We start from the raw sequence: 72,089 nt of genomic DNA, 5'->3' as shown, positions 1-72,089 counted from the left end.
GCACGAGCCATCTATCTACATTCAACATAAACAAGCAAGATACTATCAGGTACTAAGTTCATGATAAGTTTAAGTTCAATTAATCAAATTACTTAAGAACTCCCACTTAGATAGACATCCCTCTAATCCTCTAAGTGATCACGTGATCCAAATCAACTAAACCATAACCGATCATCACGTGAGATGGAGTAGTTTTCAATCGTGAACATTGTTATGTTGATCATATCTACTATATGATTCCACGCTCGACCTTTCGGTCTCCGTGTTCCGAGGCCATATCTGCATATGCTAGGCTCGTCAAGTTTAACCTGAGTATTCTGCGTGTGCAAAACTGTCTTGCACCCGTTGTAGATGGACGTAGAGCTTATCACACCCGATCATCACGTGGTGTCTGGGCACGACGAACTTTGGCAACGGTGCATACTCAGGGAGAACACTTCTTGATAATTTAGTGAGAGATCATCTTATAATGCTACCGTCAATCAAAGCAAGATAAGATGCATAAAAAGATAAACATCACATGCAATCAATATAAGTGATATGATATGGCCATCATCATCTTGTGCTTGTGATCTCCATCCCCGAAGCACCGTCATGATCACCATCGTCACTGGCGCGACACCTTGATCTCCATCCGTAGCATCGTTGTCTGTCTCGCCAATCTTATGCTTCCACGACTATCGCTACAGCTTAGTGATAAAGTAAAGCATTACAGCGCGATTGCATTGCATACAATAAAGCGACAACCATATGGCTCCTGCCAGTTGCCGATAACTTCGGTTACAAAACATGATCATCTCATACAATAAAATTTAGCATCATGTCTTGACCATATCACATCACAACATGCCTGCAAAAACAAGTTAGACGTCCTCTACTTTGTTGTTGCAAGTTTTACGTGGCTGCTACGGGCTTAGCAGAACCAATCTCACCTACGCATCAAAACCACAACGATAGTTTGTCAAATAGACTCCGTTTTAACCTTCGCAAGGACCGGGCGTAGCCACACTGTTCAACTAAAGTTGGAGAGACAGTCGCCGCAAGCCACCTGTGTGCAAAGCACGTCGGGGGAACCGGTCTCGCGTAAGCGTACGCGTAAGGTTGGTCCGGGTCGTCTCGTCCAACAATACCGCCGAACCAAAGTATGACATGCTGGTAGGCAGTATGACTGTATCGCCCACAACTCACTTGTGTTCTACTCGTGCAAATAACATCAAACCATAAAACCTAGGCTCTGATACCACTGTTGGGGAACGTAGTAATTTCAAATTTCCTACGCACACGCAAGATCATGGTGATGCATAGCAACGAGGGGAGAGTCTGATCTACGTACCCTTGTAGATCGCAACGGAAGCGTTGACACAACGTAGAGGAAGTAGTCGTACGTCTTCTTCCCGATCCGACCGATCCAAGCACCGTTACTCCGGCACCTCCGAGTTCTTAGCACACGTACAGCTCGATGACGATCCCCGGGCTCCGATCCAGCAAAGCTTCGGGGAGGAGTTCCGTCAGCACGACGGCGTGGTGACGATCTTGATGTTACTACCGACGCAGGGCTTCGCCTAAGCACTACAACGATATGATCGAGGTGGAATATGGTGGCAGGGGGCACCGCACACGGCTAAGGAACGATCTCAATGATCAACTTGTGTGTCTAGAGGTGCCCCTCTGCCCCCGTATATAAAGGATCCAAGGGGGAGGGGCTGGCCGGCCAAGGGAGGCGCGCTAGGAGAGTCCTACTCCCTCTAGGAGTAGGATTCCCCCCCAATCCTAGTTGGAATAGGATTCATCAAGGGGAGGAAGAGAGAGAGGGGGGCCGGCCACCTCTCCTAGTCCTAATAGGACTAGGGGAGGGGGGAAGCGCACGGCCACCTTGGGCTGCCCCTTTCTCCTTTCCACTAAGGCCCACTATGGCCCATATGACTCCCGGGGGGTTCCGGTAACCTCCCTGTACTTCGGTAAAATCCCGATTTTACCCGGAACACTTCCGATGTCCAAACATAGGCTTCCAATATATCAATATTTATGTCTCGACCATTTCGAGACTCCTCGTCATGTCCGTGATCACATCCGGGACTCCGAACAACCTTCGGTACATCAAAATGCATAAACTCATAATAACTGTCATCGTAACGTTAAGCGTGCGGACCCTACGGTTCGAGAACAATGTAGACATGACCGAGACACGTCTCCGGTCAATAACCAATAGCGGGACCTGGATGCCCATATTGGCTCCCACATATTCTACAAGATCTTTATCGGTCAGACCGCATAACAACATACGTTGTTCCCTTTGTCATCGGTATGTTACTTGCCCGAGATTCGATCGTCGGTATTCCAAATACCTAGTTCATTACTTTACTCGTTCCGTAATACATCATCCCGCAACTAACTCATTAGTTGCAATGCTTGCAAGGCTGATGTGCATTACCGAGAGGGCCCAGAGATACCTCTCCGACAATCGGAGTGACAAATCCTATTCTCGAAATACGCCAACCCAACATCTACCATTGGAGACACCTGTAGAGCTCCTTTATAATCACCCAGTTACGTTGTGACGTTTGATAGCACACAAAGTGTTCCTCCGGCAAACGAGTTGCATAATCTCATAGTCATAGGAACATGTATAAGTCATGAAGAAAGCAATAGCAACATACTAAACGATCGGGTGCTAAGCTAATGGAATGGGTCATGTCAATCAGATCATTCAACTAATGATGTGATCCTCGTTAATCAAATAACAACTCTTTGTTCATGGTTAGGAAACATAACCATCTTTGATTAACGAGCTAGTCAAGTAGAGGCATACTAGTGACACTCCTTTTGTCTATGTATTCACACATGTATTATGTTTCCGGTTAATACAATTCTAGCATGAATAATAAACATTTATCATGATATAAGGAAATAAATAATAACTTTATTATTGGCCTCAGGACATATTTCCTTCCTCTTTGCACCGATGACAACTTACTTGAAGGATCTTACTCAATCCATAGGTAGATATGGTGGACTCTCATGGCAAAACTGGTTTAGGGATATTTGGAAGCACAAGTAGTATTTCTACTTGGTGCTGAGAATTTGGCTAGCATGAGGGGGAAAGGCAAGCTCAACAAGTTAGAGGAACCGTGACAACATACTTTATCTCAGATATAAGAAAGACATAACTCATTACGTTGTCTTCCTTGTCCAACATCAACTCTTTAGCATGTCATATTTTAATGAGTGCTCCCAATCATAAAAGATGTCAATGATAATATATCTATATGTGAAAACCTCTCTTTCCTTATTACTTCCTATTAATTGCAACAATGACCAAAGCTATGTCTGTCAATTCCCAACAACTTTTAATCATCATACTCTTTCTATGTGAAGTCATTACTCTCAATAAGATCAATATGAACTTTTTGTTTCTTTTTATTCTTTTTCTCTTTTCTTTTATTCACCCAAGATCATAGCAAAATAATCAAGCCCTTGACTCAACACTAATCTTTATTATATATAGCTCACGGACTCGATTACATAGAGAGATCATAAAGCAAAACTCAAAGCTAGATCATGACATAAACTTTATTCTACTGGATCAAGATATTATCAAAAGGATCGAACTAAGAAAAAAGGTAAAGATAAGAGTCGTGATTGTGGTACGATACCGGGGCACCTCCCCCAAGCTTGGCAGTTGCCAAGGGGAGTGCCCATACCCATGTGATTATGTCTCCTTGGTTGGTGAAGAAGGTGGTGGTGATGTTGGCTTAGTTGATGGCTTAGTCTTCTCCCTTAATTTGCGCTTGAGGAAGGCATTTTGATCCCTCAGACCATCAACTTCCCACTCCAGGTTTAATATCTTTTTGCATAGGTCCTGCTTATTTTCCTGCAAGAGACGAAAAGGGATAAACTCGAACTTGGGTTTCTTTACCCTATCAGGGAGACTTGACTTTTTGAACTCCACGTGCATGTCCCCAGGTTGAGGCAATGGTGCTTCATCTTCATCTGAGCTCGTCTCCTCCTTCCCCTTGGGTTCATAGTCCTCTTCTTCCTCCGTGGTCCATCCATTATGTTCCACATCTCCATAGACCTTTGGATTTGCTAAGTAATCATCCACATAGCTTTCTCCTTCCGAATCCTAGGAAGACATATTGATTTAATATACAACAGGATAGCTCAAAACAAAGACAGGAGATTTTTGCGTGATACGGGAGTCAAAAACTTTGGGAGAATATATAATGAATTTTTACCGACCAAAATACGTAACGTGCAAGAAAACGGAGTCCAGAAGGCACACAAGGTGCTAACGAGGTAGGGGGCGCGCCCAGGGGATAGGGCACGCCCACCACCCTCATGGGGCCCTCGTGTCCTTCCCGGACTGCTACTTATTTTTCTATTTTTCTAAATAATCCAAAACGGAGAAATATTGCCTTAAAATTGTTTTGGAGTCGGTTTACTTACCGTACCACATACATATTCCTTTTCGGAGTCTGAAACGTTCCGGAAAGTGTCTCTTATGTATTCCTCCGGGGTTATGGTTTCAATAATATTGGTTTCAACATTTATGGGATTACCTAAGATATAATGTTTAATTCTTTGACTGTTTACCACCTTTGGATTTGTGCCTTCGAAGTTGTTGATTTTTATGGCACCGGAACAATAGACCTCTTCGATAACATAGGGGCCTTCCCATTTAGAGAGAAGTTTTCCTGTAAAAAATCTTAAACGAGAGTTGTATAGCAATACATAATCACCTACATTAAACTCACGCTTTTGTATCCTTTTGTCATGCCATCTTTTAACTTTTTCTTTAAACAACTTGGCATTTTCATAAGCTTGGGCTCTCCATTCATCAAGTGAGCTAATATCAAATAACCTCTTCTCACCGGCAAGTTTAAAATCATAGTTGAGCTCTTTAATAGCCCAATATGCCTTATGTTCTAGTTCAAGAGGAAAGTGACATGCTTTTCCATAGACCATTTTATACGGAGACATACCCATAGGATTTTTGTATGCAGTTCTATAAGCCCATAATGCATCATCAAGTTTCTTAGAACAATTCTATCTAGACCTATTAACAGTCTTTTGCAAAATTAATTTGAGCTCTCTATTGCTCAACTCTACTTGACCACTAGACTGTGGGTGATAAGGGGATGCAATTCTATGATTAACATCATATTTAGCAAGCATTTTACGGAAGGCGCCATGAATAAAGTGTGAACCACCATTAGTCATTAAATATCTAGGGACTCCAAACCTCAAAAAAATAACTTCCTTAAGCATTTTAATATAAGTGTTATGATCAGCACTACTAGTTGGAATAGCTTCTACCCACTTAGTAACGTAATCAACAGCAACTAAAATATGTGTGTATCCATTAGAGGCAGGAAAAGGTTCCATATAATCAAATCCCCAAACATCAAACGGTTCAATAACAAGTGAATAATTCATAGGCATTTCTTGACGTCTACTAATATTACCAATTCTTTGACATTCATCACAAGACAAGACAAACTTACGGGCATCCTTGAAGAGAGAAGGCCAATAAAAACCAGATTGCAATACCTTATGTGCAGTTCTATCTCCAGCGTGGTGTCCTCCATAAGACTCGGAATGACACTTGCGTAGGATCTGTTCCTGTTCATGCTCAGGCACACAACGTCTAATAACACCATCTACTCCTTCTTTATAAAGATGTGGGTCATCCCAAAAGTAATGTCTTAAATCATAGAAGAACTTTTTCTTTTGCTGGTATGTGAAGCTAGGTGGTATAAATTTAGCAACAATATAATTAGCATAATCAGCATACCATGGAGTACAACGAGAAGTACTTATAACATTTAATTATTCATCAGGAAAGTTATCATTAATAGGTAGTGGGTCATCAAGAATATTTTCTAACCTAGACAAGTTGTCTGCAACGGGGTTCTCAGCTCCCTTTCTATCAACAATATGCAAATCAAATTCTTGTAGCAAGAGAACCCATCTAATAAGTCTAGGTTTAGCATCTTTCTTTTCCATAAGATATTTAATAGCAGCATGATCTGTTTGAATAGTTACTTTAGAATCAACAATATAAGATCTGAACTTATCACAAGCAAATACAACTGCTAAAAGCTCTTTTTTAGTAGTAGCATAATTTCTTTGAGCATTGTCTAGAGTCTTACTAGCATAATGAATAACATTTAATTTCTTATCAACTCTTTGCCCTAGAACAGCACCTACAGCATAATCACTAGCATCACACATAATTTCAAAGGGTAGGTTCCAATCAGGTGGCTGAACAACAGGTGCAGAGACTAATGCTTTCTTAAGTATTTCAAATGCTTCTACACAATCATCATCAAAGACAAATGGTATATCTTTTTGCAATAAATTAGTCAGAGGCCGAGAAATTTTTGAGAAGTCCTTAATGAACCTCCTGTAAAATCCGGCGTGGCCAAGGAAACTTCTTATACCTTTGATGTCCTTGGGACATGGCATCTTTTCAATAGCATCAACCTTGGCTTTATCAACTTCAATACCTCTTTCAGAAACTTTGTGCCCCAAGACAATACCTTCATTAACCATAAAGTGGCATTTTTCCCAATTCAAGACAAGATTAGTTTCTTCACATCTCTGCAAAACTCGATCAAGATTGCTCAAGCAATCATCAAAATAGGAACCATAGACGGAAAAGTCGTCCATGAAAACCTCACAAATCTTTTCACAAAAGTCAGAGAATAGCCATCATGCATCTTTGAAAGGTAGCAGGTGCATTACATAAACCAAAAGGCATACGTCTATAAGCAAAAGTACCAAAAGGGCATGTAAAAGTAGTCTTTGATTGATCTCTAGCCGACACAGGTATTTGAGAGAAACCAGAATAACCATCTAGAAAGCAATAGTGTGTATGTTTGCATAATCTTTCTAGCATTTGATCAATAAAAGGTAAGGGGTAATGATCTTTCTTAGTAGCTTTATTTAATTTGCGGAAATCAATTACCATCCTATAACCTGTGATAATTCTTTGTGGAATCAATTCATCTTTATCATTAGGAACAACAGTAATACCTCCTTTCTTAGGGACACAATGGACAGGACTTACCCACTCACTATCAGCAACGGGATAGATTATACCTCCCTCCAGAAGCTTTAGTATTTCTTTTCTTACCACTTCTTTCATTTTAGGATTCAGACGTCATTGAGGATCACGAACTGGTTTGGCATCTGCTTCCAAATTTATTTTATGTTCACATAGAGTGGGACTAATGCCCTTAAGATCATCCAGAGTATATCCAATAGCAGCACGATGCTTCTTCAGAGTTTTCAATAATCTTTCTTCTTCATGCTCTGAAAGGTTAGCACTAATAATAACAGGATATATCTTCTTTTCATCAAGATAAGCATATTTAAGATTATCAGGCAAAGATTTAAGCTCAAACACGGGATCACCCTTGGGTGGAGGAGGATCCCCTAGGATTTCAACAGGCAAATTGTGTTTCAGAACAGGTTCCTGTTTAAAGAATACTTCATCTATTTCCCTTCTTTCATTCATGAACATATCATTTTCATGGTCTAGCAAATAGTGTTCTAAAGGATCACTAGGAGGTATGGCAATAGAAGCAAGACCAATAATTTCATCCTTACTAGGTAATTCTTCCTCACAATGTTGTTTACTAAATTTAGAGAAATTAAACTCATGAACCATATCATCCAAACCAACAGTAACAATATTCTTAGTGCAGTCTATGGTAGCATTGACAGTATTCAAGAAGGGTCTACCAAATATAATGGGACAAAAGCTATCTTGTGGGGAACCAAGAACAAGAAAATCAGCATGATATTTAGTTTTCCCACACAAGACTTCAACATCTCTAACAATTCCCATTGCTGAAATAGTATCTCTATTAGCAAGTTTAATAGTAACATCAATATCTTCTAACTCAACAGGTGCAATTTCATTCTTAATTTCTTCGTATAAAGTATGCGGTATAACACTAGCACTCGCACCCATATCACATAAGCCATGATAACAATGATCTCCTATTTTAATAGAAATAACAGGCACGCCTACCACAGGTCTATGTTTATCTTTAGCACAAGGTTTAGCAATTCTAGCAGTTTCACCTTCAAACTGAATAACATGCCCATCAATATTATCAGACAAGAGATCTTTAACAATAGCAATATTAGGTTCTACTTTAACTTGCTCAGGAGGTGTATAAGTTCTAATATTGCTTTTACGAACAACAGTTGAAGCTTTAGCATGATCCTTTATTCTAACAGGGAAAAGTGGTTTCTCAATATAAGTAGGAACAATAGGATCATTATAAGTGACAGCCTTTTCTTCAACTTTAATAGGTGCATCTACTTTTACTTCTATGGGAGGATGATATTTAAACCACTTCTCCTTAGGGAGATCAACATAAGTAGCAAAAGATTCACAGAAAGAAGCTACTATCTCAGAGTCATGTCCATATTTAGTGCTAAACTTACGGAAAATATCGGTATCCATAAAAGACTTAACACAATCAAACTTAGGTGTCATACCTAACTCCTTACCTTCGTCGAGGTCCCAATCTTCAGAGTTGCATTTAATTCTATCCAATAAATTCCATCTGAATTCAATAGTCTTCATCATAAAAGAGCCAGCACAAGAAGTATCGAGCATGGTGCGATTGTTTTCAGAAAGCCGAGCATAAAAACTTTGCATAATTATTTCTCTCGAGAGCTCATGATTGGGGCATGAATATAACATTGATTTAAGCCTCCCCAAGCTTGAGCGATGCTTTCTCCTTCGCGAGGCCAGAAATTATATATATAATTGTGATCAGGATGAACAAGATGCATAGGGTAATACTTTTGATGAAATTCCAGCTTCAATCTTTTATAGTCCCATGATCTCATATCATCACATAGCCTATACCATATCAATGCGTCTCCCTTCAAAGATAAAGGGAAGACCTTCTTCTTAGCAACATCATCGGGTATACCTGCAAGCTTAAATAATCCACAAACTTCATCCACATATATTAAGTGCTCATCAGGATGCTTTGTTCCATCTCCTGTAAAAGGATTAGCTAGCAGTTTTTCTATCATACCCGAAGGATACTCATAAGGAATTTCATTTTCAATAGGTTCAGTAGGTTGAGGAGAAACTCTTTGCTCTACTGGACGGGGTGAAGATACCCCGAACAAGCCCCTCAAAGAATTACTTTCCATAGTAACAAGTGACAGTAAATTTCAGCACACTATATAAATTTTTCCTTACCAAATTCCACCTACCAAAGGCGCTACACTCCCCGGCAACGGCGCCAGAAAAGAGTCTTGATGACCCACAAGTATAGGGGATCTATCGTAGTCCTTTCGATAAGTAAGAGTGTCGAACCCAACGAGGAGCAGAAGGAAATGATAAGCGGTTTTCAGCAAGGTATTCTCTGCAAGTACTGAAATAAGTGGTAACGGATAGTTTTGTGATAGGATAAATTGTAACGAGAAACAAGTAACAAAAGTAAATAAAGTGCAGCAAGGTGGCCCAATCCTTTGTAGCAAAGGACAAGCCGGAACAAACTCTTATAATAGGAAAAGTGCTCCCGAGGACACATGGGAATATCGTCAAGCTAGTTTTCATCACGTTCATATGATTCGCGTTCGATACTTTGATAATTTGATATGTGGGTGGACCGATGCTTGGGTGCTGTTCTTACTTGAACAAGCATCCCACTTATGATTAACCTCTATTGCAAGCATCCGTAACTACAACAAAAGTATTAAGGTAAACCTAACCATAGCATGAAACATATGGATCCAAATCAGCCCCTTACGAAGCAACGCATAAACTAGGGTTTAAGCTTATGTCACTCGAGCAACCCATCATCTACTTATTACTTCCCAATGCCTTCCTCTAGGCCCAAATAATGGTGAAGTGTTATGTAGTCGACGTTCACATAACACCACTAGAGGCTAGACAACATACATCTTATCAAAATATCAAACGAATACCAAATTCACATGACTACTCATAGCAAGACTTCTCCCTTGTCCTCAGGAACGAACGTAATTACTCACAAAGCATATTCATGTTCATAATCAGAGGGGTAATAATATGCATATAGGATCTGAACATATGATCTTCCACCAATTAAACCAACTAGCATCAACTACAAGGAGTAATCAACACTACTAGCAACCTACTAGCACCAATCCCGGACTTTGAGACAAGAATTGGATACAAGAGATGAACTAGGGTTTGGAGATGAGATGGTGCTGGTGAAGATGTTGATGAAGATTGCCCTCTCCCGATGAGAGGAGCGTTGGTGATGCCGATGGTGGTGATTTCCCCCTCCGGGAGGGAAGTATCCCCGGCAGAACAGCTCTGCTGGAGCTCTAGATTGGATCCGCCAAGGTTCCGCCTCGTGGCGGCGGAGTCTCGTCCCGAAAAGTTCCTCCTTCTTTTTTTCTCATCGAAAGACCTCATATAGGAGAAGATGGGCATCGAAGAGCCACCAGGGGGCCCACGAGGTAGGGGGCGTGCCCTAGGGGGGGCGCCCCCCCACCCTCGTGAGAAGGGTGTGGGCGCCCTGGCCTTCATCTTTGGCGTGGATTTTTCTTTATTTCTTTTAAGACGTTCCGTGGAGTTTCAGGACTTTTGGAGTTGCGCAGAATAGGTCTCTAATATTTGCTCCTTTTCCAGACCAGAGTTCCAGTTGCCGGCATTCTCCCTCCTTATGTAAACCTTGTAAAATAAGAGAGAATAGCCATAAGTATTGTGACATAAAGTGAAATAACAGTCCATAATGCGATAAACATCGATATAAAAGCATGATGCAAAATGGACGTATCAGAGGCTCACAGGGGGGTCGCGTGCGAGCTCAAGGGGGTGGTGTTGGGCGGTCCGTCAAGGGGGAACTCCGCGCGGTAGCGGGGTCGGGCGGTGAGGCGACGGCGGCGACATTGGGCGGTGGCGTAGGCGTCGGGGTCCGACGACGGCGAGCGGCGAGGCAACGGCGTCAGGGGAAGGCTCAGGGTCGGGGCGCGCTGTGCGGGAGGAGACGGAGAGGCGGGCGCTGATGAGGTGGCGAGGGGTGACGGCGAGGTGGTCGGGGCTCGCTGCCCCGATCTCGATCCAGACGGGATCGGGTGAGGGAGGGGGAGTGGGGAATGAGGAGGAGTGGGGGTCATGCGGGGTTAGGGTTACGAGGAGGGAGTGGCCTAATAGGCCAGGGGGCGTGAGGGAGCGGGCCGGCCTGGCCGGCAATGGCTAGCTGGGCCACGAGGCCCACTAGGGAGGGTGGGGGTTTAACTTTTGTTTTTGTTTTTTTTAAGCTTTTATGTTTTAGCTATTTTTAGGCCACTTAGACATTTTGCAAAAATGTTGGTTCACCACCAATATTACCGGAAGAATATGTTCCACATGATGAACATTACAGTTTTCATGTCTGAGCATTTTTGAATTTCACACATAAATTCAAATTGAATTCAACTAGAATTTGAAATGGAATTTTGATCAAAGTGACCAAGGACTGTTTAAAAAAATGATTAGTTTAATCATAGGGGGTTGCTGTAGCAAGACACTATGGGTGTTACACCAGCGTTGAGCATGAACATTATATCTGGATCTTGTTTGATGCGAGACGGATATTCATTTAAATCAGAGAATAATGGTTGTTCCATTTATATGGATAATATCTTTTATGGTCATGCACCCTTGATGAGTGGTCTGTTTTTACTAAATCGTGATAGTAGTGATACACACACTAGTATAAAAAGGGCCTAATGTTCAGCACATTAGTCCCGGTTTGTAGCTGAACTGGCATTAATGTGACCATTAGTGCCGGTTCAAACGGCTAGGCGGGTGGTGCTTATTAGTACCGGTCCATGGAGAACATTTAGTACCAGTTCGTGCCACAAACCGGTACTAAAGAGTTTGTGGCAGGCTGTCGGCAGGCTGTGGCCATGAGGGAGTCCTGGACTAAGGGGTCCTCGGGCGTCCGGCCTGTTAGCCATGGGCCGGACTGATGGGCTGTGAAGATACGAAGACCGAAGACGACACCCGTGTCTGGATGGGACTCTCCTTGGCGTGGAAGGCAAGCTTGACGACCGGATATGTAGATTCCTTTCTTTGTAACCGGCCTTGTGTAACCCTAGATCCTCCCGGTGTCTATATAAACCGGCGGACTTAGTCCGGATTGGAGAGATTTTTCATTATCATAGCCATACAAGCTAGACCTCTAGGGTTTAGCCATTACGATCTCGAGGTAGATCAACTCTTGTAATACACATATTCATCAATATCAATCAAGCAGGACGTAGGGTATTACCTCCATAGAGAGGGCCTGAACTTGGGTAAACATTGTGTCCCTTGCCCCCTGTTACCATCGACCTTAGACGCCCAGTTCGGGACCCCCTACCCGAGATCCGCCGGTTTTGACACCGACAGGCCCCACCAGCCCCTTTAGTACCGGTTCATGCCACAAACCGGCACTAAAATTTCGCCATGCAGTGGTTTTTAGTCCCACCTCGCTCCCCTAAGAGGGTTTTTACCACCTTAAATATGTTACTGCTCAAACTATCACAACCACTTGGTGTTCATTGAACTCTATGTGTAGGATCTGTGGCCGCAATAGGAATAAACCGGGGAAGATTCCTATTGACAATTCAGATTCTACACAAAAAGATCATTGATGATCAATGTATTTTTATGTATATTTTTACATGTTTTAAAACTCCAGACTTTTTGTGCATTCATTATGCACCATTCAAAGCCATGTCGTCAACTTTCAACCCTTTGTGCCTTCATTTGCTATTTTTCATGCACTCACTGATTTGTTTTGAGCTAAAATGACCCTGAAATTGAAAAGCACTACAAATGAACTCTGAAAAGGTTGAAACTTGGCATGGTATCATCATTTCACCCACATAGCATGTGCAAAAAAGTAGAGAGGGTTACGGCAAAAACTAGATGCACTTCGTGTACAAACTGGACAATCTCTTTCGAAGTATCAGGGGTTCGGTCGAAAACTCATCTGTTACAAAGGCACTTAATTTTTTAAACTTATTACAACTCAGGACTCTTTGTGCATTCATTATGCACCATTCAAAGCCACGTCGTCAACTTTCAACCCTTTGTGCCTTCATTTGCTATTTTTCATGCATTTACTGATTTGTTTTGAGCTAAAATGACCCTAAAATTGAAAAGCACTACAAATGAACTCTGAAAAGGTTGAAACTTGGCATGGTATCATCATTTCACCCACATAGCATGTGCAAAAAAGTAGAGAGGGTTACGGCAAAAACTAGATGCACTTTGTGTACAAACTGGACAATCTCTTTCGAAGTATCAGGGTTTAGGATAAAAACTCATCTGTTACACCGGCTATTCAAAATTTTAATAACTTATTACAACTCTGGACGTATTACCAATTTGAATATAATGATAAAACACACTAATATTAAACATAAGAGAAAATAATCACTGAAAATTCTATTTTTAAAGTTAAGTTATTCACAAACTAGTGATTCACACAAATTTCAAATAATTCAAATTTAAACTATTCAAATTTTTTGTACCTAATGCAAAAATATTCACAAAGAAACTCTAAATACAGCCAAAAAACTACTCAAAAATAAATAGACGAAAATATATAAAGCAGAAAAGAAAAAAGTTATATAAAAAAATTTATTTTGGCGCTGCCCAATGGGCCTGCTCGGCCTTGGGCGTGGTTACGTAGGCCCATAAGGCCCAGCAGTCTCACAGGGCAGCGCGTCAAAGTTAGGCCCAGAAGCCTGCTTTAGAGAGGAGCTCGAAGGAGCAGCCGCGGCTGGGTTTATAAACCAGTGCGGCTGCCCTTCGCTCGGCGAGGTGGGACTAAACTTTGTGCACCGCAGAACGGGAGCGCACCCTCTTTAGTACCGGTTCCTGGCTCGAGCCGGTACTAAAGGGCTAGTCTTTAGTACCGGGTGGAGCCATGACCCGGTACTAAAGAGGGTGCGCTTCCCGCCCCTTGGGCTGCCAAAATTGACCTTTAGTACCGGTTGGTGGCTCCAACCGGCACTAAAGGCCTCCCCTATATAAACCGCACTTACAAAAAATTTAGTTAGTTCAGTTCTTCATCTGTTCGTCGTGCCCGTTCCCTGCGCCGCCCCCGTCGCCGCCCCCGTCCCCGCGCCGCCCCCGTCGCTGTCCTCGCCGCCCCCGTCCCTGCGTCGTCCCCGTCGCCGCCCCCGTCGTCGTCCTCGTCGCCCCGTTGCCGTTATCGCCGCCCCCGTCCCTGTGCCGCCCTTGTCCCTGTGCCGCCCTTGTCCCTGTGCCGCCCCCGTCATCGCCCCGGCCCGTCCCCGTCGCCTCGCATCGACGGTCGTCACCCCGCTGTAAGATCGACCCCGCGCCCGGCCGCTCACCGGCGGCCTCTGTGCAGATGCACACACACACACAGTACACACAGACACATAAGTAATTAACACACACACAGAGACATAAATATATGTTAGATGAATTTTCTGTTTTCTGTTTATTATACTTTTAGTTCATATAAATGTTAGATTATATATATAAATGTTAGATATTAATGTCAAATGTTAGATGAATTAGCTAGATATTAATGTTAGATGAGTTAGTTTTTTTATACTTTTAGTTATAGATGAATTAGATATATTAATGTTAGATGAATTAGATATATATATATATATATTAAATTTAGGTATATGAGATTTGATCATCTAATTAAGATTATATTATATAGAACTAGCTACTTTATTTTTAGTAAGAAAATTAATAGAACTAGTTTAGTTGGATTAGTTGCATTAGTTGAACTAGTTAGTTGAATTAGTTGATCTACTTTATTTAGGTATATTTTTAGAAAGTGCTTAGTTGAATTAGTTGAGTTAATTAGTTGAACTAGTTGAATTAATAGAACTAGTTGAATTAATAGAACTAATAAGTGTTTAATGTTTCACCTATGAACATAGGAAATGTCATTTGACGATGAAAACAATTTCATTATGTGCGAATACTGTGAAGGCCAGCGCGGCCTATGGGACCGAAATTTCCTAGTTGATGGTAGACGCTTCGGCATTAAGTTAGATGAGAACTTCAAAGTGGATATAGTAAGTCACAACGATAATCTTTTTTCATAATTAAGCATGACTTATGCTTCATTTGCTTCAACTTATAATTTTAAATTTTCACTATTCTACTAGCGTATCCCCTGCCATGCAAGAATTTTTGTCTTGGATAAGATATGTTCTAGTCCTAACAAAACTATGGAGGTAAAGAGAGTTTACCTGAAGACCGAGCATGGTTATACCTTCAATGTCAAATTATACAATGTAGACACCTACACCTATTTTGAATGCAAAACTTGGCAAGCACTATGCAAGTCTTATGCATTTGAGCCTGATATGTTTATCACCTTTGATATTCGTCCCGAAGATGATATTGAAGGTAATAGAGACATTTGGGTCGATGTGCAGACGCCTCCAGTTGTACCATTATGTGAGTTTCTCGACCATATTTATGTCTTCGATATTGTTTATTCAAAAATAGTTGACAACTAATTTCTATTGACAGCTTATTTCCTTTCAAGCAAACATGTCCAGCACTTGGTAGACATGACCGTCCACTGCCCCGGGGCTGAACTAAACTGCGAGGAGATAAGTCATTATGTTTCATGGCTTGAGGATCTTGATGTTGTCAAGAGAAATTATTTTCCTGAATTTAAAAATCTTAGTACTCAAAACATGCAACGAATAGTGATCGTATTGAACTACGGTCACATCTATTTAGGACAGATGGTAAGATTTTTACTATTTGTCATCAGTGCATCTTTTGCATACATTATTTTTCAAGCTAAACTTCATTGCTAAGTAATGTTACTATACGATGTTCTTCAACAGGGACTCTGTAAGTGCATCTAGTGCCACCCCTAGTTGGTTTTGGAGTATTGACGACAAACTTGGTTGAGAGACTAATGTGTTTGTGAGAATTGCAGGATAACACATGTAGTAGTCCCTCATTGATTCGGTTTACCTACCAGAGATGGCCCCTAAAAATGTGTGAAGACATTGAAGACAATGGTGGTCTGTGAAGAGATTCACATTGAAGACTATGACATGAGAAGACATTGCATGAAGACTATGGATTGTGAAGACATAGTTGTTTCGTAGTTTCCTTTTCTTCTTTGTTGAGTCATAGGAACCACCGTACTGTTAAGTGGGGTCCAAGTGAACAAAGTCGGTGTGACTGAAGTGATGCTCAACCAAATCCTATGTCTTCGAATGAAGACAATGAGAGCAAATCTTATCCAGAGCTGGATGAGTCAGCTTTACTTGTAGCCCAAGTCAAGTTGTCGTGTGTGTTTGAAATCTGACCGTTAGACACGTGTTAGTTCCTTAGTGACCGAGAGTCATTTCGGACAAATCATGTCGGGTTGCCTCCTGGCTATAAATAGCCCACCCCTACACCATAAATTGGTGGCTGCTCAGAGTTAGTGCACGGCTTTTGTCATTTGAGAGCAACACACCTCCGAAGCTTTTGAGAGAGAAATCCTTGTGAGGACAAAGCCCTAAACACCCAGAGCCAAAGAGTCTTAGGCATCACTGAAGTCTTTCTGTCTGTGTGATTTGAAGACTTGTTACACTTGAGGACTGTGAATCCTCCAGCCGGTTAGGCATCGCGTTTTGAGCATCCAAGAGTCATTGTGGATCGCCAGTGAACGAAGTCTGTGAAGGTTTGGAAGTCTACTTTGAAGACTTACCAGAGTGATTGGGCGAGGACTGTGTGTCCTTAGCTCAAGGGGGATAAGGTGAAGACGCGGTCTTCTGAGTTGAATCTCAGCCTCCCTAACCAGACGTATAGTTGTCACGGCAACTGCAACTGGTCCAACAAATCCTTGTCCTCACCAAGCAACTGGTTCTATCCTTTACCTCTCTTTACTTATAGTTTGTCTTCGTGAAGTCATTGCCTTCTTGCATGATCCGATTGACTTCATTGTGTGAAGACTGTTGTTGTTTGGCTTCATATTATCTTCCATCCTGATCCATACTACCTAGCTGCTGATAGTCTTCATGCTTTCACTTCATTGCTTACTTGACTATGGCTTGTCTAGTGTAGTCTACCTTCCGTTGCATATCAATAGGTTCATTTCTACTGTTTATCTTCAAAGCCCCCGTGTTTTGAAGACTTTCATAACTAGCACTTTTAATTGGTATTAGAGCAAGGTGGTCCCTTGTTCTGTGTGATTCGGTTTAACCACCTGGAGTTTTAGCTATGTCGACTGCAGGGATAATCAAAGTCTCCGCTATGTGCCCTGTCTTCGATGGCACTGATTACCCCTACTGGAAGAATAAGATGTGAATGCATCTTGAAGACATTGATGTTGACCTCTGGTATGTCGTCAAGAACAGCGTTCCCAAGGCCGGTGAAGGTGTCACCCCAGCTGATGTCAAGAAGTTCATTCAACTGGATTCTACTGCCAAGAACATCATCTGTGGTCATCTGACCAAAGGATAGTATAGTTGTGTGAGTGCTCTGGAAACTGTGAAGCTAGTCTGGGACTGGCTCTCCAAGGTCAACGAAGGCGTCTCAACCCAGAGAGACTCAAGGATCATTGTTCTTCGCAACCTCTTTAACCGCTTCAAGAGAAATGACAATGAGAATGTTCAACTGACGTTTGATCGCCTCACTGACATCACAAATGAGCTTCATGCACTCGGCGCCACTGAGATCACCAAGCATGAAATCGTCAAGACACTTTTGAGATCACTCGACAGCTCATTTGACACCTTGGCCCTGATGATTCAAGAATGCCATGACTTCAAGACTCTCAATCCGTCTGACATACTTGAGAGGCTCAACACACATGAGTTCCAGTTATCTGACAAAAGAGATATCTATGGTCCCAACTATGGCCAAACTCGTGCTTTGAAGGAAAAGGCTATTTCCTCATCTGAAGAAGAATCTGACTACAATTCTGAGGATCCCAAAGACATTGGAAAGGAACTTTCCATGCTAGTGAAGAAGTTCCAGAGGTTCACCGAGAAGAAAGGCTCCAGACAGTCTTCGAGATCCAGCTCAAGAAATGATGAAGCTTCCTCCCGTGACTACAAGAAGAGAACATGCCACAAGTGCAAGAAACTTGGTCACTACATCTCTGAATGTCCTCAATGGGACAATGAGAATAACAACAAGAAGAAGAAGAGCAAGGAATATGATTCTGATGACAATAAGAAGAAGAAATCCTCAAAGTCTTCTTCCAAGTCTTCATCGAAGTCTTCATCACACAAGAAGAGCTCATCCAGCAAGGCTCATGCATTTGTTGGCAAGGAGATAGATTTAGAGGAGGAGTCTGCATCTGAGGAGGTGGAGGTGGAGTCTGAAGAGGAATCTGATTTAGGCGTGGCAAGCCTGGCTCTAGCTTCAGCATACGTCGCCAAGTCCATCTTCAACAGTGAAGACAATGGCCTCGTCACCAACGCTGATGCTAATGATGAGTATGACTCTGCACCCACCTACTACTTCATGGCACGTGATGCCAATGTAAACTCACGCGATGCTTACTATCAAACATCAAGTGAAGATGACTCTGAATGTGAATCTAAACCTAGCTACAGAACACTTGCTAAAATTGCAACTGAACAACATAATGCTATGCAACATATTCAAAAACTATTAGACAAAAGCGATGACCCGTTGGACGCGGAAATGACTCGAACTCAATACTTAATTGAAGACATTAAAAGTCTTCATGTTAAGTACGAGGAACTTGAAAGTCGTCATGAAACTCTCTCAACTACTCATGAAAAGCTCTCCTATGATTATCTTCAAAGGAAGCAAGAGCTTGAGAACTTGAGATCGGCTCATGAAGATCTTCAAAAGGAGAACGAGTTACTCCGCGCTCAACAGATCAGTTCCGCTCAGGAAGGATTTGAACCACCATGTCTAAATGTCTTCAGCGTGATAATGCTGCTTGTCGTGGAATTGCCACGGCAGATATCCTAGTGGAAGGACTTAATCATGGAGCCATCGCAACTAGGAAGCTTAAAGGGGTTAAAATAGGACAAAGGACATGAGGGTTATACTGGTTTGCCCCCTTGCGGTGAAGGTCAAAGCCTAATCCAGTTTGAGGTGGTATTGCTTATGTTTTGATTACTAGGGAGCGAATCCGCTTGACCTAGCTTTCGATCTGATCTTACTCTTCCTGAACCGCCGTCGGGTCGTCCCTTTATATAAAGAGGCTGCCCCCGGCGGCTCATAGAATCCCGGCCGGCTCATAAACAGTGTCCGACTTGGTCTCTAACTATTCCTGCCTTACAATGCAAGTTTTGTACATATGGCGGTTTATCTCTACGGGCCTTGAGTCACCTTTGGGTCTTGGGCCCTTAACTAAACCGCCATCTTCTAGAGCTATCTTGAGCTTCACGAATCTCCATAGCTATAACCCGACCCCTCCTGGGCGGGTCATACCTAATAGTTATATCCCCAACATTAGGCCCTAGATTGATTTGAGCTGGTTCATGTCAATCTTCAACACTTATAGGAAATCTTCTGCTCTTTATTGTGCGAAAATTTGTAACCCGCCATGACGTCATCTCCAGGATTTGTGATAACCTGCCATGACGTTATCTGCCATTACTTCACACTTCATTTAACATATCTCAATGGATCTTTATTTTAATGATTATCCTGAGAATCGAGGCGTCCTCGTAGCTGGATAACCATATTTTCGGTATCCTCGTATTTCACACCTGTCTGTTCCCTATCTCCTTATAAATAGGATCCGAAAGCCATCTCCCATTTTTTCTCCTTCTTCCTTCTTTGTCTCGCAACCCCTCTGTCGCTCGAGCTCCACCGCCGCCACAGAGAACCTCATCTTCCTTAACCTCGGCCGCTGCATCAGCCTGAGTCGATCCAGATAACGGCGGCGACCCTCCGCAGCAGATCTGTAGCTGTAAGTTTCTGCCTTCTCATACCTTAGATCCGCACTAGGGTTTGCGAGCTTCTTTGTGTTCTTCTTAGTTCGTCGTAGTTCATCTTCCAAGCTGCACCACGAGCTTCTTTGATCTAAAAACTGTGTTAAACCAATGTGGTAGTCGTTTTATTTCTACCTTTGATATCAGTAGATCTCCTTTTCTGGAAGAAAAAATCTTGTGCAAGCTCATGAACTCATATGTACTGATTTTTAGGTCTAGATTTATTTTTCCTTTTCTGAACAACCTTTGATCCAAAATAATAGCTGCAGCCTGTGAAACTTGTTTATCTTAGTACTTAGCCAACTTTTCGTTGCTGGCAACTCTTGAGTATCTTTATTCATGGCGGCTTACCATGCCGGCTTATTTTTCCTTAATATACCATTAGCCCTTATTTAAGCCGCCATTATACATCTGTACTGCAGTCATTAGCTTGTAATTCCACCAATTAATTTGAGCTGGTAAATTACTTCCTTTTAGATTGTCTTTTCACCATGCCGCCGAAGATGACGACAGTTTACAACTGGGTCACTTCCACAGTCACTGAAGATACTCTAAAGGATTTTGTCACTGTCGGATATTTACCAGAGAAGAGCGTCATGTCTTACCGCGCCCCTGACCCGGCCGAAGAAAGACCTCAGCCAAAGGATGGTAAAATCATCCTCTTCACTGATCATATGAACCGGGGCTTTTCGCTGCCCGACTCAAAATTCTTTAGAGATGTTCTGCATTTTTTCAAGCTTCATCCGCAAGACATTGGACCCAATTCCATATCAAACATGTGTAACTTCCAAGTTTTCTGCGAGGTTTATCTTCAAGAAGAACCTACTGTTGAACTCTTCAGAGAATACTTCTATTTGAACCGCCAGAATGAGTACACCAACGGCCCTAGCTTGGAACTTGGCGGGATTTCAATTCAGCGTAGACGGGATGATGTCTTTCCTCTAGTATTCTTGCCAAGCCATCCCAAGGACTGGAACCAAACCTAGTTCTATTGCAAAGACACGTCGCCGGCTGATGAAAAACCAATGTTGGGTTATCACGCTGAGCGTCTTAACGCTAAATATTTACTCCCTGATAAACTTTCTGCCGCTGAACGCAAGAAACTTATCCCAACAATCAAAAGGGTTCAAGCCTTGCTGGGAAATGGATTAACTGGAGTTGACTTGATCCGCTGTTGGATCGCATGGCGGATCATCCCTCTGAGCCGCCGATCTGACTTGATGTGCAACTATACCGGAGGAATAGACGATCCATTACGTCATAGCTCCCTACGTCTGACCGAAGAAGCCATTGTTGGAATGGCGACCACCCTCGTCAACAACAAATATGAAGACTGCAACAAAGTAGGGTTGAATCCTTTCTGCAAGCTTAACCCGGCACCAGAGGTAAATCCTCTTGACTCCTTTTTCCTCAACAGTTAAGTATTTGCATGAGTTTCAACATGCTATTTTTCGACAGGCTAAATCTGACTTTTGGAAGGCCAAATATGATCATGAGGCTGCCAAAAAAGCTAGAGCCACTGCAATAGACGCCAAGAAAACCGCCAGAAAATCTAAGAAGAAAACAACTGCTTCTGACTTACTCAAGTTGGATGACATCTCTGAGTCGGAGGTAGCCCTTGACTCTCTTGGCCTGCTTTTTGACAACCTTATTGACACTGACTATTATCAGGAGGACAAGAGGGCCAGCCAAGCAGCTGAAGAAGAGGTAACTATTATTTCCTCTGACTCAGAACCTTTACCAAGGCAGAAACTTCGGCGGGTAACCCGGAAAGTAAGGTTTTCATGCCCCTTGGCTTATTTGGATCCTCATTTTCTTTTGAAACAACAGCAACATGAGAGCCGCCGTCAGACCCAGACCAGTGGAGACGATGAGTTACCCTCCGGCTTACCGAAAACCCCTCGGAAATGCCAAAATGAGGTTCTTTTAAATCTTAACTCTGATGAACGAGTCACTTTTATAAGTCACTCAACTATAATTCCACTTTGCAGGAGATTTCTCGTTCCTCCTCTGGTGATTCTTCACAAACTCAACTGCCGGCTTTTAAGACCACCCCGGGTAAAGATAATCATCCTTCTTCTGCACCTTTCTGCTCGTATTGTTATACTGACTCATCAAATTCTTCTTAGTGGTCAAGCAAAGCCCAAGAAAGCAAAAGTGGCAAAACCGGCTGAGGATCCAAAAGCCGTTGAACCGGCGCAACCGACTCTTGCCCCGAAACAAACTGAAGCACCGGAAGACCCTGGTATCAACGTTCAATCAGATCTTCCTAAGCCATCTGTTGATGAAACCGTTCTTAATCCATCCACTGCTGAACCGTCAAGCTCAGCTAACCCGCCAGAGACTTACGGCAATGATGTTTTAATCACTAGTACCAGATTCGTTGAACCAGGCAATCCGACTATGCTGGCCAAACACTCCGCAAAGCAAGAAGTCATAGAGAGGCAGAAAGTGAGGTTTGATGTCTCCCACTACACCCATCTGAGTATTGATGAAGTACTATCTGGCTATCTTAGCCAAGTCAACTCCAGCCGTGACTTAGAGATTGAAATGGTCAAACAGATGTACCAAAAATATGAGGTATGTTCTCTGGTTTATATAAGTTATGTACCCTGGCAGCCCCCAAGTCTGTGGAGTATGATAAGAGTGAATGATCCGTAGACTTTTAATAGACTTATAATCTTTTGCCTTGGACTCCTTTCGATTCCCGGTTTACAACCAAACCGGATGCTGATAGTTCTTTCAATTTGCATGTGTAGTCCCCAAGGGCCGGTTTAATCAGTATGAATGAGCTGGTCCTTGTAGCCAATATGGAAGAAACAAATACTTTGACCAGATATCCTTATGAGCTGGCTGAGGCTATTAATAACATATCCCGCTTACCTTTGGTAGGAAAAATAGCAAAATGCATTAGCCCCCAAGTGCCAAGTGTTATTGCTTGCAAAGCACTTGGGACTTCTGGAAAAAATCCAATTCCTTTGACACTAAAATTGCGCTGACGGACATTAGCCCCCAAGTGCCAAGTGTTATTGCTTGCAAAAGCACTTGGGACTTGCTTTTATAATCCTCCATGAAACTAACAACCTTATTCTGTATACAGGTTGCAACCGCAGAACTGGAATCTCAATTGTCTGAAGCCAAGACCCGACTGCCGACTCAGGAGATTGAAACAAAGAAAACTGAATCCAAACTCCAATTGAGTGTATCTGAAGCAGAGAAACTGAAGACCAGTTTTAGTGCAGAGAAAAAGGCTTGGGCCGATGAGAAGACTGCCCTGACGCAGCGTGCTGAAATGGCCGAGGCGGCTTTGAAAGAAGTTACCGCTGAACTCACCGGTTTAAAGAACCGTGTGTCTCATATGGTTTCTGCAATCTTCGGTAAATCACCTTATTACTTACTCAAAGTCTATATTTGTCACCATAATGTAAGTCGCCTACTTAACTCATTGGGAATGCTTCATAGGTCCCCGGAGCAGCAATCTGAGTCAAGATAGTCTGATAAAGCTCAAGGCGGTTTACACTCTTGTGGAGCAATTGTATACTGGAGCTCAGTGGGCTCTTGCCATTATCTCCCAAGCGAACCAAGGACCAAACTTATTGAGTGATGTCTTGAAGAAGCTGTCCATCATCTTACCTGCCAGGTTTCAGGAAGTCAAGCATTCTTGTGCGAGAGCCGGAGCCGTAACTGCTTTGAGCCGCTCCAAAGCCTGGGTACCAGAGTTAGACCCGGCGGACGTAGCCAGGGGGTACGCCAGCTTTAAAGAAGATGGAAGCCCCTTCGATAAGAAGACTTTGCTGCCTGTGTGGAAGAGATTCGTCCTCATGTGACCATCATTGCTGAAGAAACCAATCTCACCAAGTATCAGCCGGGGTTTGATGCAGAAAATAAGAAGATGGCCACTCCTTCATATCAAGTGACGGACTTAATCCCACCGATTTGCAAGCACACTTTTGCCCCTGAAGTTGATCCGTCCGGTCTGATTGATGATGAGGCTGAGTTCGTCGCCCTTCATGGATTTGATTGGTCCAAATCCAATTTCCAAACAATGGAGGAGGACGAACCGACAAGGGATGAGTCGCAACCATCTAGTCAACCCGGCCAGGATTCATGAACCGGCTCCAGTTTATCATCTGCTATGTGCGAGAGTAAAAACAATATTATCCTTTTGGGTTCCAAGCTCCTTGTAATAGGCTAGCTTAAAACTTCATGTTCTGCTTATGCCATCGTGCATATTGTGCCGCGTACAACACTTTTGTCCGTCATGTGAACATATGCTTTACATCCCTTACACTATCAGTAGTGTTGAATCTGTTCCTGCATGCAATATATAAAAACTATCCTGGCAGTTTATCGCCGGACGGGTCATAACGCCCAATACACAACCATGGAAACCAACATAACTGTATAATTAAGGCTGGATGCAAGAATAATCAACATGAAATATATCATTCCTATGATATTGAATTATATTGGTGTCTTACCACAGGGTCGGTCATAATATACGACCATTAATATTGAAAGAAGAGACACCGATAAGCCTGTTATGAATTTTAACTTTGAAACACAACGGCAATATCATACCTATGAATTTGAATTTGCACTGTCGGTTCATGTGACCCGAACAGTAAGGGTGATAACCCAATCTTTTAGAAGCCAACACTTCCATATGTATGATGATTGTCATACACTGGCGATTTATTGTCAAAAAACTAAGCCGGGTTAAATTGAGACCATACTTATACTTAGATCTTAGACGAAAAGCCGAAAACTAAAAAACAAAAATTGTTTTTCAAAAACGTAAGCCAAATAAAAAGAAAAATTTGGAGGCTTCTGATTCGAATACGATCAATTAACCGGACCAAAGGGGTTAAGCTAGGATTCGAATACGATCATGTAGCCCCCAGTGGCTTTGGCATTGCGCCGATCAAGAGGGTACCGACAGCTATGTTCTCTTTGGTTGGAATACGACCTATGTTTGAACAGGAAGCCCCCAAATGACCTTGAGAATTTTTTTAACGACTCTGATTCGAATACGATCAAAGTCGGACCCAAAAGGGGTTAAGCTATGATTCAAATACGATCAAGAAGCCCCCTAGTGAGTTTGGCATTGTGCCGATCAAGAGGGTACCGACAACTATGTTCTCTTTGGTTCTCATACCATAGGCTAGCTTCTAGGGTTTAGCCTCTACGATTTCGTGGTAGATCAACTCTTGTAATACTCATATCATCAAGAACAATCAAGCAGGACATAGGGTATTACCACCATTAAGAGGGTCCGAACCTGGGTAAACATCGTGTCCCCTGCCTCCTGTTACCATCCGTCTTAGACGTACAGTTCGGGACCCCCTACCCGAGATCCGCCGGTTTTGACACCGACACCTGGCGCGGATCCTGTGTTGCAGCAAGGTGTGGCAGTATTTAGTAAGTGGGTGTTGGATCTTGGAAATGGAAAGCTGCCCACAACGAAGAGGGAAGGGGAGACTGAAGCCACGTGGATAAAAATACCCGATGACCTTCTTATTCATGCTGACGGTGATAACATTTTTGCGATAGTTTCATCAACCTACACGGAATTTCTTGCAAACTATGAAAACCCTAGGTATCTTCGTGAACGAGCTATTTTAACTCCTAACAATGAGGTGGCTGAGAAGGTTAATATTCATGTGCTCTCGCTTGTGCCGCAGAGTGGACGAGAGTATTTAAGTTGTGACTCGATATTTGAATTTGCTGATGCTGTTAAAGAAAGTAATGTGTTTTATCCTACTAAGGTGTTAAATGCGGTTTCTATGATAAATTTCCCTGAGCATAGAACAATCTTAAAGCCTCGTGTGCCTATTATGCTTCTTAGAAATCTTAGCCAAGCCAATGGGCTATGTAGTGGGACTCATCTGATCGTTAAAGAGTTGGCCGATCGTGTGATTCAGGCTGTTATTATGACAGGTTCTCATATAGGAAGTGTTGTCTACATACCCAGAATAGAATTGATGGGAAAGAAGACCAAATGGCCTTTCATCTTGAAACGACAACAGTTTCCTATTAGGCTTTGCTATGCGATGACAATAAATAAAAGCCAGGGTCAGACCTTATCCTTTGTTGGGGTATATCTGAAGCAACCTGTGTTCACCCACGGGCAGTTGTATGTTGCTGTGTCACGAGTCGCGTCTAGGAAATCGCTTAAGTTTCTTATTGAAGATAAAGATGAGAAATGTTCGTCTGAGACACGAAATATTGTATACCCCGAGGTTTATGCCTCAGCTAGCTCCTTTTGATTTTTCTCGCCTTGGTCCTGTAGTAGTTACATATGGCTTCACTTTTGTTCTTGTTGTCTATACTGATCTATGCTTTTATACTATGTTTGATTACCATGGTTGCTACTATTACCCCATGATTGTACTTGTTGTTGGTGCCTTATCTATCTTCATGCTCTTTTGTTAAGCCTCATACAAACTGCTGGCTCTGTAGTGTGCATCTACTTGTGTTTATTTGCACAGCTGTTTACTTGTGCTCATTGTTACAGTTTGAGTGGTGATTTTGTTCCTCGTCTAAGGTTATTTTCTATAACACTGCCAAAATGTTGTTGTGTGTGTGAGCCCTCACCCATATTAATCTGTTGTTCTTTTTGTAGATGGACTTTATCCCTTTGTCTCAGCTTGGCCAGGGCAGCACCATTTGGCGCATTCGTGTTTATGTCTCTAGGTTGTGGCAGCATCGTGGGGGAACTGATCATGGCCCTATCAAGCATACATATATGGTCCTTTTGGATGCGCACGCAGAGTTTCCATGTTCCTTCTTTACGGTTACCATGTTCCATCGTAATTTCCGACTCCCTGTTTACATGGTTTTTTATGCTCTGCCCCTTCAATTGATAGGGTAACCACATGTATGCTGAGGTCCCAGAAAAGAATGTTGATAACTTCATGGATCGTATCGAAGAGGGTAAGATATACGATATTCGGAAGTTCCTGGTGTTCCCAAGGAAGTATGTCTTTAGGCCAGTTGAAGGTCATTCAATGATCAAGTTTACAAGACGCACTGAACTTGTGGAGAGAACTGGAATGGAGGCAGAGTTCCCCTTCTGTATGTACGCATTGACTCCAATAGCTCAACTCCCTAGGCCTACAGATATGCCAGAGCGCTTCACAGGTAATTCTGCGACCAATCATATTTTTTCCTTTGACTTGATGGGAATTTTACAGAAGGTTATCTTTGGTCTTATATATGTCATTGAATTGGTTACTGGAGTCTCTGAGGCTATTCAATATGTTAGTGCAAGCTAACCTGAACCTTCCACTAAGAGAGTTATCCATTTGAAAGATCTAACGTATGATTTTCATATTTACTTTGTCATTCGAACTATATGTGTTCTGTCACTGTCGCCTTATTCCTAGCCATTGTTAATTTGTTTTACACAGGGGGCATCAAATCACTGTCATACTGTGGGGAGAGTCGGCCTTGGCATTTGAAGCTGATGAGGTTATGGAGCTCGGCACTGCTGAACCTGTCATAATCATCTTTGTTGGTACATTGGTGAAAACTTACGATGGTGAGAAGCTTTTGTTTTGCTTATCTGAATGGACATGTGTAATTTTACCTACCCACATTGGTTTCTCAGTATCATATTAATGATCGTGAACTTGTCCTTTAACAGGATGCAGGGGTGTTAGTGGTAGCACTGCCTGCCGATGGTACATAAATGAAGACCTTCCTAGTATACGTGATTTCCGCAACAGGTGATTTGGTTTGTTCATTTTCCACGGTCAATATTTTACTGCGTGCACATGTGATCTAATATTCACTAAGTTGGATCCTTTTAAACATCTTCTGATAACTGTTGTTGTCAATCAATACTTTGTTTTGTATCTTTGTTTCTGTTTACTTGGTTTGGTATATTGCCTAGGTCATCCATATTTCAGCTTATAATCTTGCCTACCATTGACCTGCAGGTTGCGTGAGAATTTCGCTCCTGTTCAACATATTAATTTACCTGGCCAGTCAGCTGCTGAGGTTGATGCACAGATTAACTTAGAGACAAAAACTGTGCGAGAGTTGGCTGATCTGGATATGTTTGATAACCGGGTACTCCATTTGCCCAGCTGTGTTTATCGTTCGACAAAAAATGATCTTTAACAATTGTTGCCTGATGTTTTTCCTCTGCTTTATTATAGGATTCCCGATTCCTTTGCACGGCCATTCTTAGCAGACTTACTCCTTCTCAATGTTGGTGGTTCTCTTCACGCACTACCTGTCACAAGTCTTCTCTTCCAGATGGTACTGCCTACAAATGTTCTGATATAGCTTGTGCTGGAGTAGATGCGATACTAAGGTAGCTGTGTATTCACAAGACTTTTACTGCTACCATATGAGCTATGCTTTTTGATTTGTTGTATTCATTGGGATGCATCTTTGCCTTGTCTTAAAGGTACCGGATTTGTTATGTTGCAAGAGATGATGACGCTGAGGTTAATGAGCCTGGTGAGGCCAAGTTTGTCTTCTTTGACAAAGTGGGAAGGGAGCTGCTTGGAGCGCCCCTGATAAGTATCTTGCGCCATGGGCGATCACCGGTTGCTCCACTTCTAGAGATTGTCTAGTCTGCACGTGGAGACCCTGCCATCCCGCGTGAGCTCTCTGCTGTTATATCAAGGAAGTTCCGTTTTGTTGTTTCCATCTCAAGCAAGTGTTTTACCAGTGATGACGATGAGCTGTCATTCCAAGTGCTTCGAATAGACACCCCTCTTGGAAAGCAGCCTCAGTCCTCTATAGTGTATCAGGCTTCAAGTTTTACAACTAGAGCCACTCGCTCGTCCTCGTTGCCAAATGACTGTCCTCCTGCTATAATTGCATCATCCAGTGGTCTACTGCCCGGCAGCTCCACACCCCCGCCTTCAATCACTGGCACTCCTAGTGTTCGTCTCTCTTTTTCTCACGGTTCCTCTTTTAGATTGACTACTTACTCCATGTCTTTGGTTCCTCCTGTCACTTACTTATTTTGTGTTGTTCTCGTTCGAGTCAGGCTCTGCTACCTACTTTATCATCGCCTCCTTCTGTCACCAAGCCAAGTGTGACTGGGTCCGTATAATCACACTGATCTTGGCATTTCCTTTTGAATTGGTGATGCACCATTGTATTTTATATGTGTTCCCTCTAATTTTCATAGTGGTGTGGCATCTGAAGTTAAACCAAAGGCTCAACGTGGTATTTTTAAAGAGAAAGTGTCTGCCTCAACTACCCCTGTGATATCTGATCCAATTGACAGTACCCTTGTTGATGCAAATGACGATACCTTGGTAACTTATGGATCATCTGTCTTTCCAAATATCTCTGTCCTACCAGTATTTATGTGTTTATGTGTGTTCCCTATCGTAGGCTATTGGGTCTGTCACTGAGTAGGGGAGGTCACCGTAGCTTGGCGCTTCCACCAAGAAAGATGATTTTCTATCGCCCGATCAGTCTTCTGATGCAAAGAAGTACCTTCCGTCTCTCTGCTCGTGTCCAAGTAGTATAGTTCTACTGTAAATCTTCTAATTTAGTGTGTTGTTTTCAGGTCTCACCCATCTGTTTCTGTTTATGCTCGAAGCAATTCGGGCAAGCGGCCCAGGAAGTGAAAATGGTGCCTGGGTAAGCATAATGCATTCTTTTCGATTTCTTTTGGGTCTTCTTATGATGATATGCATTTTGTCACGTTCTAATGGGTGATTTCCTCTTGTTCTTCCACATGTTTCAGGAGGCAAGGGACCTTTTGTATATTCACACCTTTTGGTTAATGTCGTTCTGAGTTGACGGTTTCTTACCAGTATGCTTGTACGAGTGATTCCCCTGCTTGAGCTTTGACTCGCGGGCACTTACCGCTACATCACTTGGTTGCTTATGAGTAACAATGGCTGCTATCACAGTCATGTTGTTGTCCATCTGGACTATCAAGCTGCTTGGTCAGAAGCCATATTTTTGTCAGGTTCGAGTGCTTTTGGCTTGCTGTTTGCAGTTCCATTTCTCAGTTTGTGTTTTGTGCGATACCCTATGCTTACTCTTTGTCGGTTGCATCTATCCAGGATATAAGATTGATGTATCCATGCATGCCCTGGACTCGATGCCGCAAAGTGAACTAAGTTGAGTGCCTGGGCATACCTTTCGAAGCACTTCAAGCTCTGTTGTTTCAGTTTCGGACACGACGACCTCCGTGTGTAGAGACTAGCGAGTGCTTATGCGAGGGTTCCTACCTTTGTAAATGTATGGGCTATTGATACACTATGATCACATGGCTGTTCCCCTGTGTTGTAACCCAACTTCCTATGAATCGTTGAACCTAATCAATGTTGATGTTCTTCTTTAAATTTGCATTTACATGTGTTGCACTTATTCGTTTACTTTTGGCTTGCTTCTTCGGTTTTGTTAAACTTGATTTACCTCGAATTTCAGTTCTATCTGCTGAAATTTGTACATTGCTCTGGTCAATGAGCCATTTGATATGGGAGATTGTTAGCATCCCGTTATCATGTGGATTATATTTACTTCATTTCTTATCTTGCATGGACATGTTTCTGGACTCTCACCGAAACTTTGGTTATCCGATTCCTAATGCACATTCTGATTCGTATCTTTAGCGAGTGTCCTGGCTAGCAAAGGAGAAGAGTCATTTTGATCAAAAATATATGATGCTTTTTACAACATCTTTTTAAGAGCCCAAAGAAAAAGGAAATTCTCGCGGTCCACCTGTTATTGCCTTTGTATTTTGCCGTTGGGCCAATAAAAGGCCTTCCCCTACCGTGGGCTTCACATTTCGGCCCGCCTGTGCATTTACCGCCTGTCCAGTGTCCATCTACATTTGTTTCCTTTGGTGGATCTCCAACTCAGTTTCCCCTTTCCAGTCAGCGCCGCCTCTAGGGTTTCACCTTCTCACCCTCCTGGTGAGTTTCTTCTGCTTTCGATCCGCTTGTCTAGGTCGATGTCCTCGGACGATGTATCCAACTTGTTTGCTTCGTGGTCTTGCTTCTCTCTTCTGTTGTTGGTGTGTTCCTTGCATTATTAGTTTTGTTAGGGATTGCCTTGAAGAACTTTTGATTTATGTCGATCTAGAGCAACAATGTATTGATTCTTGTCTTGCTATGGCATCTGTGATCTAATTGCTGCCCTCTTGTTGTTGCTCTTGCTAGATGTATTGTCTGGCTCTGTCCGATCTGCGTGCTGGTTGGGACAAACAGACCGTTTGCGCCCGTGTGTCTCGCCTATGGCATTACCGTGGTGGTTTAGAGAATGGACTTGTCAAGCTTCTGCACATGATCCTCATCGGCGCTCATGTGCGATCCAGGACTCTTTAGAAATGTATCGCTTTTGTTTTGTGTTAGTCTATGTCTGATGCAGCACGAAACTGTTATAGGGTAACCATGGCTATGCAGTTGTTCCGACAGATTTTCTTGTCACTTATATTGATATGCTGCATGAAGGCGTGGTGTATGAGTTCAGTCGTTTCAGCGTGATGTCTTCATCATGAACCCCGTCGATGCGTCGTTGATGATCCAATTTACACAATTTACAATTGTGAAGAATTTTTTCGATTTATTTAATGGTATTACTATTTGTCATGAGCTAGGGTCCAAGGAATTATCTGGTGGATGTGCTTGCAAATGATATGTTAACCATGATATACCAGATATAAACATATTTAGGAGCAGGTGAGGGCCACGGTCTATTCATACGGCGTTTGTTTTCTCTATTTTGTACTCAAGTATTGTATTCTCTCTGCTTCTTAGGCTCCCAGTCATCTTCCCTGCCATTGAGCATCTTCCTGCACCGTTGAAGATTATTCTCCAGGTCCAACATGCCGATGTGCATCCAATGGTGTTATTGACCCACCTCATAAACATCAACTTATACCAAAAGGAGGTACCATTGTAACACCATGCAGTTTTGGCAGTCTGCCCATAGTGCTTGCTATTTATATATTTACAGATAGATTGATTATGCACTGTGATGCTTGACTTCTCAGGCGGGAACCTTCCGATGCAATGTGGTGATTACCAGGGTTTCACATTTGAAAAAATGGTGGGCTACCTTCTGTGCAGACTGCCATCACATATCCATGCCAGCTACAACATCGCTTACCCAGCCAGATGTTTATATGTGCTCTCGTCGGTCTTGTTCATGCACCAGCGCTACAATTGGATGAGAACAATTCAATGTTATATCAATCAATGGTCATTTGCTCTCCCTGCTCATTTCATCTATGTTAATGTTGAGGTACACATTGTTTGTCCTTGCGAAAGATCGAAGTGGAGAGGCTGAATTTGAATTGTTTGGCACAAGGGCTCAACAAATCATCGGTCGATCTGCTAGTCAGGTCCTTCGCAACAGCACTCGCATGGCCCTGCTATTCCCAATGTTCATGTAGTGGCCTCAATGCTAAGGAAAACCCCGCCTGAACTCAGTGGTCTCCTTTCCATGAGATGTAAGTTTGTTGTTCGTGCATCGCCTGAAAGTTTCTTTGGAAGGTGGCCGGCGTTCCATGTTGATGCTATCGAGTCCTTTGAGCCCGTCAAATCGAACCTTTCTATGATAGATTTGCTTACGCCATCATGAAGTGATGCACGCAAGGAACTTCTTATGAGATCAGTGTGGATGTTCCCTAGAGCTGATTTTCGGTCTCCTGGATGATCTCTAGATCTTTTGATAATGAACCTTTTTATTAGTAGGATTGTAAATATATCGGTTCTGTAAACAGTATTGTATTAACTATGACAATATGGTCTTTTGCCTTGGGACTAGGCTGCTGTTGAAAACATGGTTAAATATAATGTTCATGTGTGTTTCCTTTCACTTAGAGATCAATCTATTTACTTGAATGTATGTCTATTTATCACTGTGTCATATATATGTTCTTTTAATTCTAGGTTAATTTGATAATTTTACTTTTGATTTATATGTAGAGTGTGGATTTCCATGCTAAGCTTTGACACTTAAAACCACATCTTCAGTCTCCGGTTTTGCTGCACTTGGTCGGTGCCGATGTTTTTTTAACGGAGAAACGATCATATCAACATGTGATTTTAACTTCTGGTCCACCCCTCCTTTTAAAGGATTTTTAGAATTTGTGTATGGCTAATTTTTTCATGGGTGCTTGCATGCTCATGAATACAGGACCTCGGGAAGACACAAATAGCATGAGTTCAGTTTTTTTCTAGAACCAGAGGAAAAACAAATGACCAACCGGAAAAATAAACAAATCGAATGGATTTTTTATAAAGTGTAGAGATACATGCGGCCCATTCATGCTCTGCTAGGCTTTCGTTTGCCGAGCCTGCATATAGAAGCACGTGCTACCTCTTGGTTTTTCCTTAAAGACGAAAGAGTGATGCAGTAAAGTAGTGTAAGTATTTTCCTCAGTTTTTGAGAACCAAGGTATCAATCTCGTAGGAGATCACGCTCGAGTCCTATGCACCTACACAAAAAAATAAGAACCTCGCAACCAACGCGATAAAGGGGTTGTCAATCCCTTCACGGTCACTTACGAGAGTGAGATCTGGTAGATATGATAAGATAATATTTTTGGTATTTTTATGATAAATAGAAATAAAGATGCAAAGTAAAATAAACGGCAATAGAAATAACTAAGTGTTGGAAGATTAATATGATGGAAGATAGACCCGGGGGCCATAGGTTTCACTAGTGGCTTCTCTCAAGAGCATAAGTATTACAGTGGGTAAACGAATTACTGTCGAGCAATTGATAGAATTGAGTATAGTTATGAGAATATCTAGGTATGATCATGTATATAGGCATCACGTCCGTAACAAGTAGACCGAAACGATTCTGCATCTACTACTATTACTCTACACATCGACCGCTATCCAACATGCATCTAGAGTATTAAGTTCATAAGAACAGAGTAACGCCTTAAGAAAGATGACATGAAGTAGAGGGATAAACTCATGCAATATGATATAAACCCCATCTTTTTATCCTCGATGGAAACAATACAATACGTGTCGTTTCCCCTACTGTCACTGGGATCGAGCATTGCAAGATTGAACCCAAAGCTAAGCACTTCTCCCATTGCAAGAAAGATCAATCTAGTAGGCCAAACCAAACTGATAATTCGAAGAGACTTGCAAAGATAACCAATCATACATAAAATAATTCAGAGAAGCATCAAATATTGTTCATAGATAAACTTGATCATAAACCCACAATTCATCGGATCTCGACAAACACACCGCAAAAGAAGATTACATCAAATAGATCTCCAAGAAGATCGAGGAGAACTTTGTATTGAGATCCAAAGAGAGAGAAGAAGCCATCTAGCTACTAGCTATGGACCCGAAGTTCTCAAGTAAACCACTCGCACATCACCGGAGAGGCCATGGAGTTGATGTAGAGGCCCTCCGTGATCAATGCCCCCTCCGATGGAGCTCCGAAAAAGGCCCCAAGATGGGATCTCTTGGGTACAGAAGGTTGTGGCGATGGAATTAGGTTTTCGTGGTGCTCATGGATGTTTGCGGGGTATGTGGACTTATATAGGAGGAATAAGTAGGTTGGTGGAGCAACGAGGGGCCAACGAGGGTGGAGGGCACGCCCAGGGGGTAGGCGCCCCCCTGCCTCGTGGCCTCCTCAATTGTTTCTTGACGCCCACTCCAAATCTCCTGGATCACGTTTGTTGAGAAAATCATGTTCCCGAAGGTTTCATTCCGTTTGGACTTCGTTTGTGTCGGGGGTTTGGTGCGACATATGCCAACGGATGGCTTATCGTGGTGGGGGTGAGTAGAACGTCGCCGGTGCCTGGAAAGGGGATGAGGCGAAGACATGCACGCCGGCGAATCTTACCCAGTTTCGGGGCTCTCCGGGGAGATAATACCCCTAGTGCTGCTCTGCGGGGTCTCCGCATGATCACTATGGCCAAGTTTTACACGGTTGCTCCTTGAGCTGTTTCTGGTGGTAGAAGAGGGCAAGGCTAGCTCTCTCCTTCTATCCGGTATGGTCTAGAATTACTGGTATCCAACCCCCTTGCATGGGTGCCCTGGGGGGTTTATATAGGCCTACCCCCTAGGGGTACAATGGTAATTCGGCTGGGCGCGGGCCCAGCCGTTAGTGCCTCCGTCCTCCGACTTCTCCGCCGACTGCTGGGGCCCGCCAACTGGTCTGGTACGGAGCCGACAGGCCGCGTCCGCTGCAGGCGGGTCTTGTCGGCCGCTGATTACTGTAGCCGTGCTTCTGATGATGCAGGCTTGGTCATGGGGTCGTGGCAACAGCCCCGCCGCCTGGCGGGCGATCACTGTGGCCACTCCCCATCTCATCTTGATTAATGGCGCGTGGGCCCCGGGGGAGGGCTCGGCCGACTCCCCCGGGCTGACTCCCGACGGGTCCGACTGGCGGTTCTCCCGCCGTCTCCCGAGGTCTCGCTGACTGGTGGGCCCCGCTGCCTCCAGGCCGTACAGACAAGCCGTCGTGGGCACAGGACTTGGTACTGTGGTGCTGATGTCAGGGCCGGCCGGGCAACAATGCCACGCCGCACGGAGATCTTCCCGGGTACGGCGTGCTGTGGCCATGCCTGCCCTTGGTAAGGGGCGGGAGTGGGCTTCACTGTAGCCACGCCTCTGCCCCATCCCCTTTGATGAGGTCATGGGTTTGCTGGAGTCGCCGGCCGACTCCCCCAAGCTGGCTTCTCTGGAAGTCGTCCCTAGAACTCGGTCGTGAGCGGGCAGTCGGCCGCCCTGCCATCGACTCCTCAGGAGACGGCTCTTCGCCCTGGGGTCTTGAGGGGCGCAGCCTGCCCCGATGTCTTGAAAGGTTATGGGACTCGGGTTGGCCTACCCATGGCCCATTACTCCGATAGTAGTCCTCGAAGCTGGTGAGGCGCCACGGACGATCGGCTGAGAAACCTCAGCAGTTTCTCTTTCCGAGTGCTCAACACATGGTCTTGATTGACTTCTGCCGGGCCGTCTAGAAGGAGTCAGACTTGCTTAACTCGGACTTCACTCAATTTCGACTTGCTTGGTATCTCGAACGTCGAGGCGGGATTTTAAGTGGCGTGCTAGCTTAGCCTCCAGGCCGCTGCCCGTTCTTGGCCTGTCACGCGAGGGCACGTGGCTAGGCCGTCCTGCCAGCCCACGCGTGCGACGGGACAGGCCCACAGGCGGGGCCCGCCACTACCGCGCCTTGGCGCCCGAGCGGATCCGCTGCGGCCCCGGTGGATGGTTGGGATTCCCGTGGAGTTACTGCGCGCAGTAACTTTACGTGGATCATGGGGGTCGTGGGGTTGTGGGCGCAGTAAATCCCCACGTCCGCCCCCTCGGCTTCGCAACCCACAGGGCTATAAGTAGGGGGAAGAGGGGGGGCACGCGCGCCCCTCCTTCCCACTACTCCTCACTCTCTTCCTCCTTGCCACTCCTCGCACTCCTCCTTCCTCTCATCTTCTTCGCTCCGCCGCACGCCCAAGCTCCGGCGAACGCTGCGGCGATAGCTCGCGATGAGTTCTTCCTCCGCTGCCGCGCCTCCCCCAGTGCGTTTCGGCACCTAGGACGGTTCCGAGGTTCATGAAGACCACATTGAGTTCCTCCGCCGGACCCGTCGGCTTCCCAGCGAGGATCGCGTGCAGGTGCGTCTTGCGCCGGAGGGGGAGATTTCCCCCGCCCCACAGGAGGGTGAGCGGGTCATCTTCTGCTCGCGCTGCCTGCGCGGGCTGGGGCTGCCGGCGAGCAGCTTCTTCTGGTCTTTCTTGGAGTTCTATGGCCTCCAGCCGCACCACCTCACCCCCAACACAGTGGTGCTGCTGTCCGCCTTCGTGGCCTTGTGCGAAGGCTTTCTCGGAGTCCTCCCCACCCTTGAGCTCTGGGGGGAGTTCTTCTTCTCCAAGCTCGGCACCCAAGTCGCGGGCGTGCCGGCTCAATGCGGCGCCTTCATCGTCGTGCGAAGGTCAGGAGCCGACAACCCCTTCCCCTCCATCTCGCTGATAAAGTCGGTGAAGATGTGGCAGAGGTCCTACTTCTACGTCAGGAACGTCGCCACGAGGGGCGACTGGGTTAATCTGCCGGCTTTCGAAGCCGGCCCGCCGGCTGGGAGACCGCCCAACTGGTCGTACCGGGCCAGGTCGCTGACGCCTGTGGGAACCGGCGCCATCACGCGACTCCGAGTGCTGACGCAGTCGGAGGGTCTGACTGGTCCGGACCTGCTGGCCACCTTCGTCTCGCGCTGAGTTCTCCCACTCCAAGGCCGCCCTCACATGATATGCCAGATGAGCGGGCACCGCGACCCGAGTCGGATGTGCACCAAGGACATGCCTCACGAAGAGGTGGCCTTCATGGTGAACTACCTCTCGGACAGCAGGCTCCTGGAGGACTGGCGATTCGGCAAGGAGCCGTACTCCCGCGCCAACCCCCCGCCCGTGGTGAATCGCCTTTCTTTTCTTTCTTTAGATTGTCTTCTTCTTGCCGAGTTTTGTTTTGACCAGTCGTCTTTGGTTAGAATCCTCTTCTTCATCCACCAGCCGGCACCTCGGGGCCGGCCCGTGAGTTCCTCGCCGACCGGGCGGAGAGCGACATCAACGACCCCGACCTAGGGGCGGCGGCTCTGGAAGACGACGCCGAGGGAGGAGGAGGGACAGCAGGCGACTTCAGGCCCTCGGCTACCTTCGCCGACTGGCCTGAAGACAACGCCGAGGGAGAAGTCGCCCCTCGCCATCGGCCAGGAGCCAGCCAGCCTGGCACGGGCTCTTCTACTGCGCCGGGCGCTCCAGGCGGCGGGAAGAAGCGCAGGGCCGTGCCGACCTTGTTCGGCAGTCGGCCGAAGAAGCCCAAGGGCTCGGCTGCGGCGACCCGGCGGAACGAGGCAGCCGCGAAGGCCCTCCGCTTCCGTAAGGAAGTGAAGAAGCCGTCGTTGGTCTCCACGTAAGTATTCTGTCTTCAAAGTTTTATTCTTTCTTCGTGATTTGTTCTGAGTCTCTGCTTGCCCCTCTTTCTTCAGGGCTCCCCTCTCTCTTGAGCGGGTCGCTGCCGCCTCCGTCATGGGGTCAGCGGAGACGTCCGCCACCACTCGGCGGATTGACCCCGCTGCTGACCTCCGGAAGGCGTCGGAGCGGAATGCGCAGGAGAGGCGCAACGAAGAAGAGGCCCTCCGCCTGGAGAAGGCGGAGGCCGACAGGGCGGAGGCCTCCGCTAAGAAAAAACTAGCGGCGGCCGAAACCGCCGCCATGGTGAAGCAGCAGGCTGAGGAAGCCACACGCCGCCAGTCGGCCTTGCTTGTCACCCTGCTGAACTCTGCGCCGCCGCCTCCGGAGTTCACGGGGCCAACTGGAGAAGCCGGCGGGGAGAACCTCGTCGAGGAGAGGGAAGGCGGCGACCCCTCTACTCCGGACGCGCACGTTCCGCCGCCGTCTGAAGGCGTGCAAGGTGAGCAGCCAGCGGACCCTCCGGTGCCGCCGAACGAAGACGAGGTCGTGGCGAGGCTACTCCTCCAAGTTGGCTCGCCATCGCGCCGTCGTCTGGAGAAGGCAACTTCGGCACCCCGCCCCCTGGAAGCCGGCACCGCCAGCTCGGTGGCCCCAGATGCCGAAGCGACGAGCGCCGCACCTGTTGGGTGGGTGCGAGGAGGCGGCACAGGGCCGCTGAACCGGGCGCTCCTGGATGTCCAGGCGAAGCTCCGTGCTGAGGGAGACGCTCTCCAGAGTTGCACCAAGGCGTTCCTAGCGTCGCGGGCAGCCGTCCGGGTGTGTTTTTTCCCTTTGGTCTTTGTTTTCTTGCTCCTCTCTGGGTGTAGTCCCCGAGTTTCGGGCCGGCTGCTGAGCAGGCGGCCCAGAACTCCAATTGATGAACTTCTGGGTATTAACTTTGTCTGAAATGCTTGTCGCAGGATTACCACAACCTCCGCGTCACTGCCTTCAACCGTAACGTTGAAGAGTTGGGCAAGCGGACCGCCGACTTGGCGGAGAGCCGGAGTAAGTCCCCCTTTTTTCTGCGGGGGCGCGCTAGCGCACCCGCGGGTTGTAGTCCCGAAGATTCGGGCCGACTGCTGAGCAGTCGGGACGGATCTCCCCGGCGACCTACTTTATTGACGACTGTTATCTTTCTTCCTTTCCTTCAGGAGCCAACGCTGCTCTTCAACAGCAGCTGAGCGAAGCCAACTCCGCCCTGCGCGCCAAAAGGGAGGAGTGCAGCAAGCTCGCCACAGAGCGCGATCTGCTGGCCACTCAGTTGGCAGAGCAGAAGGAGCTGCTTGTGAAGTCGCAGAGGGAGGCGGAGGAGACGGAGGCCGCCCTCTTGGCCGAGTTCGCGAGCGAGCGCTCCTCCTGGTCTGACAAGGAGGCGCTGCTATCCTCTGGCTTCCACGAGATTGAAGACATCGTTGATGGTGAGCCTCTTTATTTTCTTTCTTCGAGTTGCCGACTTAGATCGTGCCGACTCCTGGTTTTTGACTTGCTTCTTCGTTTCTTCGTGTCTGTGCAGACTTCTTCCCTGGGCAGTCGCAGGCCGCCATCCAAGCCATCGAGGCTGATCGTGAAGGTCGGAGAGCGGAGGGGCAGAGATTGCCGCCGATGCCCCCCGAACTCTTGACGAGCACGTCCTGAGCATCGAGGCTCACCTCTGGCCAGCTCACCGGATGCTGCGCCGGCTCCAGCGCGTCGGTGCCCAGGCGATTGCTGCCCTTTGGCCGGATATGCAGGCTCCGCGCACCCCCAGTCTGACGGCCAACTGGCTGGAGATCGCGGCTGGTCGTCTTGAGGCCTGAAAGGGCTCTTCGGCCCGGGCTGGAGCGCGCCGGGCCTTGGAGTTCGTCAAGGCGTGGTACCCAGGGCTGGATCTAGACCGGTTGGCCATGCTTCGGTCGGAGGCCCAGCCGGAGCTGGCGGCTGCGGAAGACGCCCTCGTCAAACATGCTGCGGCGATCGCCGAGTACACCGACACCAGCATCTTCGTCCCCGAGCGGTCTGAAGACGGCGAGGAGGTACCGCCGGAGTGGTTTGGGATGAACCCAGACTACGGCGAAGACTCGGCGGAGATGATTGGCTCCAGCGTCGAGGAGGAGGACGAAGCGGAGGATGGAGGCGAGGCGGAGGCACCAGAAGACGGAGCAGATGGCCAGCCTCAGCCCGACCGCGCCTCCAGCAATGAGCCGCGTGCGACCGAGTCAACTGCCGCCGGAGGTGATCAAGCCGAGACTAGCCAGCCGGCTGCCCCGACGCCTGACGCTGGCGCCTCCTCCGACCCTCCGAATCCGTCTGCTGCCTCCTGAGCTGCCGATGTATCTTTTATTTTATCTGCTTCAGTAGTCTTTGAAGAACTTGTTAATTCGCATAATTCCACCCGCGGGGTGTATTTTGAACCTCTACTCGACAATTCGGCCAAGGGCCTATGTTATGTAAATATATATATATATATCTTTTCTTGCTCATTGTTCTTTTGGCTTTTTTCCTTTGCCGCTTTCTCTTAGTTGCCTGCCTTGCCAATCGGACAGCCGCACTGCGGACTGTTGCTGGATCAAGTGCTAGGCTACTTTGGGAAAGCAAGTACTTAGCCGATTTCAAGATTGTTTGAGCAAGTTGGATAGAAGACGACAATCCGACTATCCGAGAGTCGGTTTGCGAGAAAGGCTGGAAGCCAACTTGAGCTATGTTTTATGCTTTGAGTCCTTAGCCGTTTTTCATGCGAGTGCCCATTCTACCTTACTGCTGCCCACCGTACAGTCGCTCTGCGAGCTGCGGCTTCTGACAGGAGACGGTTTAGGCGTCTACACACTACTTGTCCGGCTGCAGGAAGCATTTCATAGTGCAAGGCAGCAAGTCCCCGGGTCGACTTGTCGAGCCCGGTGCCAAACAACATGACAAAGAGTAACATGTTACTTGTAGGCATAATTTTTATCATACAGACAAAAGAGGGCAGTCCCCTAGCTCGTCTCAGGGGGCCCGAAGTCTTGGTACTTTAATACAAAAGGTAGCGTGGTACATACTGCATCAACTGTAAAATCTTTGGAGGAGATTTGCATTCCATGGCCGCTCTGTCTCCTTGCCGGAGTCGTCCCTCTTGCGTGATCGGGGCTTCTGAGCGTCGACCAGGTACTAGGAATCGTTGCCCAATACTTTGCTGATGATGAAAGGGCCTTCCCAAGGCGCTGACAGCTTGTGCTGGCCGGCTGTTCGCTAGATCAGCCGGTGCACAAGGTCGCCTTCTTGGAAAGATCTTGGCCTGACCTTCCTGTTGTGGTATCGGCGCAGGCTCTGTTGGTAGATGCTGGACTGGCTGAGTGCCAACAGCCGGCCCTCTTCCAGCAGATCGACGCCGTCTTGTCGTGCTTCTTCTGCTTCCTCCTCGGTGTACATGGTGACTCGTGGGGAGTCAAACTCTATGTCCGTTGGGATGACGGCTTCGGCACCGTAGACGAGGAAGAAGGGCGTGAAGCCGGTTGACTTGTTTGGAGTCGTGCGCAGACTCCAGAGGACGGCTGGCAGCTCGTCGAGCCAGCAGCCAACCGAGCGCTCCAGAGGCTCGATCAACTGAGGCTTGATGCCGGACAGGATGAGGCCGTTTGCTCGCTCCACTTGGCCGTTTGACTGCGGATGGGCGACGGACGCTAGGTCCAGTCGGATGCCCTGTGTTGTGCAAAAACGGGCCAAGGTGCCTTTGGCAAAATTTGTGCCGTTGTCGGTGATGATGCTGTGTGGTATGCCGTACTGAATTGTGATATCGGTGATGAAGGTCACGGCAGTCGGACCATTCAGTTTCTTAATTGGCTTCGCTTCCACCCACTTGGTGAACTTGTCCACTGCGACAAGTAGGTGAGTTAAACCACCTTGTGCTGTCTTGAATGGTCCCACCATGTCTAGACCCCAAACTACGAAAGGCCAGGCAATGGGGATGGTCTTGAGCGCAGAAGCCGACTGGTGCGGCTTGGAGCTGAACTTCTGGCATCCTTTGCATTTTTGGACCAACTCCTTGGCCTCTTCCAAGGCAGTCGGCCAGAAGAAACCGTGCTGAAAGGCTTTGGCGATGAGTGCTCTTGAAGCCGCATGGTGGCCGCATTCTCCTTGATGGATGTCTTTGAGAATCGCCTGGCCTTGCTCTGACTCTACGCAGCGCTGGTAGACACCAGTGATGCTGCGCCTGACCAGCTCTCTGTTGATTATGGTATAGGCTGTCGCCCGGCATTGTAGTTGCCGAGCTGAGGTCTCGTTAGTTGGTAGCTCTTTGTTCACCAGGAATTTGAGGATGGGCTGGGCCCATGAGGGTGCTGCTATTTCTTCGACTACCAGAACTGCGACTTGGACGAGGGCGGCTGGGCTGGGAGGCGGCGGGTTGGAGTCAACAGCTGCTTGTTGGGTTGATGAAGTCCCCAGGCCGACTGGCGCGGTTCTTGGGCCGAGTTCTGGAATCTTCGCGTCCGCCACCGCAGTCCCCGGCCGGGCTCGACTGTGGCGGCTTTGGAGTCATCCGCCAAAGTCCCCGTTCCGTCTGCTGGAGCTCTGGAGTCGGATCCGCCATTTTCGGGAGGAGCCGGCACAAAAATGGAGTCTGATTCTGGTGAAGGCTTGACAGACGGCTTGAGGAGGCGTTGAAGGGCGACGCCAGATGGTATTGCTTGGCGGGTAGAGCCGATTCATGCCAAGGCGTCTGCTTGGTCGTTGTCGTTTCTTGGCACATGGAGGAACTCGCACCCTTCGAAATACCTGCTGAGTCTGCACGAGGAAATGGTAGCTCGCCATGTTTGCATCTTTCGCGTCCCAGTCGCCAGATGACTGCTGGACCACTAAGTCCGAGTCGCCATAACACAAGATTCGGTGGATGCCAAGTTCTTTGGCAAGCCGGAGCCCGTGAATGAGCGCCTCGTACTCGGCAACGTTGTTGGAGGCGGCAAAATGGATTTGCAGTGCATACTTGAGCTTGTCGACCAGAAGCGTCTCGGCTACCGATGATCTCGGCAAGTGGAGCCGTGCAGACCACCGTGATTGGATGCTCTTGAAAATAAGGCTTCAATTTCTTGGCAGCAAAGTGTACGCCATAGTACATCTTCTGGTAGTGGGGGTAGTTCTGCTTGGAGGTCGACAGTACCTCGCTCAGGTAATATACTGGTCTCTGGACAGGCAGCGCCTTGCCTTCCTCCTTGCGCTCTACTACCATGACTGTGCTGACTACCCGGCTGGTGGCAGCGATGTACAGGAGCATAGGTTCCTTAGGAGTCGGAGCCGCCAGGACGGGTGGAGTAGTCAGCATCTTCTTCAACTGGTGAAAAGCTTCGTCCGCCTTATGGTTCCACTCGAAAAAAGTGGTCTTCTTCATGAGTTGGTATAAGGGGAGAGGTTTCTCGCCCAGCCGACTGATGAATCGGCTGATGGATGCTAAGCAGCCAGTGAACTTCTGCACATCCAGCAGTCGGCTGGGTACCTCCATTCTCTCGATGGCCTTGATTTTTACTGGGTTACATTATATGCCGCGTTCAAAGACCAGGAATCCTAGCAGCTGGCCAGCTGGTACTCCGAAGACACACTTCTCGGGGTTGAGCTTGATCTGGAACCGGCGTAGGTTCTCAAAGGTCTCCTTGAGGTCTTCCAACAGTGTTCCACACTTTTCCGTCTTCACCACCACGTCATCTACGTAGACGTGGGCGTTCCTGCCGAGGTGCTTGAGGAGGCACTTCTGCATGCAACGCTGAAAGGTGGCGCCGGCATTCCTTAAGACGAATCGTCATGGTGAGGTAGCAGAATGCTCCAAACGGCGTGATGAAGGCGGTCTTCAATCTGTCAGCCGGGTTCAGCTTGATCTGGTGATATCCTGAGTATGCATCCAAGAAACTCAACAACTCGCATCCGGCTGTGGAGTCTATCACCTGGTCAATTCTTGGTAGAGCAAATGGGTCCTTGGGGCAGGCCTTGTTGAGGCTCGTGTAGTCAATACACATTCACCATTGATTGTTCTTCTTTAGCACCAGGACCGGATTTGCCAGCCACTCTGGGAAGAAAACTTCCATAATGAAGCCGGCTGCTAGGAGTCGGGCTATCTCCTCTCCGACAACTCTTCTCTTTTCTTCTGATAAGCGGCGCAGGGGCTGCCTGACTGGCTTTGCATCAGATCGGACATGTAACTTGTGCTCGGCGAAATCCGTCGGTACACCTGGCATGTCTTTGGGAGACCATGCGAAGATGTCCCGATTCTCACGGAGGAAATCGACAAGCTCGCCTTCCTATTTGCTGTCGAGGTTTGCACCTACGACGGCGTACCACTCTGGGTGCTCCGGATCCAAGGGTATCTTCTTTGTCTCTTTGGCCGGCTTGAACGAACCTTCGGCTTCCGACTCCTTTGGGTCGGGCGATATCTCCGGCTACTTGCCGGCCATCGCCACAACTCGTTCAAGGAGTCGCTTCTCGGCTGCGATCACCAGGGACTCGGCCAGCCGACTGCTCTCGGCCGCGCAAGCGAACGACTTCCGGTAGTCGCCGGCCATAGTCAGAATTCCCCTGGAACTAGGCATCTTCATCTTGAGGTAGGCGTAGTGGGGGACCACCATGAACTTGGCCAAGGCGGGTCGGCCACGCAGCGCATGGTATGGGCTCTCAAGGTCCACCACCTCAAACCAAACAGACTCTCTTCGGAAGTGATCTTTGTCCCCAAAGAGGACGTCAATCAGGATCTTGCCGATTGGTGAGCAGGAAAGCCCGGGAACAATGCCGTGGAACACAATCCGGCTGTTCTGAAGCTGTCTTTGCTTGATTCCTAACTTCTCCATGGTGTCCTTGTACAGGATATTGATGTTGTTGCCCCGTCTATCAGAACTCACGAGAAACGCGTGGCCCGTTTGTCCGTGGCAAAGGTGGTGTCCAGGACCAAGGCGTAGGAGCCTGGACTCGGCATCACTTCTGGGTGGTCAGCCCTGCTCCAGCTGATGGGCTTCTCAGACCAGTGCATGAACTCTGGCGTCTCTGAGGCTATTGCGTTCACCTCTTGTCACTGCAGCCGCCTGCTGCATCGATCATCAGCCACACTGGTGAACACCACATAGGCTCCATGCTCTTCAGGGTATTCGTCTTGTACTGCGCCGACTGGCCTGACTGCCGGCTGCTGGGGCGGAGGCGGAGGCGGCTGCCCAGCAGGCGGGGGTGGCAGGAGGCCGTCTCCCTTGGCGATCCTGGTGAGCCAGTGGCACTTCCGGATGGTGTGATTCGACATCTTCGCGCCGCTGTGGAACTAGCAAGGTCCATCCAAGGTCTGCTCATAGGAGAAGGCCGGCAACCAGTTCGGCTTGCCGCCTTTCTGTCGCTTGGGCGGAGGCTGCTCTTCTGGCTACTGGGCTTCAACGGTCGCGACCTGCCGGCTGCCGGAAGCCGGCTGCGGGGCCCTGCGCTTGTTGTCGCCCTGCTGTTGTCGCCGGCCGGCGTCTGCCGCCGGAGTTCTTGGAGCCTGAGGAGCTACTTTGCCAGTCGTGCTGATTTGAATTTCTGCCTTCATGGAGGAGTCAGCCGTAGTGTACTTGTCCGCTATGATCAGCAGCTCGTCGAGGGTTTCTGGCTCGTCACAGAGGAGCTTGTGCTTGAGGAGGGTGCATTCTCGGCACCCGGCTGTGAAGTACTCGATGGCCTGCACCTCGTGCACGCCCTCGCAGGAGTTCCGGAGCTCGGCCCAACGCGTGAGGTAGTCGCTGAAGGAAATATGCCCTAGAGGCAATAATAAAGTTATTATTTATTTCCTTATATCATGATAAATGTTTATTATTCATGCTTGAATTGTATTAACCGGAAACATAATACATGTGTGAATACATAGACAAACAGAGTGTCACTAGTATGCCTCTACTTGACTAGCTCGTTAATCAAAGATGGTTATGTTTCCTAACCATGGACAAAGAGTTGTTATTTGATTAACGGGATCACATCATTAGGTGAATGATCTGATTGACATGACCCATTCCATTAGCTTAGCACCCGATCGTTTAGTATGTTGCTATTGCTTTCTTCATGACTTATACATGTTCCTATGACTATGAGATTATGCAACTCCCGTTTGCCGGAGGAACACTTTGTGTGCTACCAAACGTCACAACGTAACTGGGTGATTATAAAGGAGCTCTACAGGTGTCTCCAAAGGTACATGTTGGGTTGGCGTATTTTGAGATTAGGATTTGTCACTCCGATTGTCGGAGAGGTATCTCTAGGCCCTCTCGGTAATGCACATCACTTAAGCCTTGCAAGCATTGCAACTAATGAGTTAGTTGCGGGATGATGTATTACAGAACGAGTAAAGAGACTTGCCGGTAACGAGATTGAACTAGGTATTGGATACCGACGATCGAATCTCGGGCAAGTAACATACCGATGACAAAGGGAACAACGTATGTTGTTATGCGGTCTGACCGATAAAGATCTTCGTAGAATATGTAGGAGCCAATATGGGCATCCAGGTCCCGCTATTGGTTATTGACCGGAGACGTGTCTCGGTCATGTCTACATTGTTCTCGAACCCGTAGGGTCCGCACGCTTAAGGTTACGATGACAGTTATATTGTGAGTTTATGCATTTTGATGTACCGAAGGTTGTTCGGAGTCCCGGATGTGATCACGGACATGACGAGGAGTCTCGAAATGGTCGAGACATAAAGATTGATATATTGGAAGCCTATGTTTGGATATCGGAAGTGTTCCGGGTGAAATCGGGATTTTACCGGAGTACCGGGAGGTTACCGGAACCCCCCGGGAGGTATATGGGCCTTAGTGGGCCTTAGTGGAAGAGAGGAGAGGTGGCCAGAGATGGGCCGCGCGCCCCTCCCCCCTTGGTCCGAATAGGACAAGGAGAGGGGGCCGGCCCCCCTTCCTCCTCTCTCTCCTCTTTTCCCCCCTCCGCGAATCCTATTCCAACTAGGAAAAGGGGGGAGTCCTACTCCCGGAAGGAGTAGGACTCCTCCTGGTGCGCCACCTCTTGGCCGGCCAGCCTGAAGGAAATATGCCCTAGAGGCAATAATAAAGTTATTATTTATTTCCTTATATCATGATAAATGTTTATTATTCATGCTAGAATTGTATTAACCGGAAACATAATACATGTGTGAATACATAGACAAACAAAATGTCACTAGTATGCCTCTAATTGACTAGCTCGTTAATCAAAGATGGTTATGTTTCCTAACCATGAACAATGAGTTGTTATTTGATTAACGAGGTCACATCATTAGTTGAATGATCTGATTGACATGACCCATTCCATTAGCTTAGCACCCGATCGTTTAGTGTGTTGCTATTGCTTTCTTCATGACTTATACATGTTCCTATGACTATGAGATTATGCAACTCCCGTTTGCCGGAGGAACACTTTGGGTGCTACCAAACGTCACAACGTAACTGGGTGATTATAAAGGAGCATTACAGGTGTCTCCAAAGGTAGATGTTGGGTTGGCGTATTTCGAGATTAGGATTTGTCACTCCGATTGTCGGAGAGGTATCTCTGGGCCCTCTCGGTAATGCACATCACTTAAGCCTTGCAAGCATTACAACTAAATGAGTTAGTTGCGGGATGATGTATTACAGAACGAGTAAAGAGACTTGCCGGTAATGAGATTGAACTAGGTATTGGAATACCGACGATCGAATCTCAGGCAAGTAACATACCGATGACAAAGGGAACAACGTATGTTGTTATGCGGTCTGACCGATAAAGATCTTCGTAGAATATGTAGGAGCCAATATGGGCATCCAGGTCCCGCTATTGGTTATTGACCAGAGACGTGTCTCGGTCATGTCTACATTGTTCTCGAACCCGTAGGGTCCGCACGCTTAAGGTTTCGATGACAGTTATATTATGAGTTTATGCATTTTGATATACCGAAGGTTGTTCAGAGTCCCGGATGTGATCACAGACATGACGAGGAGTCTCAAAATGGTCGAGACATAAAGATTGATATATTGGAAGCCTATGTTTGGATATCGGAAGTGTTCCGGGTGAAATCGGGATTTTACCGGAGTAACGGGAGGTTACCGGAACCCCCCGGGAACCATATGGGCCTTGATGGGCCTTAGTGGAAAGGAGAAAGGGGCAGCCCAAGGTGGCCGCGCGCCTCCCCCCTTCCCCTAGTCCTATTAGGACTAGGAGAGGTGGCCGGCCCCCCTCTCTCTCTTTCCCCCCTCAAGGAGTCCTATTCCAACTAGGATTGGGGGGGATCCTACTCCCAGAGGGAGTAGGACTCTCCTGGCGCGCCTCCTATGGCCGGCCAGCCTCCCCCCCTCTAGTCCTTTATATACTGAGGCAGAGGCACCCTAGAACACACAAGTTGATCCACGTGATCTATTCCTTAGCCGTGTGCGGTGCCCCCTACCACCATAGTCCTCGATAATACTGTAGCGGAGTTTAGGCGAAGCCCTGCTGCTGTAGTGCATCAAGATCATCACCACGCCGTCGTGCTGACGGAACTCTTCCCCGACGCTTTGCTGGATCGGAGTCCGGGGATCGTCATCGAGCTGAACGTGTGCACGAACTCGGAGGTGCCGTAGTTTCGGTGCTTGATCGGTTGGATCGTGAGGACGTACGACTACTTCCTCTACGTTGTGTCATCGCTTCCGCAGTCGGTCTGCGTGGGTACGTAGACAACACTCTCCCCTCTCGTTGTGATGCATCACATGATCTTGCGTGTGCGTAGGAATTTTTTTGAAATTACTACGAAACCCAACAGTGGTATCAGAGCCTAGGTTATTTATGTTGATGTTATATGCACGAGTAGAACACAAGTGAGTTGTGGGCGATATAAGTCATACTGCCTACCAGCATGTCATACTTTGGTTCGGCGGCATTGTTGGACGAGACGACCCGGACCAACCTTACGCGTACGCTTACGCGAGACCGGTTCCCCGACGTGCTTTGCACATAGGTGGCTTGCGGGCGACAGTCTCTCCAACTTTAGTTGAACCGAGTATGGCTACGCCCGGTCCTTGCGAAGGTTAAAACGGAGTCTATTTGACAAACTATCGTTGTGGTTTTGATGCGTAGGTGAGATTGGTTCTTGCTTAAGCCCGTAGCAGCCACGTAAAACTTGCAACAACAAAGTAGAGGATGTCTAACTTGTTTTTGCAGGGCATGTTGTGATGTGATATGGTCAAGACATGATGCTGAATTTTATTGTATGAGATGATCATGTTTTGTAACCGAGTTATCGGCAACTGGCAGGAGCCATATGGTTGTCGCTTTATTGTATGCAATGAAATCGCGATGTAATGCTTTACTTTATTACTAAGCGGTAGTGATAGTCGTGGAAGCATAAGCTTGGCGAGACGACAACGATGCTACGATGGAGATCAAGGTGTCACGCCGGTGACGATGGTGATCACGACGGTGCTTCGGAGATGGAGATCACAAGCACAAGATGATGATGGCCATATCATATCACTTATATTGATTACATGTGATGTTTATCCTTTTTATGCATCTTATCTTGCTTTGATTGGCGGTAGCATTATAAGATGATCTCTCACTAAATTATCAAGAAGTGTTCTCCCTGAGTATGCACCGTTGCGAAAGTTCTTCGTGCTGAGACACCACGTGATGATCGGGTGTGATAGGTTCTACGTTCAAATACAACGGGTGCAAAACAGTTGCACATGCGGAATACTCAGGTTATACTTGACGAGCCAAGCATATACAGATATGGCCTCGGAACACGGAGACCGAAAGGTCGAGCGTGAATCATATAGTAGATATGATCAACATAACGATGTTCACCATTGAAAACTACTCCATCTCACGTGATGATCGGTTATGGTTTAGTTGATTTGGATCACGTAATCACTTAGAGGATTAGAGGGATGTCTATCTAAGTGGGGGTTCTTTAATTAACTTGATTAAACTGAACTTAAATTTATCATGAAACTTAGTACCTGATTAGTATCTTGCTTGTTTATGTTTGATTGTAGATAGATGGCTCGTGCTGTTGTTCCGTTGAATTTTAATGCGTTCCTTGAGAAAGCAAAGTTGAAAGATGATGGTAGCAATTACACGGACTGGGTCCATAACTTGAGGATTATCCTCATTGGTGCACAGAAGAATTACGTCCTGGAAGCACCGCTGGGTGCCAGGCCTGCTGCAGGAGCAACGCTGAATGTTATGAACGTCTGGCAGAGCAAAGCTGATGACTACTCGATAGTTCAGTGGGCCATGCTTTACGGCTTAGAATCGGGACTTCAACGACGTTTTGAACGTCATGGAGCATATGAGATGTTTCAGGAGTTGAAGTTAATATTTCAAGCAAATGCCCGGATTGAGAGATATGAAGTCTCCAATAAGTTCTATAGCTGCAAGATGGAGGAGAACAGTTCTGTAAGTGAGCATATACTCAAAATGTCTAGGTATAATAATCACTTGATTCAATTGGGAGTTAATCTTCCAGATGATAGCGTCATTGACAGAATTCTTCAATCACTGCCACCAAGCTACAAGAGCTTCGTGATGAACTATAATATGCAAGGGATGAACAAGACTATTCTCGAGCTCTTCGCGATGCTGAAAGCTGCGGAGGTAGAAATCAAGAAGGAGCATCAAGTGTTGATGGTCAACAAGACCACTAGTTTCAAGAAAAAGAGCAAAGGGAAGAAGAAGGGGAACTACAAAAAGAGTGGCAAGCAAGTTGCTACTCAAGAGAAGAAACCCAAACCTGGACCTAAGCCTGAAACTGAGTGCTTCTATTGCAAGCAGACTGGTCACTGGAAGCGGAACTGCCCCAAGTATTTGGCGGATAATAAGGATGGCAAGGTGAACAAAGGTATATGTGATATACATGTTATTGATGTGTACCTTACTAATGCTTGCAGTAGTACCTGGGTATTTGATACTGGTTCTGTTGCTAATATTTGCAACTCGAAACAGGGACTACGGATCAAGCGAAGATTGGTTAAGGACGAGGTGACGATGCGCGTGGGAAACGGTTCCAAAGTCGATGTGATCGCAGTCGGCACGCTACCTCTACATCTACCTTCGGGATTAGTATTAGACCTAAATAATTGTTATTTGGTGCCAGCGTTAAGCATGAACATTATATCTGGATCTTGTTTGATGCGAGACGGTTATTCATTTAAATCAGAGAATAATGGTTGTTCTATTTATATGAGTAATATCTTTTATGGTCATGCACCCTTGAAGAGTGGTCTATTCTTGTTGGATCTCGATAGTAGTAACACACATATTCATAATGTGGTAGCCAAAAGATGCAGAGTTGATAATGATAGTGCGACTTATTTGTGGCACTGCCGTTTAGGACATATCGGTGTAAAGCGCATGAAGGAACTCCATTCTGATGGACTTTTGGAACCACTTGATTATGAATCACTTGGTACTTGCGAACCGTGCCTCATAGGCAAGATGACAAAAACGCCATTCTCCGGTACTATGGAGAGAGCAACAGATTTGTTGGAAATCATACATACAGATGTATGTGGTCCGATGAATATTGAGGCTCGTGGCGGATATCGTTATTTTCTCACCTTCACAGATGATTTAAGAAGATATGGGTATATCTACTTAATGAAACATAAGTCTGAAACATTTGAAAAGTTCAAAGAATTTCAGGGTGAAGTTGAAAATCATCGTAACAAGAAAATAAAGTTTCTACGATCTGATCGTGGAGGAGAATATTTGAGTTACGAGTTTGGTGTACATTTGAAAAATTGTGGAATAGTTTCGCAACTCACGCCACCCGGAACACCTCAGCGTAATGGTGTGTCCGAATGTCGTAATCGTACTTTACTGGATATGGTGCGATCTATGATGTCTCTTACTGATTTACCGCTATCGTTTTGGGATACGCTCTAGAGACGGCCGCATTCACGTTAAATAGGGCACCATCAAAATCCGTTGAGACGACGCCTTATGAACTGTGGTTTGGCAAGAAACCAAAGTTGTCGTTTCTAAAAGTTTGGGGCTGCGATGCTTATGTGAAAAAGCTTCAACCTGATAAGCTCGAACCCAAATCGGAGAAATGTGTCTTCATAGGATACCCAAAGGAAACTATTGGATACACCTTCTATCATAGATCCAAAGGCAAGACTTTTGTGGCTAAATTTGGAAATTTTCTAGAGAGGGAGTTTCTCTCGAAAGAAGTGAGTGGGAGGAAAGTAGAACTTGATGAGGTAACTGTACCTACTCCCTTATTGGAAAGTAGTACATCACAGAAAACTGTTTCTGCGACACCTACACCAATAAGTGAGGAAGTTAATGATAATGATCATGAAACTTCAGAACAAGATACTACTGAACCTCGTAGATCAACCAGAGTAAGATCCGCACCAGAGTGGTACGGTAATCCTGTTCTGGAAGTCATGTTATTAGATCATGATGAACCTACAAACTATGAAGAAGCGATGGTGAGCCCAGATTCCGCAAAGTGGCTTGAAGCCATGAAATCTGAGATGGGATCCATGTATGAGAACAAAGTGTGGACTTTGGTTGACTTGCCCGATGATCGGCAAGCAATTGAGAATAAATGGATCTTCAAGAAGAAGACTGACGCTGACGGTAATATTACTGTCTACAAAGCTCGACTTGTCGCAAAAGGTTTTCGGCAAGTTCAAGGGATTGACTACGATGAGACCTTCTCACCCGTAGCGATGCTTAAGTCTGTCCGAATCATGTTAGCAATTGCCGCATTTTATGATTATGAAATTTGGCAGATGGATGTCAAAACTGCATTACTGAATGGATTTCTGGAAGAAGAGTTGTATATGATGCAACCAGAAGGTTTTGTCGATCCAAAGGGAGCTAACAAAGTGTGCAAGCTCCAGCGATCCATTTATGGACTGGTGCAAGCCTCTCGGAGTTGGAATAAACGTTTTGATAGTGTGATCAAAGCATTTGGTTTTATACAGACTTTTGGAGAAGCCTGTATTTACAAGAAAGTGACTGGGAGCTCTGTAGCATTTCTGATATTATATGTGGATGACATATTGTTGATTGGAAATGATATAGAATTTCTGGATAGCATAAAAGGATACTTGAATAAGAGTTTTTCAATGAAAGACCTCGGTGAAGCTGCTTACATATTAGGCATTAAGATCTATAGAGATAGATCAAGACGCTTAATTGGACTTTCACAAGCAACATACCTTGACAAAATTTTGAAGAAGTTCAAAATGGATCAAGCAAAGAAAGGATTCTTGCCTGTGTTACAAGGTGTGAAATTGAGTAAGACTCAATGCCCGACCACTGCAGAAGATAGAGAGAATATGAAAGATGTTCCCTATGCATCAGCGATAGGATCTATCAAGTATGCAATGCTATGTACCAGACCTGATGTGTGCCTTGCTATAAGTCTAGATCAGGGTGGTACCAAAGTAATCCAGGAGTGGATCACTGGACAGCGGTCAAGAACATCCTGAAATACCTGAAAAGGACTAAGGATATGCTTCTCGTATATGGAGGTGACAAAGAGCTCGTCGTAAAAGGTTACGTTGATGCAAGCTTTGACACTGATCCGGACGATTCTAAATCACAAACCGGATACGTGTTTACATTAAACGGTGGAGCTGTCAGTTGGTGCAGTTCTAAACACGGCGTCGTAGCGGGATCTACATGTGAAGCGGAGTACATAGCTGCTTCGGAAGCAGCGAACGAAGGAGTCTGGATGAAGGAGTTCATATACGATCTAGGTGTCATACCTAGTGCATCGGGTCCAATGAAAATCTTTTGTGACAATACTGGTGCAATTGCCTTGGCAAAGGAATCCAGATTTCACAAGAGAACCAAGCACATCAAGAGACCCTTCAATTCCATCCGGGATCTAGTCCAGGTGGGAGACATAGAGATTTGCAAGATACATACGGATCTGAATGTTGCAGACCCGTTGACTAAGCCTCTTCCACGAGCAAAACATGATTAGCACCAAAGCTCCATGGGTGTTAGAATCATTACAGCGTAATCTAGATTATTGACTCTAGTGCAAGTGGGAGACTGAAGGAAATATGCCCTAGAGGCAATAATAAAGTTATTATTTATTTCCTTATAATCATGATAAATGTTTATTATTCATGCTAGAATTGTATTAACCGGAAATATAATACATGTGTGAATACATAGACAAACAAAATGTCACTAGTATGCCTCTAATTGACTAGCTCGTTAATCAAAGATGGTTATGTTTCCTAACCATGAACAATGAGTTGTTATTTGATTAACGAGGTCACATCATTAGTTGAATGATCTGATTGACATGACCCATTCCATTAGCTTAGCACCCGATCGTTTAGTGTGTTGCTATTGCTTTCTTCATGACTTATACATGTTCCTATGACTATGAGATTATGCAACTCCCGTTTGCCGGAGGAACACTTTGGGTGCTACCAAACGTCACAACGTAACTGGGTGATTATAAAGGAGCATTACAGGTGTCTCCAAAGGTAGATGTTGGGTTGGCGTATTTCGAGATTAGGATTTGTCACTCCGATTGTCGGAGAGGTATCTCTGGGCCCTCTCGGTAATGCACATCACTTAAGCCTTGCAAGCATTACAACTAAATGAGTTAGTTGCGGGATGATGTATTACAGAACGAGTAAAGAGACTTGCCGGTAACGAGATTGAACTAGGTATTGGAATACCGACGATCGAATCTCAGGCAAGTAACATACCGATGACAAAGGGAACAACGTATGTTGTTATGTGGTCTGACCAATAAAGATCTTCCTAGAATATGTAGGAGCCAATATGGGCATCCAGGTCCCGCTATTGGTTATTGACCGGAGACGTGTCTCGGTAATGTCTACATTGTTCTCGAACCCGTAGGGTCCACACGCTTAAGGTTTCGATGACAGTTATATTATGAGTTTATGCATTTTGATATACCGAAGGTTGTTCGGGGTCCCGGATGTGATCACATACATGACGAGGAGTCTCGAAATGGTCGAGACATAAAGATTGATATATTGGAAGCCTATCTTTGGATATCGGAAGTGTTCCGGGTGAAATCGGGATTTTACCGGAGTACCGGGAGGTTACCGGAACCCCCCGGGAACCATATGGGCCTTGATGGGCCTTAGTGGAAAGGAGAAAGGGGCAGCCCAAGGTGGCCGCGCGCCTCCCCCCTTCCCCTAGTCCTATTAGGACTAGGAGAGGTGGCCGGCCCCCCTCTCTCTCTTTCCCCCCTCAAGGAGTCCTATTCCAACTAGGATTGGGGGGGAATCCTACTCCCAGAGGGAGTAGGACTCTCCTGGCGCGCCTCCTATGGCCGGCCAGCCTCCCCCCTCTAGTCCTTTATATACTGAGGCAGAGGCACCCTAGAACACACAAGTTGATCCACGTGATCTATTCCTTAGCCGTGTGCGGTGCCCCCTGCCACCATAGTCCTCGATAATACTGTAGCGGAGTTTAGGCGAAGCCCTGCTGCTGTAGTGCATCAAGATCGTCACCACGCCGTCGTGCTGACGGAACTCTTCCCCGACGCTTTGCTGGATCGGAGTCCGGGGATCGTCATCGAGCTGAACGTGTGCACGAACTCGGAGGTGCCGTAGTTTCGGTGCTTGATCGGTTGGATCGTGAAAGACGTACGACTACTTCCTCTACGTTGTGTCAACGCTTCCGCAGTCGGTCTGCGTGGGTACGTAGACAACACTCTCCCTCTCGTTGCTATGCATCACATGATCTTGCGTGTGCGTAGGAATTTTTTGAAATTACTACGAAACCCAAACAGAATTACCATTGTACCCCTGGGGGTAGGCCTATATAAACCCCCCAGGGCACCCATGCAAGGGGGTTGGATACCAGTAATTCTAGACCATACCGGATAGAAGGAGAGAGCTAGCCTTGCCCTCTTCTACCACCAGAAACAGCTCAAGGAGCAACCGTGTAAAACTTGGCCATAGTGATCATGCGGAGACCCCGCAGAGCAGCAGTAGGGGTATTATCTCCCCGGAGAGCCCCGAAAGCTGGGTAAGATTCGCCGGCGTGCATGTCTTCGCCTCATCCCGTTTCCAGGCACCGGCGACGTTCTACTCGCCCCCACCATGATAAGCCATCCGTTGGCATATGTCGCACCAAACCCCCGACATTTGGCGCCCACCGTGGGGCCTGGTGCACCGCCGTCCGGAGATCTGTTCTGGACGGAACCCTTTTCCTCCCTGGCGAGCGCAGCCAGCCAGGCACGCCAGGCAAAGTTTGCATTGACGCGCTGTGGGGCGTTGAGATCGCCTGCGCAGCCAGCCCCTTGGCCGAGCTTGTCGGCGAGGTCCGCCTCTCCGATGAACCTCTACGTTGTGTCAACGCTTCCGCAGTGGTCTGCGTGGGTACGTAGACAACACTCTCCCCTCTCGTTTCTATGCATCACATGATCTTGCGTGTGCGTAGGAAATTTTTTGAAATTACTACGAAACCCAACACAGCCCCCCCCCTTTGAGCTTTATATACGGAGGCAAGGGGCACCCCTAGAGACACAAGTTGATCCACGTGATCATATTCTTAGCCGTGTGCGGTGCCCCCTTCCACCATAATCCTCGATAATATTGTAGCGGTGCTTAGGCGAAGCCCTGCGACGGTAGTACATCAAGATCATCACCACACCATCGTACTGACAGAACTCTTCCCCGACACTTTGCTGGATCGGAGTCCGGGGATCGTCATCGAGCTGAACGTGTGCTAGAACTCGGAGGTGCCGTAGTTTCGGTGCTTGATCGGTCGGGCCGTGGAGACGTATGACTACATCAACCAAACGCTTCCGTTGTCGATCTACAAGGGTACGTAGATCATACTCTCCCCTCTCGTTGCTATGCATCACCATGATCTTGCGTGAGCGTAGGAAATTTTTTGAAATTACTACGAAACCCAACAGTGGCATCCGAGCCTAGGTTTTATATGTTGATGTTATATGCACGAGTAGAACACAAGTGAGTTGTGGGCGATATAAGTCATACTTCTTACCAGCATGTCATACTTTGGTTCGGCGGTATTGTTGGACGAAGCGGCCCGGACCGACATTACGCGTACGCTTACGCGAGACCGGTTCTCCCGACGTGCTTTGCACATAGGTGGCTTGCGGGTGACAGTTTCTCCAACTTTAGTTGAACCGAGTGTGGCTACGCCCGGTCCTTGCGAAGGTTAAAACAGCACCAACTTGACAAACTATCGTTGTGGTTTTGATGCGTAGGTAAGATTGGTTCTTGCTTAAGCCCGTAGCAGCCACGTAAAACTTGCAACAACAAAGTAGAGGACGTCTAACTTGTTTTTGCAGGGCATGTTGTGATGTGATATGGTCAATACATGATGCTAAATTTTATTGTATGAGATGATCATGTTTTGTAACCGAGTTATCGGCAACTGGAAGGAGCCATATGGTTGTCGCTTTATTGAATGCAATGCAATCGCCCTGTAATGCTTTACTTTATCACTAAGCGGTAGCGATAGTCGTAGAAGCATAAGATTGGCGAGACGACAACGATGCTACGATGGAGATCAAGGTGTCACGCCGATGACGATGGTGATCACGACGGTGCTTCGAGGATGGAGATCACAAGCACAAGATGATGATGGCCATATCATATCACTTATATTGATTGCATGTGATGTTTATCTTTTATGCATCTTATCTTGCTTTGATTGACGGTAGCATTATAAGATGATCTCTCACTAAATTTCAAGATAAAAGTGTTCTCCCTGAGTATGCACCGTTGCCAAAGTTCGTCGTGCCCAGACACCACGTGATGATCGGGTGTGATAAGCTCTACGTCCATCTACAACGGGTGCAAGCCAGTTTTGCACACGCAGAATACTCAGGTTAAACTTGACGAGCCTAGCATATGCAGATATGGCCTCGGAACACTGAGATTGAAAGATCGAGCGTGAATCATATAGTAGATATGATCAACATAGCGATGTTCACCATTAAAAACTACTCCATTTCACGTGATGATCGGTTATGGTTTAGTTGATTTGGATCACGTAATCACTTAGAGGATTAGAGGGATGTCTATCTAAGTGGGAGTTCTTAAGTAATATGATTAAATTGAACTTAAATTTATCATGAACTTAGTCCTGGTAGTATTTTGCAAATTACGTTATAGATCAATAGCTCGCGTTGTTGCTTCCCTGTGTTTATTTTGATATGTTCCTAGAGAAAATTGTGTTGAAAGATGTTAGTAGCAATGATGCGGATTGGATCCGTGATCTGAGGTTTATCCTCATTGCTGCACAGAAGAATTATGTCCTTGATGCACCGCTAGGTGACAGACCTATTGCAGGAGCAGATGCAGACGTTATGAACGTTTGGCTAGCTCAATATGATGACTACTTGATAGTTTAGTGCACCATACTTAAATGGCTTAGAATTGGGACTTCAAAGACGTTTTGAACGTCATGGACCATATGAGATGTTCCAGGAGTTGAAGTTAATATTTCAAGCAAATACCCGAGTTGAGAGATATGAAGTCTCCAACGAGTTCTATAGCTAAAAGATGGAGGAGAATCGCTCAACTAGTGAGCATGTGCTCAGATTGTCTGGGTACTACAATCGCTTGAATCAAGTGGGAGTTAATCTTCCAGATAAGATAGTGATTGACAGAATTCTCTAGTCACCATCACCAGGTTAGTAGAACTTCGTGATGAACTATGATATGCAAGGGATAACGGAAACGATTCCCAAGCTCTTCGTAATGCGGAAATTGACGAAGGTAGAAATCGAGAAAAACATCAAGTGTTGATGGTAGACAAGACCACTAGTTTCAAGAAAAGGGCAGAGGGAAGAAGGGGAACTTCAAGAAGAACAGCAAGCAAGTTGTTGCTCAAGTGAAGAAGCCCAAGTCTGGTCCTAAGCCTGAGACTAAGTGTTTCTACTGCAAAGGGACTGGTCACTGGAAATGGAACTACCCCAAGTGATTGGCAGATAAGAAGGATGGCAAAGTGAACATAAGTATATTTGATATACATATTATTGATGTGTACTTTACTAGTGTTTATAGCAACCCCTCAGTATTTGATACTAGTTCAGTTGCTAAAATTAGTAACTCGAAACGGGAGTTGCAGAATAAACAGAGACTAGTTAAGGGTGAAGTGACGATGTGTGTTGGAAGTGGTTCCAAGATTGATATGATCATCATCGCACACTCCCTATACTTTCGAGATTAGTGTTGAACCTAAATAAGTGTTATTTGGTGTTTTCGTTGAGCATGAATATGATTTGATCATGTTTATTGCAATATGGTTATTCATTCAAGTTAGAGAACAATTGTTGTTCTGTTTACATGAATAAAACCTTCTATGGTCATACACACCAACGAAAATGGTTTGTTGGATCTCGATTGTAGTGATACACATATTCATAATATTGAAGCCAAAAGTGCAAAGTTAATAATGATAGTGCAACTTATTTGTAGCACTGCCGTTTCGGTCATATTGGTGTAAAGCGCATGAAGAAACTCCATCCTGATGGGATTTTGGAATCACTTGATTATGAATCACTTGATGCTTGCGAACCATGCCTCATGGGCAAGATGACTGAGACTCCGTTCTCCGGAGCGAGCAACTGACTTATTGGAAATAATACATACTGATGTATGCGGTTCGATGAGTCTTAAAGATCACGGCAAGTATCGTTATTTTTTGAACTTCACAGATGATTTGAGCAGATATGGGTATATCTACTTGATGAGACATAAGTCTGAAACATTTGAAAAGTTCAAAGAATTTCAGAGTGAAGTGGAAAATCATCATGACAAGAAAATAAAGTTTCTACGATCTGATCGCGGAGACAAATATTTGAGTTACGAGTTTGGTCTTCAATTAAAACAATGTGGAATAGTTTCACAAACTCATGCCACATGGAACACCTCAGCATAATGGTGTGTCCGAACGTCATAACCGTACTTTATTGGATATAGTGCAATCTATGATGTCTCTTACCGATCTACCACTATCGTTTTGGGGTTATGCATTAGAGACAGTTGCATTCACGTTAAAAGGGCACCATCTAAATCTGTTGAGACGACACCGTATGAACTGTGGTTTGGCAAGAAACCAAAGTTGTCGTTTCTTAAAGTTTGAGGTTGCAATGCTTATGTGAAAAAGTTTCAACCTGATAAGCTCAAACCCAAATCGGAGAAGTATGTCTTCATAGGATACCCAAAGGAGACTGTTGGGTACACCTTCTATCACAAATCCGAAGGCATGACTTTTTTTGCTAAATTCGGAGGTTTTCTAGAGAAGGAGTTTCTCTCGAAAGAAGTGAGTGGGAGGAAAGTAGAACTTGATGAGGTAACTGTACCTGCTCCCTTATTCGAAAGTAGTTCATTACAGAAATCTGTTCCTGTGACTACTACACCAATTAGTGAGGAAGCTAATCATGATGATCATGTAACTTCAGATCAAGTTACTACCAAATCTCGTAGGTAAACCAGAGTGAGATCCGCACCAGAGTGGTACGGAAATCCTGTTCTGGAAGTCATGTTACTAGACCATGACGAACTTGCGAACTATGAGGAAGCAATGATGAGCCCAGATTCCGCGAAATGGTTTGAGGCCATGAAATCTGAGATAGGATCCATGTATGAGAACAAAGTGTGGACTTTGGTGGACTTCCCTGATGATCGGCAAGCCATTGATAATAAATGGATCTTCAAGAGGAAGACGGACACTGATAGTAGTGTTACTATCTACAAAGCTAGAATTGTCGCAAAAGTTTTCGACAAGTTCAAGGTGTTGACTACGATGAGAGTTTCTCACTCGTATCTATGCTTAAGTCTGTCCGAATCATGTTAGCAATTGCCGCATTTTATGAAATCTGGCAAATGGATAAACAAAAATGCATTCCTTAATGGATTTATTAAAGAAGAGTTGTATGTGATGCAACAAGAAGGTTTTTTCAATCCTAAAAGTGCTAACAAAATATGCAAGCTCCAGCGATCCATTTATGGACTGGTGCAAGCATCTCGGAGTTGGAATATACACTTTGATAAGTTGATCAAAGCATATAGTTTTATACAGACTTGCGGTGAAGCCTCTATTTACTAGAAAGTGAGTGGGAGCACTACAACATTTCTGATAAGTATATGTGAATGACATATTGTTGATCAGAGATAATGTAGAATTATTCTGCAAAGCATAAAGGAGTGTTTGAAAGGAGTTTTTCAAAGAAAGACCTCAGTGAAGCTGCTTACATATTGAGCATCAAGATCTATAGAGATAGATCAAGACGCTTGATAAGTTTTTTCAATAAGTACAAACCTTGACAAGATTTTGAAGTAGTTCAAAATGGAACAGTCAAAGAAAGAGTTCTTGCCTGTGTTACGAGGTGTGAAATTGAGTAAGACTCAAAGCTCGACCACGGCAGAAGATAGAAATAGAATGAAAGTCATTCCCTATGCCTCAGCCATAGGTTCTATAAAGTATGCCATGCTATGTACCAGATCTATTGTATACCCTACACTATGTTAAGCAAGGGAGTACGATAGTGATCTAAGAGTAGATCACTGGACAGTGGTTAAAATTATCCTTAGTGGAATAAGGAAATATTTCTCAATTATGGAGGTGACAAAAAGGTTCGTCGTAAAAGGTTACGTCGATGCAAGTTTTGACATAGATCTGGATGACTCTAAGTCTCGATCTAGATACATATTGAAAGTGGGAGCAATAAGCTAGAGTAGCTCCGTGCAGAGCATTGTAGACATAGAATTCGCAAAATACTTACGGATCTGTATGTGACAGACCCGTTGATTAAAATTATCTCACAAGCAAAACATGATCACACCTTAGTACTCTTTGGGTGTTAATCACATAAATAATGTGAACTAGATTATTGACTCTAGTAAACCCTTTGGGTATAGGTCACATGACGATGTGAACTATGGGTGTTAATCACATGGTGATGTGAACTCTTAGTGTTGAATCACATGGCGATGTGAACTAGATTATTGACTCTAGTGCAAGTGGGAGACTGAAGGAAATATGCCCTAGAGGCAATGATAAAGTTATTATTTATTTCCTTATATCATGATAAATGTTTATTATTCATGCTTGAATTGTATTAACCGGAAACATAATACATGTGTGAATACATAGACAAACAGAGTGTCACTAGTATGCCTCTACTTGACTAGCTCGTTAATCAAATATGGTTGTGTTTCCTGACCATGGACAAAGAGTTGTTATTTGAATAACGGGATCACATCATTAGGTGAATGATCTGATTGACATGACCCATTCCATTAGCTTAGCACCCGATCGTTTAGTATGTTGCTATTGCTTTCTTCATGACTTATACATGTTCCTATGACTATGAGATTATGCAACTCCCGTTTGCCGGAGGAACACTTTGTGTGCTACCAAACGTCACAACGTAACTGGGTGATTATAAAGGAGCTCTACAGGTGTCTCCAAAGGTACATGTTGGGTTGGCGTATTTTGAGATTAGGATTTGTCACTCCGATTGTCGGAGAGGTATCTCTAGGCCCTCTCGGTAATGCACATCACTTAAGCCTTGCAAGCATTGCAACTAATGAGTTAGTTGCGGGATGATGTATTACGGAATGAGTAAAGAGACTTGCCGGTAACGAGATTGAACTAGGTATGGGATACCGACGATCGAATCTCGGGCAAGTAACATACCGATGACAAAGGGAACAACGTATGTTGTTATGCGGTCTGACCGATAAAAGATCTTCGTAGAATATGTAGGAGCCAATATGCGCATCTAGGTTCCGCTATTAGTTATTGACCAGAGACGTGTCTCGGTCATGTCTACATTGTTCTCGAACCCGTAGGGTCCGCACGCTTAAGGTTACGATGACAGTTATATTATGAGTTTATGCATTTTGATGTACCGAAGGTTGTTCGGAGTCCCGGATGTGATCACGGACATGACGAGGAGTCTCGAAATGGTCGAGACATAAAGATTGATATATTGGAAGCCTATGTTTGGATATCGGAAGTGTTCCGGGTGAAATCGGGATTTTACCGGAGTACCGGGAGGTTACCGGAACCCCCCGGGAGGTATATGGGCCTTAGTGGGCCTTAGTGGAAGAGAGGAGAGGTGGCCAGAGATGGGCCGCGCACCCCTCCCCCCCTTTGGTCCGAATAGGACAAGGAGAGGGGGCCGGCCCCCCTTCCTCCTCTCTCTCCTCTTTTCCCCCCTCCGCGAATCCTATTCCAACTAGGAAAGGGGGGGAGTCCTACTCCCGGAAGGAGTAGGACTCCTCCTGGTGCGCCACCTCTTGGCCGGCCAGCCTGAAGGAAATATGCCCTAGAGGCAATAATAAAGTTATTATTTATTTCCTTATAATCATGATAAAAGGTTTATTATTCATGCTAGAATTGTATTAACTGGAAACATAATACATGTGTGAATACATAGACGAACAAAGTGTCACTAGTATGCCTCTACTTGACTAGCTCGTTAATCAAAGATGGTTATGTTTCCTAACCATGAACAATGAGTTGTTATTTGATTAACGGGATCACATCATTAAGAGAATGATCTGATTGACATGACCCATTCCATTAGCTTAGCACCCGATCGTTTAGTATGTTGCTATTGCTTTCTTCATGACTTATACATGTTCCTGTAACTATGAGATTATGCAACTCCCGTTTACCGGAGGAACACTTTGGGTACTACCAAACGTCACAACGTAACTGGTTGATTATAAAGGAGTACTACAGGTGTCTCCAAAGATACATGTTGGGTTGGCGTATTTCGAGATTAGGTTTTGTCACTCCGATTGTCGGAGAGGTATCTCTGGGCCCTCTCGGTAATGCACATCACATAAGCCTTGCAAGCATTGCAACTAATGAGTTAGTTGCGGGATGATGTATTACAGAACGAGTAAAGAGACTTGCCGGTAACGAGATTGAACTAGGTATTGGATACCGACGATCGAATCTCGGGCAAGTAACATACCGATGACAAAGGGAACAACGTATGTTGCTATGCGGTTTGACCGATAAAGATCTTCGTAGAATATGTAGGAGCCAATATGGGCATCCAGGTCCCGCTATTGGTTATTGACCGGAGACGTGTCTCGGTCATGTCTACATTGTTCTCGAACCCGTAGGGTCCGCACGCTTAAGGTTACGATGACAGTTGTATTATGAGTTTATGCATTTTGATGTACCGAAGGTTGTTCGGAGTCCCGGATGTGATCACGGACATGACGAGGAGTCTTGAAATGGTCGAGACGTAAAGATTGATATATTGGAAGCCTATGTTTGGATATCGGAAGTGTTCCGGGTGAAATCGGGATTTTACCGGAGTACCGGGAAGGTTACCGGAACCCCCCGGGAGCTAAATGGGCCATGATGGACCTTAGTGGAAAAGAGAAGAGGCAGCCCTACATGGGCTGCGCGCCTCCCCCTTCCCCTAGTCCTATTAGGACTAGGAAAGGTGGCCGGCCCCCTCTCTCTCTTTTCCCCCTCCGCGAATCCTATTCCAACTAGGATTGGGGGGGGGGGAATCCTACTCCCAGAGGGAGTAGGACTCTCCTGGCGCGCCATACCTTGGCCGGCCAGCCTCCCCCACTCTAGTCCTTTATATACTGAGGCAGAGGCACCCTAGAATACACAAGTTGATCGACGTGATCTATTCCTTAGCCGTGTGCGGTGCCCCCAGCCACCATATTCCTCGATAATACTGTAGCGGAGTTTAGGCGAAGCCCTGCTGCTGTAGTGCATCAAGATCGTCACCACGCCGTCGTGCTAACGGAACTCTTTCCCGACACTTTGCTGGATCGGAGTCCGGGGATCGTCATCGAGCTGAACATGTGCTCGAACTCGGAGGTGCCGTAGTTTCGGTGCTTGATCGGTTGGATCGTGAAGACGTACGACTACTTCCTCTACGTTGTGTCAACGCTTCCGCAGTCGGTCTGCGTGGGTACATAGACAACACTCTCCCCTCTCGTTGCTATGCATCACATGATCTTGCGTGTGCATAGGAATTTTTTTGAAATTACTACAAAACCCAACAGTGGCATCCGAGCCTAGGTTATTTATGTTGATGTTATATGCACGAGTAGAAACAAGTGAGTTGTGGGCGATATAAGTCATACTACCTACCAGCATGTCATACTTTGGTTCGGCGGCATTGTTGGACGAGACGACCCGGACCAACATTACGCGTACGCTTACGCGAGACCGGTTCCCCCGACGTGCTTTGCACATAGGTGGCTTGCGGGCGACTGTCTCTCCAACTTTAGTTGAACCAAGTGTGGCTACGCCCGGTCCTTGCGAAGGTTAAAACGGAGTCTATTTGACAAACTATCGTTGTGGTTTTGATGCGTAGGTGAGATTGGTTCTTGCTTAAGCCCGTAGCAGCCACGTAAAACTTGCAACAACAAAGTAGAGGACGTCTAACTTGTTTTTGCAGGGCATGTTGTGATGTGATATGGTCAAGACATGATGCTGAATTTTATTGTATGAGATGATCATGTTTTGTAACCGAGTTATCGGCAACTGGCAGGAGCCATATGGTTGTCGCTTTATTGTATGCAATGCAATCGCGATGTAATGCTTTACCTTATTACTAAGCGGTAGTGATAGTCGTAGAATCATAAGCTTGGCGAGACGACAAAGATGCTACGATGGAGATCAAGGTGTCACGCCGGTGACGATGGTGATCACGACGGTGCTTCGGAGATGGAGATCACAAGCACAAGATGATGATGGCCATATCATATCACTTATATTGATTGCATGTGATGTTTATCCTTTTATGCATCTTATCTTGCTTTGATTGACGGTAGCATTATAAGATGATCTCTCACTAAATTATCAAGAAGTGTTCTCCCTGAGTATGCACCGTTGCGAAAGTTCTTCGTGCTGAGACACCACGTGATGATCGGGTGTGATAGGTTCTACGTTCAAATACAACGGGTGCAAAACAGTTGCACAAGCGGAATACTCAGGTTATACTTGACGAGCCAAGCACATACAGATATGGCCTCGGAACACGGAGACCGAAAGGTCGAGCATGAATCATATAGTAGATATGATCAACATAACGATGTTCACCATTGAAAACTACTCCATCTCACGTGATGATCAGTTATGGTTTAGTTGATTTGGATCACGTAATCACTTAGAGGATTAGAGGGATGTCTATCTAAGTGGGAGTTCTTTAATTAATTTGATTAATTGAACTTAAATTTATCATGAAACTTAGTACCTGATTAGTATCTTGCTTGTTTATGTTTGATTGTAGATAGATGGCTCGTGCTGTTGTTCCGTTGAATTTTAATGCGTTCCTTGAGAAAGAAAAGTTGAAAGATGATGGTAGCAATTACACGGACTGGGTCCATAACTTGAGGATTATCCTCATTGCTGCATAGAAGAATTACGTCCTGGAAGCACCGCTGGGTGCCAGGCCTGCTGCAGGAGCAACACCGGATGTTATGAACGTCTGGCAGAGCAAAGCTGATGACTACTCGATAGTTCAGTGTGCCATGCTTTACGGCTTAGAATCGGGACCTCAACGACGTTTTGAACGTCATGGAGCATATGAGATTGTGACGCCCGGTTAATCAAGCTACAGTAACCCTCTGGTAATGATGCCATGTCACCACGATTACTGTTGCTAATCCCGCGTTAGTTCGAAACCGATTCAAATTCAAAGTCAAAATCAAGCAAACAATAAAAGTTTTCAAATATCAAAACTAAAATGTTCATCATGTGGCAAGTAATCCCTAACTAGTTTTGGTGGTGGAACCAACCTTTTACAAAGTGTTTAAATGCCCTAAACTATTTAAAAACAGTGACTAAAATAATAATTTAATTGCTTTTGAAAAATAAAAAAAAAATATTAAACTAATTTATTTGGGTCCAACTAGGTTTGGCTGTGGCCTATTTTGATGATACTAATTTAGGTGCTAACTTGGTATTTTAAAGAAACTAAAATAATTAGGAGCTAAAAGAAAACAGAAAAGAAAAATAAGAAAAGGAAAGAAAAAAAAACAAAAGAAACCACCCCGCTCCCCATGGGCCTCGGCCCTTCCCACCCAACCGGCCTACTTGGCCCAACCGGCCACCCCCTGGCCTATAGGCCACAGCTCCACACCCCAGAAACCCTAACCCCCACTCCCTCTTCCCCTCCCGATCCAATCTGGATCGGGGACGAAACCCCACTCCCCTCACTCCTCCCCCCCCCACGAACGGATTGGGATCGAGGGGACGAACCTCCCCACGGCGCCCCGACCCCGTCGACCTTCGCAGCCGCCTCGACGCCGCGCGGAACGCCTCTGCCACAGCCACCTCGCCGTCTCCCTCGTCCTCGCGCCCCGTCCCCTCTCCCCCGACGGCGCCGCTCGCTGCGCCAATCGCGACCGCGCCCTCGACGCCGCATGGACGCCGCCGCCCCGCCGGACTGCGTCCTCTCCGCCCCGCCGTCGCCGGACCACCCCAAGCCACCTCGAGCCCACTGCCCCGAACCCTACTTCCACCGTGATCCGCGCCCCTTCTCTCCTTCCCCTGTCCCCGCGTCGCGTCCGACCTCCCCGCGCCGCCCTCTGCAGCGCTGCGTCGCCCGCTCTACCGTGTGTGCGCCCGCAGGCTTCCTCTCGTGCGCATGCCCACGCTCGTGCTCACCGCCGCGGCCGCGCTCACCGCGGCCCTGCTAACGCCCCGCCCGCGGTTGCGTGGACCGCGCACGCCCGCGCCGTCCCGCCGCTCCCTTGCTCTCATCGGCGTCCCGCTCACGCACGCGCGCCCTCGCCCTTCGCCTGCCCCTGCCTCGCCCGCCGTGGACAACGGCCCCGCCATCCCGCTCGCGCCTCACTCATGCGCCGTCCGACGGCGACCACCATGACTCCTGCCGTTGGCCGCGCCCCCCTCCATTCTGCGGTGGCCGGTGGCCTCGCTGGAGGCCGCGCCCGGCCGCGGAGCCCGAGCCCCCTGGCTGTCGTGCCCAGGTCCGACCTCCTCGGGCGCCCGCCCGTTAACCCTCGCCCACTTCGCCCGGTTGCCCCCTGGGCCTATGACAGTGGGGCCCGCCCCCAGAACGTTTAAAAAAAGTATATAAAATAAATAAAACAATAATTAAAATAAATAAATTTAATTAATCAATTAATTAACTAAATTAATTAAGTTAATTAACCTTAATTAATTAATCTAATTAACTTGTTAGCTTAATTAAACAGTAATTAGTTTAACTAAACCCTAATTAACCTAACAGAGTATGACAGGTGGGTCCCACTGGACCCACGCGTCAGTTGTTCGACCCAGTCAACCCCTGTTAACTGCTGATGTCAGCATGACATCATGCTGATGTCATAAATCTATTTTGAATTAATTAAATAATTAATTAAATTTCAGAAATTAATAAAATCTTTAGAAAATCATATCTTTTAATCCATAACTCGGATTAAATTATTTTGTACATGAAAGTTGCTCAGAACGACGAGACGAAATCGAAATACGCAGCCCGTTTATATCCGCCACGCATTCCCTAGCATAAGCGAGACACACAACTTTCCCCCCTCCGTTTCCGTCTGTCCGAAAACGCGAAACACCGGGATACTTTCCCGGATGTCATCCCCCTTCACCGGTATCACCTACTACCGCGTTAGGGCACCTCTGACGCCGTTACTTGTCATATCATGCATCACTATGCATCTGTTTGCTTAAATATTTATTGTTTCTCCCCCCTCTTCTCTCGCTAGACACCGGGACCGACGCCGCTGCTACCCAGTACGACTACGGAGTTGACGATCCCTCTCTCTTGCCAGAGCAACCAGGCAAGCCCCCCCTTTGATCACCAGATATCGCCTACTCTTCTCTATACTGCTTGCATTAGAGTAGTGTAGCATGTTACTGCTTCCCGTTAATCCTATACTGATGCATAGCCTGCCCTTGCTACTACTGTTGTTACCTTTACCTGCAATCCTAATGCTTAGTATAGGATGCTAGTTTATCATCAGTGGCCCTACATCCTTGTCCGTCTGCCATGCTATACTATCAGGCCGTGATCACTCGGGAGTTGATCACGGGTATATACTATATACTTTATACATGATACATGTGGTGACTAAAGATGGGTCGGCTTGAGGGGCACCCGCGAGTGGTGTTTTGAGGCGGAGCGGCAGGGCAGGTTCCGACCACCTAGGAGAGAGGTGGGCCTGGCCCTGGTCGGCGTTCGCGGATACTTAACACGCTTAACGAGATCTGGGTATTTGATCTGAGTCTGGCCATTTGGTCTATACGCACTAACCATCTACGCGGGAGTAGTTATGGGTATCCCGGCGTCGTGGTATCAGCCGAAGCCTTCGTGACGTCAGCGACTGAGTGGCGCGCGCCGGATTGGACTGGAAGGCCACTAGGCTAGGTCTGCTTTCGGCCGCGTTCGCAACGTGCAGGTGCTAAGGGCGATGGGCCCAGACCCCTGTGCGCTTAGGTTTAGACCGGCGTGCTGACCTCTCTGTTGTGCCTAGGTGGGGCTGCGACGTGTTGATCTTCCGAGGCCGGGCATGACCCAGGAAAGTGTGTCCGGCCAAATGGGATCGAGCGTGTTGGGGTATGTGGTGCACCCCTGCAGGGAAGTTAATCTATTCGAATAGCCGTGATCTTCGGTAACAGGACGACTTGGAGTTGTACCTTGACCTTATGACAACTAGAACCGGATACTTAATAAAACACACCCTTCCAAGTGCCAGATACAACCGGTGATCGCTCTCTCACAGGGCGACGAGGGGAGGATCATCGGTTAGGATTATGCTATGCGATGCTACTTGGAGGACTTCAGTCTACTCTCTTCTACATGCTGCAAGACTGGAGGTGTCCAGAAGCGTAGTCTTCGACAGGATTAGCTATCCCCCCCTCTTATTCTGGCTTTCTGCAGTTCAGTCCACCGATATGGTCCTTTACACATTTACCCATGCATATGTAGTGTAGCTCCTTGCTTGCGAGTACTTTGGATGAGTACTCACGGTTGCTTTCTCCCTCTTTTCCCCCTATCCCTTCTACCTGGTTGTCGCAACCAGATGTTGGAGCCCAGGATCCAGACGCCACCGTCGACGACGACTCCTACTACATCGGAGGTGCCTACTACTACGTGCTGCCCGCTGACGACGACCAGGAGTAGTTAGGAGGATCCCAGGCAGGAGGCCTGCGCCTCTTTCGATCTGTATCCCAGTTTGTGCTAGCCTTCTTAAGGCAAACTTGTTTAACTTATGTCTGTACTCAGATATTGTTGCTTCCGCTGACTCGTCTATGATCGAGCTCTTGTATTCGAGCCCTCGAGGCCCCTGGCTTGTAATATGATGCTTGTATGACTTATTTTATTTGTAGAGTTGTGTTGTGATATCTTCCCGTGAGTCCCTGATCTTGATCGTACACGTTTGCGTGTATGATTAGTGTACGGTCAAATCGGGGGCGTCACAAGTTGGTATCAGAGTCGACTGCCTGTAGGAATCCCCCTTCCACACTCCTTGGCCGAAGTCGAGTCTAGACTTTACAAACTTTTACTAACATGGCTGTGCGGCCCATGGGCCCACGTCGCCATTGGGTGGTATTAGAATCTTTTACTCCTCGATCCTTACTCTGGGATTCTGACTCTCTCCTACTCGGGTTAAGTGATTTTACTAAACCTGACTCTAGGTTCTCGTAATTACTTTCTCCCGGAGAGCCCCTTATCACAGATGATCGCATGCTGCACCAGAAGATTCCGAAGATACTCTCCAATGTTCTCTTGAGACTTTGTGCCCGCCGCCTTTGCAATTCCCTACCACCGAATTGTCCCTATGGATAAATACTTGCAGTTGTTATGCTTGCATACATCCCTAGTTGGTCTTGTTATTACAAGATACCCCGAAATACTCGTCGTATTTTCGAGAATCCTTTGAGCTTACTGCCTTGCTGTCCCTTGTCACCTGAATACCCCTACGGATAATTCTCGCACTCATCGAGTATCCGCTCATCCCCAGATATTCATGCAGTTCACAAAAATTCTTCGAAATACCATTCGGTCTTCCGAAAATCCTGAGCAACCTATTGCTCCTGAAATTCTTGCTTGCTTGCATTATGGTTAATCCCATAATTAAGTATAGTAATCTTATTGGCAACCTTTGTCAATATCATTTTGAGTCCATTGACTCAATATGTTGCGAATTCTCGCAATCCTCACTCAGATCATAGAATTCATCCTTCCAGCTCAAATGTCATTTAAAACGTGAGCTGGTCCTCGGCCAGTCGGATTGCCATTGATTGTACCCCTAAGTCTATGCAACTTGTCCGTCCTTGATCAGAGCGTTTGCTCCTGATCCCTTGATTTGAAAATCATAATTCCTTTGTTATTTAAACGTTGAATTATTCAGATGTTCTGTAAAACGATGCATTTGCATTCTTTCTTCCTCTGATTGGGTATCGATACTGACATCAGCTCCATTGTGGATCACCATATCCACTGTTGGATTATTATCCGACAATGTCCTTCATAATTAATCACCTTGTGAGTTCTTTCTCCGATACATAATGCCTTTGGTAATTTGTATCCTCTCCTTTTGCCAACCAGGCTCTGCTTTCGAGCTGGTAATATTTACTCTCAAAGCTTGTGGTATATGTTTCCACGATACCCTGACGGGTTGAACCTATGCCTTCCTTAATTTGTTTGACCTCGAAAGTTATGCGGGTTATACCCTGCTGACGCTTCGTCAGATAACTTTTCAACACTACAACTTCGAAAAGAGGAGGTAACTGTAAGGTTATGCATTGAAGAAGTGGGAGTCGACCTTGAACTTTGTGTTCATGCCCATGGACACGATGTAGATCTTATTATTAAAGCTTCTCTTAAATTAATTACCCCCTTGGTATAAGTTCATATTATATCAGGGATCTGGCCTTTTGCAATCGTGGTTTCGACCATGTTCTCTTTTAGGTACCGTTTCTCGTGCAAGCTTAAGCACTTGTCTTCTGCAGAGCAATACCCCAGTCCAACCTCTACTTTGATCTGTCGCCAAGTATTACCCCCTGGTATCTCGAGGATACCACGGGATACATAACTTCTTAGGAGTTCTTCATCAACTAATATTCTTGCCGATTCCATTTTTCCAACGGGTTCTCAGTTGTTAGAACCCCTCAAGGACACCGACAACTGAATTGAGTCCGCACTATGATTCAACAACTCTTGGTAACCTTCATTACTTACGAGTCTGAACTCGACCACGTCATTCCGAGCCTACTCGGCTATATCATTATCGTGCCAAATTTTAATTGTGCTACCTGGTCCTTCTTTCCGGAGCACAATTTCGACGATGGGCTAAGCTTACGTCGATCTTCC

At 46.1% G+C, this 72,089-nt stretch overlaps 1 long non-coding RNA gene across 1 annotated transcript; it reads left to right on the top strand.

Moving 5' to 3' along the window:
* Positions 1–30,719: 30,719 nt before the first annotated feature.
* Positions 30,720–32,742, top strand: LOC125548667. Its single transcript, XR_007301139.1, has 4 exons — positions 30,720–30,836; positions 31,083–31,601; positions 31,680–31,812; positions 31,916–32,742. It is a non-coding gene; the product is annotated as an uncharacterized LOC125548667 (long non-coding RNA).
* Positions 32,743–72,089: the final 39,347 nt, after the last annotated feature.

The sequence above is a fragment of the Triticum urartu genome, chromosome 3 (assembly GCF_003073215.2).
Source record: "Triticum urartu cultivar G1812 chromosome 3, Tu2.1, whole genome shotgun sequence".
In the NCBI taxonomy this organism is placed as follows: domain Eukaryota; kingdom Viridiplantae; phylum Streptophyta; class Magnoliopsida; order Poales; family Poaceae; genus Triticum; species Triticum urartu.
This window is presented reverse-complemented; position numbering and strand designations above follow the sequence as displayed.